The following is a 72,089-nucleotide window of genomic DNA, read 5'->3' as shown; positions in this document are numbered from 1 at the left end:
GCACATGTCCATTTCAATGTTTTAGTACTTTTTGCACAACTTGCTTTTCTCTAACAAAGAGCTTAATGGCAAAATTAACAACAGGTGTTTGATCCATAAATCGGCCAGTAAATTTCGGGGTTCAGTTAGAATTGGTATTAAACAGTCCTCCTTGCATACTGATCACATTTTGACATCATGAGACAAAGACGACACCTAACAATTGATCAGCAGTACCGGCCATTGTGAGGCTTCAAGCAGGATGTTCTCAGACGGAAATCTCTACTGAGCTTAGAGAGTCACAGAGTCATCAGCAGGAGCAACAGAGATACGGAGAGACTGGAAGAGTCACAGAAAGGCAGAGAAGTGGACGTCCTTTGGCCACAACCCACACTGATGACCGCTTCATGGTGAACAATGCCCTTCAGAACCGATGATGAATCCACACAACTCCTGGCACATTTAAGGCAGACGAGAGGCACCAAAGTTTCACGTCAGACTATTCGAAACATTTACATCAGTGTGGTCTGCGTGCTAGATGACCTGCAAGGGTACCTGACCACACCACCAGGCACAGGCATCATCGTCTTGCCTTGGCTAGTGAGCATTTACTCTTGACGAGGGACCAGTGGGCTTCAGTGCTTTTCACTGATGAAAGTTGATTCATGCGGAGCAGAAATGATGGTCGCCAACAATGTTGGAGAAGTCAAGGAGAGTGCTATGCATCAGTCACTGTTGTCCCCAGACGAGCCTTTGGAGGTCGTGGTCTTACAGTGTAGGCAGGTGTGTCTATACTGCCCTATACTTTGTCAATGGTACAGTGACAAGCCCCTACTACATGAATAACATCATTAATCCAGTTATTGTGCCTCTGCTTGAACAGCACAGGCCTAATTTCATCTTCATAGATGACAATGCTCCAGCTCATCGAGGTCGCTTTATTAAGGAATGACTGCTGGAGACTGGGGAACCTCACATGGAGTATCCTGCACTTTCTCCAGACCTGAATCCCATAGAAAACCTGTGGGATCAGCTGAGTGTCCGTGTAGAGGCTCGTAACTCTGTTCCCCAGAACCTCAATGACCTGAGGGCCGCCCTTCAAGAAGAGTGGGATCCCATACCTCAGCAGACAGCATAACTCTACTTGTGAACAGCAGGAGGCGTCGTTGTCAAGCTGTAACTGATGCTCAAGGCCACATGACAAGTTATTAAGACAGTGACATTTTTTGTTGGGGTATACCCACCACTGTTGCTGGCTTTTGTTTCAATAAATTGTTTGCGATGAGGAAATCACCATTGCTGCTTCTACGTAAATGCCCTACTTTCACAATAAGTATGAACTTTTTACGTTTTCCATAAATTTTGCCCGAAAGCCAAATATCCCTAACTTTTTGTGAGCAGTGTATGTATTTATTGTGATCTTATATAGTATGCCCTCAGCTAATAGAATAATTTCAGAAAAAAATGGCTTTAAATTAATGTTAGGAAAAAAAACAAAGAAAATCCCAAAAAGCCTTTTCTGAATTTAAAAAGAAGACGTCAAGGTGACTGGGATCACAGCAAATAATGCTAAAATATGGACAAGTAAACTGCGGTCTTAATTATATTCCAAAAGTTACAAGAGAAAACTTTCCAGATCTCTTTCTACATTAGTGAATGAATATTAATATGTTTTTCAGAAGAGACCACATGGCTCCTTCTCCGCTAACAATCAAAATCATTATTTGTAAACATTATTCCCGAGTCGCAGCCGTTTCCACTTGTCAAACTTTTGCACTGTGATTCACTAAGGCGAACCAAATCTGTCAGGCACGAACCAATAAATGCCACTCAACCTGCTATTTAATTTAAACACGTTGTTCTCGCTGACATGTTGAGTCATTTTGCATAGCAAAAATTAAGATTATGAATATTAAGCGCAACTCGGAAATAAAAGAAAAAAAAAAGAAAATGAAAACTCATCTATTTTGTCTTCTGCTGGCACATTCATTACTTTCAAGGAGAATGTGCTGCCTGCATGTGTAATGTTCTGCCGCACGCTGAATCCCAACATTAAAAATAGAGCCGGTGTCATATATTACGGAGGAGTTCTGGATGAGAGACATTGAATGTATGGAGCTGGGAATAGACTTAAGAGTGCATTTAATTATACTGTACAGTCACCCAACGTGTTCAAGTAGCATTATACTTCCCCAAAAGATGGTAGCTCTGCCTACTGTATGATTAGAGCTGATATTTGGGAATTGTTATTGCAACATGTACAGTATTGTAACATCCTTGTCAAGGGGGTATCAAGTGGGACAGACAGTCGCTCTGGATCCGGCTGTAGAAGGTCACAACGCTTGGCATTGCAGACGCCTTCTTGATCCTCTCATCTCTGTAGTGTCGTGATATCCTTCTTCCTTTAGGACCCAGCAGCGACCTCCACCTTCTGCTGCTAATTGACACACCCTTGCTTGGTAGTTAAAAACTCTCAGTGTCTCCAGAGAGTCGCTGGTGATAGTTCTATGTTCCTCTGTCCATGCCTGGAGTACTAGTAGTCGGCTAGTTTCTTCTTCAACTTCCCTTGGAGGACAGTTGGCGTTATCTCTCTGGTGTCTTCTCAAGCTAAGTGTATCCCCTTTGTTTGTTTCTTTAGTTACAGTGGGGCCTGACTAGTGTTCACCCTGTCCCCTCCCTACCTAGGTCCTAGCTCTAAGGACGGACATTCAGGGCTTAGGTTCCTGCTTGGCGATAGGTGCGGAACCTATATAGGGACGATAGGGTAGACAGGGTGATATTAGATCTGCTTAGTGTCTCCACTCCCCCTTGTTGTTGGGCTCCCTTCCCCCTTTTCCCTTCATTGTACACTTGTTCCTTCCCTCAACTTGCATGACAAACCTCCTCCCAAAAGCAAAATAATAATCAGATAGAAAAAGTGGCCAAACAATAAAAGCTATACAGTTATACAGGCAGCATCTGATAGGTCTACATTATCTTAGGCATTATCATATTGTTATCATTATCACTTATTTAGCATAATTTAGTAGACCATGTTTCCCTGCCTGCAGGAACTCTGCAAATATTCAGAAAGCTTTTCCGTCACTAAAATATATCTAAAAAAAGAAAAGAGAGGTAGGAGGGGGATGCAGCTGCAGCAGTATCTCTCCTCTGGTAATAGGAAAGGTGAATAACTGTGGACAACCCTGACATCACATCAGAGAGAGCTCACCAGAGGCATTTTCCAGTTTTGCAAAACCTCTATCCCCTAGCTGCAGTTTGTTTTAATAAGACAAACTGTGCTTTACACCCCTTCCTTCGGTCCATAGTCTCCACTGCTGGTCCCATTGTCTGTTATTGTCTGCATCGCTGACATCTCGTCGACAGCACTGCAGGCAATGAGCTCAATAAATTTCTATTTAATATGAGCGCAGCATGATATAGGGCACGACACCCTGATTCCAGGGATGTGTCGCTTATTAGGCTATGTGTTGTAGTTTCAATACAAACTGTGTTTTATCAGCAGGAGATTATCACTGCCGGACAACCAGCTCAGTGTCAGTATTTTTGGCCTTGTCACATAATCGTAAAATGTATTCACATGTGTAATTTTCTCAATTTTGGCACAGTTTTTTTAAAGTGACAAAGAGAAGTCTAAATCAAATCAATACTTAGTGTGACCACCCTCTGCCTTCAAAACATCATAGGCTGAAATTGTTCTCGGCAGCATGAGTTCTGTTTACACAGGTCGATGTATTGCTGAGAACAATGAACCTCTGTGCAGCACAAAAGATCATTTCACCCGACAAAAGAGCGTTTTTCCAGTTCCTCGGGCGATCAACTGCCTGTTTAAGATTATCTTGAAGAGTCCTCCTAGGAACAATAATGGTACCTTAGCACTGAAGATACTCAGCCTGTGTGAGGAGCTGACCGTGGTCCTGAACTTCCTTGGATCATGCATAACATAAGTGAATGAGGGTGGCAGCAGTTTTGAGACTGTCATAAGGCCCATACATTTTTTATTTGCTGGGCAAGATAAGAGTTTTCCTTCCTCATCAAATTCCACTAGATTAAAATAATAAACTTAAGTGTTACTCAGCCTACCCAGGTCCAGTTGTTGTGCCTCTGTCACTGACCCAGTTTTTCTTTAAAGGTTTCATACTGTCCAGGCTTGAGGGTCAAGTCTGCAGTCACTCAAACCTGTGAATCCTCACAGTGCACTGTCAGGATGGTCCGATACCGGGAGCGGAGGCCACATTCCGACTAGACTTGTCCAGCTTCACTCAATACACTTGTATTGAGCCATGCTATGAGACCTGCAAACTAACAGTCAATTAGTTGCTAACAGAGGCAACTACCTATCTGTTCTACCCGGTGCCGGCACACAGCGGTCACTGATCGCTTCTGCTGGCGATTCAGCTGTTTCATGTCAACAGAGCAGCTCTTATGTTTTGGGGCTGCTCTGTCGACAGGGCGTGACTGTCGACATCATGCTGATTGACAGTTGGCTCCCTGCAGTCAGGCAGCGGGGAGCCAGCTGTCAATCAGCCTGACACCCCATCAACAAAGCAGCCCAGAAGAAGAAGAGCTGCTCTGTTGACGTGGAGGAGCTGAATCGCATGCAGAAGCGGTCCGTGATGGCTCTGTGCCAGCGGAGATGGATGCCGGGCACAACAAACAGGTAGTTAGCAACTACCTACCGGTTAGTTATTAGGCCCATAGTAAAAAAAATTAAAAATAGTCCAGGATAACCCCGTTAATTAATGATATATTTCTCCTGGAGCCGATAGCAGCTGAGCTATAACCTGATTTGCTCGGACGCACTGGCATCTGAAGACACTTCTGGAGGGTTATTTTTACACATCATTCTTTTACCAGAAGGGTCCAGCTTTGTAAAATCCGTATTTAACACATCACTTCACATGATAGCAAAGAATCATAAAAGGTACGCTTGATAAACCGACTAAATTATAATGCCAGTCAAATCCTGGTTAGCACAATTACTGTGACTAATATATGCTCGTATCAGAGGAAATCCTCCGGGCTTCTTACCAGACACCTGGCCATCTCTTCTGAGTTCTTCCATCTCAGAAGAAGGAAGAGCACTGAGAAAAGCTCGAGATCTATTTGTTTTTGCTTGATTTGGGCAATTTTTGGGTTTTCCATTCACACTGTTGTTTGCAAAATGAGCAAATGTTGCCATCTGCTTCCATTAGACTTCACGGATTTTCTACAGACAAGAGCCGTGATATCCAGACTGATCCCCAATGTCTAATAACTGCTGGCTCCTCAATACCAGGTAGTCACTCAGCTATATACTGTATGACTGCTTTTCTGTTTAACCCCTTCTGGACAAAACGATTTTGGGCCCAGGAGATGCAGCAATTTTTTTTATTTTTTTTTTTTATTTTATTTATCCTATTTATTTTTTCCATTTTTGCATTACTGGGGTTTTTTTTTTTTTTATTATTGTAGATTTTTATCGAAGAATTTTTATATTTCACAAAATACAAATTTAAAAAAGAAAATAAAAAAGCAAATACCTGAACAGATAACAAGATTTCAAGGAAAACAGATTATACCGAATACATAATAGATATGCATTAGATTATGATATTATTCAGAAATTCTAATTTTTAACTATTTGAGAAGACTGGAAGACATACAAGACTTACAGTAGACAAAGGGGGGAAAGGATAAATATAGGTATTGGGAGGTAGAGATGAGGAGAGGAATAAGTAAGTCAAAAGAGACGATCCTCAAATGTTTAGGGGTATCCAGAAAGTGTCCCAAGGGGACCAGATGAGATTAAAGGGGTATTCCCATCTCTATAATCCTATCCCAATATGTAGTAGGTGTAATAATAATAATAATATTAGCTAATACCTCCAATTAGAAATGTAGTATAGTTCTCCTGATTCACTATGTCTCTTTCGTCATGTGCAGGCATTGCAGGACCTTAGGTATCCAGAGTTACGACCACTGATAAAGTGATAGTTAATTGCTAGTGGTCGTAACCATGGCTGCCTAAGGTCCTGCAATGCCCTGCACATGAGGAAAGAGACGTAGCGAATCAGAAGAACTATACTACATTTGTAATTGGAGGTATTTGCTAATATTATCATTATTACACCTACTACATATTGGGATAGGATCTTGGAGATGGGAATAACCCTTTTAAATTTCTCAAACCTATTTTTGCATTACTGAGTTTTAATCTGTGTTTTCATTTTTCCATAGATGTAGCAGGATGAGTTGTAACTTGTAAGGCACAAATCTGAGATACATAATAATTAGTAAAAAAAAAATCCATTTTGGGGAGTGAATGTAAAAGAAAAACATTAATTATGCAAATAACTTTAATATGTGGTTTGCCTCTATTATGGCAATATCAACTATTTTTTGGCGCAGCTGATGGCTTCTTTTTGTCAGACAGGCTGGAGTTTTCATTTTGAGGGATAGGTAACATTTTGATTCATTTTGATTCCATTTTGAGACATTTGAGATGAACAAAAAAAAAAAACAGCATTTCTGCCGTTATTTCCAGCTTCATTTTTTACAAGTAATTGCTCTGCAGTATAAATGTCACGTCTTTCATTTTTTTTAATCGAGGGGCTTTTTTTTTTTTGTAAGAGGAGTTGTCGTTTTTTTTATTAGTACTAGTTTGGGGTACATACATTTGTTTTGAAACTTTTTATTCTGTTTTTGTTAGAGGCGGAATGAACAATTACAGCCATTCAGGTAGCTTTGTTTTTTTTGTTTTTTTTATAGTGTTCACTATAACTTTATATTTTGGGTTAGTATATATTGATTTATGTATAATATATCCTGTATATTAGGGCTCATGCAGATGTTGTGAATTTTGGTCCGATGTACTGAGTGGCCGTGGGTCTCCCGACCAGAGCGAGACCGCCTCAAAGAAATATATGAAACTGTCAGAAGATCGGCGACCAGTCCGTGCATTGCGGTCCATGACCGGACCAGAGTCCGTGGATGTCTGCATCATCCCTAACAGTACAATAGATTTTTCCATAATTGCTATTTTTATGTGTTCAGTCGTCACTAATTCATTAGCAACACATGTAATGTCTCCTTAGTTTCAGCTTTTTTTGTCTACTATTGTTCTCTGTATTCAGCCTTAATGGTTTCCAAGCATATTGCATGCCTGCTATTGCTCTCTGTGTTTTTTTTTTCAACCTATGTATCACGTGACCAATACAGAATTAGTTGTTACTGTAATGTCCCCGCTACTGGTTCACGTAGGTTATAAACTCTCACGTTATATATTCTTACCAGATTCCTATGAAATCTTCAGATTTCCATGTAAAATGTTGTATATTTTCAAATGCAGCACGCTACTGCCATCTGCTGGTGGGGAAATTTATAATTATTTTTCCAGTTTCCACCTTTTCAGCCTCCTTGTTATTGCACCAAAGCATTTTATTTAATTTAAACTTGTTTGTTATGTTAAACTTATATAGCGCCATCATATTTCATAGCGCTGTACAGACATTATCATCACTGTCCCCATTAGTACTCACAATATAAATCCCCTTTCAGTACGTTTTTGGATTATGGGAGGAATAAGGAGAACCCGGAGGAAACCCACACGAACACGGGGAGAACATACAAACTCTATGCAGCTGTTGTCCTTGTTGGAAACCCCGGGACCCCAGTGCTGGAAAGCAACAGTACTAACCATTGAGCCACCGTGCTGCCTGCTATATAGAACTAATAGCTTCAGGATATAATACAATAAAACAATCAAAGAACATGTAAAGTTTTGTATGTGTGATTTGTAAAACCAGCAGAATGTTAACGTCTCTTTAAACATTTACAAATAGATACAACGTCAATGATACAAATGAGTATATGCCCCCATATCGAGGCCATCCAGCGCCAAGTTAGTTGTAGCAGGAAAATCCTTATATCCCATCACCTTGTCTCGAGATCAAGCAAGTTAAAATGACACAAGGAGGGGAAGCAGTCAGAAGCCAGGGACATCACGCAACCAAGACATTGGAGAATTTCTGTGGGTAACTAGTGATGAGCGAGTATGTTCGGTTAACCCTTTTGGCGAGCATGCTCTGGCGAACACCGAGTATCTTCAGCCTACTCGGTGATATGTTTCACTCACTCCGTATCCATGATTTGCCACTGTTTGACAGCTTTAATACATGTGAGGAATGCCTAATAAACAAACATTCCTCACATGTATTAAAGCTGTCAAACAGTCGCAAATCATACACGCAGAGAGACTGAAACATATCCCCCGAGCACGCGGAAGATACTCGGTGTTCGCCCGAGCATGCTCGCCAAAAGGGTTAACAGAACATACTCGCTCATCACTACTGGTAACCCCTTTTGAACACTATGGCACCGACTTATTAAAGCAATTTTGCTATAATTATGGCATAAAGTGTTTTGATAAGTGAAGTCACAGCTTGTCTAATTAATGACAACCTGCAGTGTTTCCTATGCCAGCAATTGTACTCCAGTTGGGAACCGGAGTAGGCTTTGTGGCGTGATGCATGCCACGCTCCTGATCCTGGTGTGCCTCGTGGAGCGGGCGACTCATCAAGACTTGCAAGAAAATCTTCGGTCTGGATGAATCAGATCTTTTATTATTTTTATGGTGTAACTGAGTTAGCCAGTTTCTTCCCTTGAGCCAAAGGAGTTTTCTCACCCATCAATCTGCCTTGAAAGTTTTCCCCTTAACCCACAGAGACTCATGTAAAAATGCACCTTCGGAGTCCCAATTGGGGTATTTTTTTACCGCGTAGAGCTTTTAGATTTCCAGCATTGTTTTTGCGGCCATTGTTTATTACCATCAAAAAGCAAAGAAATTTGTGGTTGTTTTGTTTGATTAAAACTGAAAAAATAAGACATATTAAGCAATACAATAAATTGACTAATCAATGTGTAAGGTAACATTTGAAACAAACCCCAAAAAAATTCTGAAACAGGTATATGACAAATACATTAACAGTTCTAGCATTGATAAATGGTACTCTTCGACCACAGTTTTTACCCCCTGTAGTTGCAGGTTGTGGGGTATTTGTCACTCCAATTCCTAAGGAATCAATTGCTCTCTTTATATGTGATGGAAGCCTTAGATTTTCAGTAATTCTTCTTTGTATGTATGGGTTGATCAAAGTCTGCGTCAGTTGGAGCAGAAACCCTTTTCTTTTATGTTCGCTAGCATCAGAAAACTCGGGGTGCTTCGTTGTCCACGAGACATAAGAATTAAGTGCAGCTGTAGCAAGTAAACTGAAAATCTATCGTAAAGGCCACCTTCTTGTGGCTCTGGTACACGTGTGCAGCTGTCGCAACATTTGATCAGTTACATCAACACCACATTTTGTCTTATTGTATCAATCAATAATCTCTGGAATTTTCTTTTCATGGTCATTGACTATTTCTGGATCATGATGCTGCGTTGAGAGTAAAATTACACATTTCTTTTTCTTTGCTTTTCCAAAGGATAAAACCTAACAACAAAGAATATTCCTCTCTAGATGAATCCAGCATTTCCTGTGGTACATACTTTCTGTTTTTCTACATCGTACCTGTTAGGGTATGTGCACATGGTGCGGATTTGAAGCAGAAATTTCCTGAGTGTTTTTGCCTCTCCCTGGCAGAAAAAAATGCGTGCGGATTTACATGCGTTTTTGACACATTTTTACATGCATTTTTTTAAGTGTTCTTGAGCATCAATGAATGATTTTTAGAGATAAATAAAGTTGGAGGGACATTGCTTAAGCCCTTGGATTACCATAAGAGCTGGGGTGAGTATATTGGTTCATTTAAATGATTAAAGAACATGTCTGTTGTATTTCAAACAAAGTGTTTACACTGTGTCTGTGTGTTTCTTTACTTTGTTTGGTCATGAAAAGGTCTGAATGACACCTTGACATAACCAAACAAAAGAGCTGGGTGTCAGCTAGTCCCATTCTCCCAATCTTTATTAGCATTTCTATTCACGTAATTTATGCGACTGCTGTGAGATGTTTTTTTCTTAGCCTGGGAATGTGTCACTAGGCAAACATTTTCCATGGCCATAATTAACATCTCACAGCTGGTTCGTTAGCCCCTACATCCCCCGATCAGCACTCAGCAGCGCTTTGGACACAAGGTATTTATGTTGCGTCCAAAACGCGGTGTTCTAATGCCGCACTTTTGTTGTCGGTACATGTGAATCTACCGCATATAATGACACTTCAATCAGTCTAAATCTGCAGCAGAGACTGGTGTGTCCGCTACAGAAATTGATACGCTGAGGGTGAGTTTGGGTATGTGGCCACGATCAGGAGACGCTGCAGGTCTGACGCTGCGTGTTTATACAGTGTCAAACCCGCAGCGTCCAGATGTTATGTTATAGTGGATGGGATCTCTAGAAATCCCATGTCCACTATGTGTGCATCTGAGGCTGCGAATCACCCGTGGACACTGACATGCGGACAGCAACATGTCAATTTCTCTTGTGGAGTCGCTAGTCTCCACAACAGAAACTTGACCACCAGAATGTATTGAAAGCGGTAAATCCGCATGGTTCAGTGAACACATGTGGATTTACCTGTGTTCAATAGAATGCAACGTTTTGGACGCAGCAAAAAATTGCGTCCAAAGCGCTGCTACGTCTGAATTATGGGCACAAAGCCTAAAATAAAAAAAAATAGCAAGGGCTCCCGCGTCATTTTTATAACCAGCAGAGGGAAAGCCGACCGCTGGGGGCTGATATTAGTAGCCGCGGAAGGGGCCATTAGCCAACAATGTTCCATGGCTATTAATATCAGCCCACAGCTGTTTGTTTAGCCTTTACTGGCTAGATTACAGGGGGATCCCAGAAAAAATTGACGTGGGGTCCCCCTATAAAATCTAGCCACAAAGGCTAAACTAGACAGCTGCGGGCTGATATTAATAGCCATGGGTACTAGCCCCCTAAGTGGCTATTAATATCACCCCTCAGCAGTCCCAGAAATGGTGCATCCATAAGATACGCCAAATCTGGCGCTTAGCCTTGCTCTTCCACGCTGCCCTGTAGCGGTGGCCGGGGGGTAATGGGGTTGGGGTTCACATCAGCCTTGTATTGGCGGCTGACATGAAGCCCAGGTTAGTGATGGAGGGCGTCTATAAGACGCCCCATTACTAACCGCGTAGTAAAATGGTCGGCGCATTTTCAATACACTGTGTTCCAAATTATTATGCAAATAATATTTTCTCAGATGTTCCCAAATTACCTATATGAATTGCAGTCATTGTAATTTTCCAGTCAAATAACTATTAGAGTACAATTGAAAGGTTTTTGTACAAACTGCCTATGATAACAGTATATTTAAAAAAAAAAAAAAACTCATGCACTCAAAATGCATGCTCCAAATTATTATGCACAGCAGAGTTTTCAACCTTTTCATTTTAATAAAGAACAGTGCCAATAATGTCTGAATTGTAAAGCACTGCAGAATATGTTGGCACTATATAAATAAAAAGATTATTAACCCCTTTACCCCCCAAGGTGGTTTGCATGTTAATGACTAGGCCAATTTTTACAATTCTGACCACTGTCACTTTATGAGGTAATAACTCTCGAACGCTTCAATGGATCCTCCTGATTCTGAGACTGTTTTTTCGTGACATATTGTAATTCATGATAGTGGTAAAATTTCTTCGATATCACTTGCGTTTATTTGTGAAAAAAACGGAAATTTGGCAATTTTCAAACTTTGAATTTTTATGCCCTGAAATCAGAGAGATATGTCACACAAAATAGTTAATAAATAACATTTCCCACATGTCTACTTTACATCAGCACAATTTTGGAACCAACATTTTTTTTATTAGGAAGTTATAAGGGTTAAAAGTTGACCAGCGATTTCTCATTTTTCCAACAAAATTTACAAAACCATTTTTTTTTTTTAGGGACCACATCACATTTGAAGTCACTTTGAGGGGTCTTTATGACAAAAAATACCCAAAAGTGACACCATTCTAAAAACTGCACCCCTCAAGGTGCTCAAAACCACATTCAAGAAGTTTATTAACCCTTCAGGTGCTTCACAGGAATTTTTGGAATGTGGAAGAAAACAATGAACATTTAACTTTTTTCACAAAAATGTTACTTTAGACCCAATTTTTTTTATTTTTGCAGGGGCAACAGGAAAACATGGACTCCAAAATTTGTTGTGAAATTTCCCCTGAGCACACAGATACCCCATACGTGGGGAAAAAACACTGTTTGGGCGCACGGCAGGGCTCGGAAGGGAAGGAGCGCCATTTGAATTTTTGATTGTAAAATTTGCTTGAATAATTAGCGGACGCCATGTTGCGTTTGGAGAGCCCCTGATGTGCCTAAACAGTGGAAACCCCCACAAGTGACACCATTTTGGAAACTAGACCCCTAAGGGAACTTATCTAGATGTGTGGTGAGCACCCTCAACCCCCAAGTGCTTTGCAGAAGTTTATAACATGGAGCCGTGAAAATAAAAAAATCAATCTTTTTCCACAAAAATGATGCTTTACCCCCAATTTTTTTTATTTTCACAAGTGTAAGAAGATTAAATGGACCCCAAAAACTGTTGTGCAATTTCTCCTGAGTACGCCAATACCCCATATGTGGGGAAAATACAGTGTTTGGGTGCACGGCTTGAGTTTGCATCAGGTACACAGGTATGCACCATGTATCGTGGGTGCTCGAGTGACATGCTCGAGTACCCGCTCGCATGTTTCATGGTTATTAGACACCCAAAAAAAAAAACCATGCGGGGATCGCTCGTGCATGGCAGGCAATCCCCGCGAGGTTTTTTGGCCACGAAGCATATGGGGCGGAGACTCGAGCATGTCACTCGAGCACACGCAGTACATGGTGCATACCCGAGCACCCGATGCAAACTCAAGTAGCGAGCACTTGCGCTCAACACTAGTCGCCATATCGTCTTTTTTTTTTTTTTTACTTTTGAAAAAAAATCCCTAGCACAACCCTAACTCTAGAGTTTATTTTTTACGCCGTTCCTCGTGCGGTATAAGTGATGAAATTACTTTATTCTTCAGGTCGGTGCGATTACAGCGATACCAGAATCATATCGGATTTTTATGATTGACAGCTGTCACACACTAAAAGACGCATTTTTTTTTTTGCAAAATCTAGTTTTTGCATCACCATATTTTGAGAGCTTTAATTTTTCCATATTTTGGCCGACATGTCATGTGACGACTTGTTTTTGCGGTATGACTTGACGTTTTTATTGGTGCCATTTTCAGGCACTTGACATTTATTGATCGCTTTCTATTCCGATTTTTGGGAGGCAGAATAAACAAAAACCAGCAATTCTAGAATTGTTTTTATGGGTTTTTTTTTATGCTGTTCCGAGTGTGGTAAAATTGATTAGACAGCTTTATTCTTTGGGTCAGTCCGTTTACAGCGGTACCACATTTATATAGTTTTTCTATGTTTTGGCGCTTTTACACAATAAAAACTATTTTATAGAAAAAAAAATTTTTTTGCATCGCCTTATTCTGAGAGCTATAAACCTTTTTATTTTTTCGTCTGATGGAGCTGTATGGCGGCTTGTTTTTTGTGGGACAAGATGACGTTTTCAGCAATACCATTTATATTTACATTCGTCTTTTTGATCGCGTGTTATTTCATTTTTTGTTTCGCGGTATGATGATAAAGCATTATTTTTTGCTTTGTTTTTTATTTTATTTTTTTTACCATGTTCACTTAAGGGGTTAACTAGTGGGTCAGTTTTATAGGTCAGGTCGTTCCGGACACGGCGATACCAAATATGTGTACTTTTATTGCTTGTTTGTTTTTTTCATAATATTTATTGATGGGTACATTATATTTTTATTTTTGGTGGATTCTTTTTATTTATTTTTTAATATTTTTACAATTATTTTTTTTTCCATTTTTTAACACTTTTTTGACTTTTATTCTCTGTCCCACTCTGGGACTTTCACTTTTTTTATTCTGATCGCCTGTATAGCACAGGAATGGAGCACCATCCCTGTGCTATACAGGCTGTCAGTGCTGCAGATGCAGAAGATATTTTGGTCATGTACTGCGCATAACCAAAATATCTTCCTGCTGGGTCGGGTCGTCATGGCAACATCCGGGAGGCCGAGGCAGACAGCGCTGGAGGCTGGGAGAGGAGGGGAGTATTCTGATCACCTCCCCTTGCCCCCACAATTCTGCGATCGACTTCGATCGCAGCATTGAGGGGGTTAATGTGCCGGGAGCGGTGCAGGACCGCTCCCAGCACATAGTCACAGCTGACACCCGGTGCTATCAGCTGACACCCAGCGGCGATCGCCCCGCACCGCTTGTGTGCGGGCGCAATCGCCATATGACCTAATAATACGTCATTGGTCCAATCGGCCCAGGACACCATGACGTACTATTAGGGCATACGTCAGAAAGGGGTTAAAGATTATGATATCTTCAGATAGCATCAAACAAAAACGGTCATCAATTCTCTGGAAATTTTCAGACTTTTGTGTAAGGCCAGGCTTTTTAGTGAGAATATTTGATTTTTGACATCTACATGGGTGTAGAGGATTTTTACACCAAGGAATATCAGTCGCACTAGAAAACAAGTAAATTTTCTGTGTCGCCAGAATCCTGATCATTAGAACTGTGAAAGCTTTCGGCATCTGAAATTTCATCTGCTTCTTCCACATAATCGTCAGATGACTCAATCTGGCAGATCACCATCGCTTTCACTTAAAACATCTAGTATTTGAGTTCTGTAAGATTTCTTCTAGCCATACTGAAAACAAAAAGCACAATATTTACCTGTAGGAAAAAATTTTTTTGAATATATACCACTAGCCTACCTTTTATTGCGCACTGTCAAGCTCTAAACTGCAACGTCGTACTCAAAAAAACAAGAAAAAGAGCTCTAAAACTTTTGATCCCAGAAGAAATATGATTCGCCCACTAAAAAGGTGTTTGCTACTTTGCAAAATTTACCTACAATAATGAAAAATAACTTTTGACTCAAAATACTGTTTCATAAGACAAAGTCCCAATTGGGGTATTTCTAGTACCCCAATGACAAATTGGCTGGAAAATCTGCAGAACTGAATGATTTTTACTTGTTTTAGGAAAATGGTGTGTCCTATGTTGAAAAAAATTCAGCTACATTGAACAACTACACTGCTCAAAAAAATAAAGGGAACACTTAAACAACAGAATATAACTCCAAGTAAATTAAACTTCTGTGAAATCAAACTGTCCACTTAGGAAGCAACACCGATTGACAATCAATTTCACATGCTGTTGTGCAAATGGAATAGACAATAGATGGAAATTATTGGCAATTATCAAGACACCCTCAATAAAGGAGTGGTTCTGCAGGTGGGGACCACAGACCACATCTCAGTACCAATGCTTTCTGGCTGATGTTTTGGTCACTTTGAATGTTGGCTGTGCTTTCACACTCGTGTTAGCATGAGACCACATAAGTTGCTCAGGTAGTGCAGCTCATCCAGGATGGCACATCAATGCGAGCTGTGGCAAGAAGGTTTGCTGTGTCTGTCAGCGTAGTGTCCAGAGGCTGGAGGCAGTACCAGGAGACGTGGAGGGGGCCATAGGAGGGCAACAACCCAGCAGCAGGACCGTTACCTCCGCCTTCGTGCAAGGAGGAACAGGAGGAGCACTGCCAGAGCCCTGCAAAATGATCTCCAGCAGGCCACAAATGGTTAGAAACCGACTCCATGAGGGTGGTATGAGGGCCCAACATCCACAGATGGGGGTTGTGCTCACAGCCCAACACTGTGCAAGATGCTTGGCATTTGCCACAGAACACCAGGATTGGCAAAGTCGCCACTGGCACCCTGTGCTCTTCACAGATGAAAGCAGGTTCACACTGAGCACGTGACAGACGTGGCAGAGTCTGGAGACGCCGTAGAGAGCGATCTGCTGCCTGCAACATCCTTCAGCATGACCGGTTTTGGCAGTGGGTCAGCATTTCTTTGGAGGGCCGCACAGCCCTCCATGTGCTCGCCAGAGGTAGCCTGACTGCCATTAGGTACAGAGATGAGATCCTCAGATGCCTTGTGAGACCATATGCAGGAGTGGTTGGCCCTGGGTTCCTCCTAATGCAGGATAATGCCAGACCTCATGTGGCTAGAGTGTGTCAACAGTTCCTGCAAGATTGCATCTGTACTTGCGTAATTGGCACGTTCTAATGTGCGGATGGTGCCCGGGTGTAGAGGAGAGGAGAGTCTCATCCACACCCAGGTACCATTAAAAAAAGCTGTAAAAAAAGAAAATAAAAAATAAATGTATATTTACCTTCTGACGGCCCACGCTGTGCTCCTCCTTGCTTCCCGGCACTTCGCGATGGAATGAAGGACCTGCGCTGACGTCAGAGTCATGTGACGGGTCATGCAACGCTGACGTCAGCAGGTCCTTCAGTGTACCGCTGCCGGCAGCCGGGACGGAGCGAACAAGACAGCGCGGGCCATCGGATTGTAAGTATATATTTATTTTTTGACATTCTCTCGGGTCACACTATATAAATCCATGCTGTTTGCATGGATTTATATAGTGTGACCAAGATGACAAGCACTTTCCAAATGATGCTAAATTCGTTTGGAAAGCGCTTGACAACCCGCATGCGGAAATGCAAGTGAAGAACGCTTCACTTCCGCATGTCCCTGGCAGGAAAACGCATGTACAATCCGCATGTACAATCCGCATGCGTTTTTTCTACCAGGGAAGATGCAGAAAAGCTCAGGAAAAATCCGGAGCATTTCTGCATCGTGGGCACATAGCCTTACAAAGATTACTTCTAATGAAATTATGTTCTTGCAATTGGGAAATTTACTTTTTGGCATTCTCCAAACCAATGTCACCTAGGGCGATGACGTTAAAGGATTTCATTAATTTATAGTAGATCCATCATTTACAGACCATGAGGTCTACATTCCCCTGAACATAGTTTAGGGGCATTTCCACATAGTCATTGGGAGAGGAGTAGCCTCCTATACCCCAGTAAAAAAATATACATATAGGGGTATAGTGAACAGCCATGCCGGCTGTGTGAATATAAGTGGAAGGGAATTTGGTCGCATGATGACAAGTTCTCAGGGGAGGAGTCCTGAGGAGATAATTTGCATATTCCCACTGCATTTTGGGGTAAGTGAAGAGTCTCCGCGAGCTCAAAGAACACTGGATTTTGGCTGTTGGAGCTGAAAAGAGGACATCGGTAAACCGCGCGCCTACTGGCGCGCGCATTTTGAAGCTTTTTTTTTTTAAACTTTTTTCACTGTTTTCAGAACATTAACAATAAGAACATGGAAGAGTCCAGGAGCCATTTGGTGAGCTGCATATCCTGCTACATGTTCACAGACTTGCCAGTGGAAAAGCCAAACTTCACATGCCAGAAATGCAAGCTTGTGTCCCTGTTGGAGGAAAAGTTGCGAAATCTAGAAGAGAGGTTAACTACCTTGAAAATCATTAAGGAAGGTGAAGAGTTCTTAGACAGAGCAGAATTATCTCTTCATGATTCAGAAAGAGAAGAAATTCGAACTGCACCTGACGAAACAGAGGAATGGAAGCATGTGACCCACAGAAGCAGGAGGATCGAGAGGCAGTCAGCACCCATACTGCTCAGGAACCAGTACCAGGCTCTCACGCAGGAGAACCATGAAGAAATACAGCAAAATAAGACTTTGCCAGCAATGAATAACCTTGTAAGCCCTCAGAATCCTCCTGGATGGAGAAAGAAGAATGTTGTGAAGAAAAAACGGAGAGTGGTGGTCATGGGGGATTCCCTGTTAAGAGGAACAGAGGCCGCTATCTGCAGACCAGACATAACCTCAAGAGAAATGTGCTGTCTTCCAGGAGCAAAAATTAAAGATGTGTCTGACAGGATATCAAGACTCTTCAGACCTACAGATCACTACCCATTCCTGCTAATACATGTGGGGACAAATGACACCGCAAGAAAGGACCTGCAAACCATCTGCAGTGACTTTGAAGACTTAGGCAAGAAAGTGAAAGAATTGGGAGCGCAGGTGGTCTTCTCATCCATCCTCCCAGTGGATGGCCATGGAACAATGAGGTGGAATAAGATTCTACAGGTGAACAACTGGCTACGTCGATGGTGCCGTCAACAAAGATTTGGATTTCTGGATCACGGAATGAATTACCTATACGATGGACTACTTGCTAGAGATGGGGTGCACCTTACGAAGACTGGAAAACATGTATTTGGAAGTCGCCTTGCTACACTCATCAGAAGAGCTTTAAACTGGAACAATGTGGGAAGGGAAGCAAAAGGCCAGAAAAAGCCATACAGCTGACAAATACTATTGAGATCTCTGCTACTGGAAGTGGAAAAGAACAAAGACAAAACAATTTAAATAATAAAAATATGGGAGGAAGAGAAACCAATCACAAACTAAAATGTTTTTATACAAATGCACAAAGCATGGGCAACAAACAAGGAGAATTGGAACTACTAATGCAGGAAAAGGAATATGATGTCATTGGAATCACTGAAACTTGGTGGGACGATACACATGATTGGAATAAAAGGCTAAAAGGATACAACTTATTTGCAAGAAACAGACTTGATAAACGAGGAGGAGGTGTTGCATTGTATGTTAGAAAAGCGTATATCTGCACAGAGATTGAAGCTTCAGAGACTGGGAGTTCTGTGGAAACTCTTTGGGTAAGAATACAAGGAGAGAACAACGGAAAGGACACCATTGTAGGCATTTACTACAGGCCACCTGGGCAAGCTGAAGATATGGATGAACTCTTTATGTATCAAATGACCAAGTTCTCCAAAAAATATGATGTAGTCGTCATGGGAGATTTCAACTATCCAGACATTTGTTGGGAATCTCTCTCAAGTAAAACTAACAGGTCAAGCAAATTCTTATCCTCTCTTGCTGACAACTTTATTTTCCAAAAGGTAGGGGAGAAAACAAGGGGATCTGCTACTTTGGATCTAATCCTTATAAACAGGGAGGAAATGGTTGAGGAGGTAAAGGTGGCTGGGACCCTAGGAGGCAGCGATCATGCCATTATAGAATTTTGGATAACTAGAGGAGGAAGACATGTGAAGACTCAAACTTCAAGGTTAGATTTTAGAAAGGCAGATTTTAAGAGACTCAGAAAGAGAATAGGAGGGATCCAATGGCTGGATGTCCTTAAGGACAAAAATGTCCAGGAAGAATGGGAAATTTTTAAAAATGAGATTCTCAAAGCACAATCGTTAACAATCCCAAAAAGTAGGAAGAATGGGAAGCATTTAAGGAAACCAGGATGGATGAACACAGAACTTAAACACATGCTAAAAAGAAACAAAGAAATGTTTATTAAATGGAAAGAGGGAGGCATATCTAAAGAAGATTATAATGCAGTCTGCAGATCCTGCAGGGCACGTATTAGGGTAGCTAAAGCTGACAATGAATTAAGGCTTGCAAGAGATGTCAAAAGCAATAAAAAAGGATTTTGGGGGTATGTCAAAAGTAAAAGAAAAGTCAAAGATGCTATAGGATTTTTACAGGATGAAAATGGAGAAATGGTAAGAGAGGATGTTGAGAAGGCCGAACTTTTTAATTCCTATTTTGCATCTGTTTTCTCTCAGAAAGAAAATGTAACATCAACTGATCTTCACTGTCCTTTTAAAGGAATAGAGGAATCCAAGTTATCTGTAAACAGAAAGATTGTGAGGGAATATTTAGCTAACATAAATGAGTTCAAGTCTCCAGGTCCAGATGAATTACACCCCAGAGTACTGAAGGAGATCGTAGAAGAAATTTTAGAACCACTCTCCATAATCTTTGAAAATTCTTGGAGAACAGAAGTCCCAGAAGACTGGAGAAGAGCAAATGTTGTTCCTATCTTCAAAAAGGGGAAGAAGGTGGACCCAGGGAACTATAGGCCGGTGAGTGACTTCTATACCAGGAAAGATCTTTGAACAAATTATTAAACAACATGTTTGTAAGTACATGGATAAGAATGAAGTGATTAACCAGAGTCAGCATGGGTTTGTAACTAACAAGTCATGTCAGACTAACTTAATTTCCTTCTATGACAGAATCACTGACTGGGTGGATCAGGGAAATGCTGTAGATATACTATATCTTGACTTCAGCAAAGCATTTGACAAAGTATCTCACACCATCCTTATTAGGTGGATTCATAACTGGCTTAGTGATCGGACTCAAAGGGTGGTTGTAAATGGCTTCACATCCAGCTGGATGAATGTCTCAAGTGGGGTACCACAGGGCTCCGTCCTGGGACCTGTATTGTTCAACATCTTTATCAATGATTTAGATGAAGGAATTGAGGGTAAACTGATTAAATTTGCTGATGACACAAAGCTAGGAGGGATAGCTAATACTAGAGAAGAGAGAGAGAGGATTCAAAAAGACCTAAATAAACTGGAGCAGTGGGCAGCAACCAACAGAATGGTTTTTAACAGGGAAAAATGCAAAGTACTACATCTGGGCAATAAAAATGAAAAAAGCATATACAGAATGGGAGGAATAGAGCTAAGCAACAGTACATGTGAAAAAGACTTAGGTTTACTAATAGATCATAGACTGAACATGAGTCAACAGTGTGATGCAGCAGCAAAAAAGGCAAATACAATTCTGGGATGTATTAACAGAAGCATACAGTCTAGATCACGTGAAGTCATTATCGGTCTTTACTCCTCTTTGGTCAGACCTCATCTGGAATACTGTGTACAGTTTTGGGCACCACATTTTAAAAAAGACAGACAAACTGGAGCAAGTTAGAGAAGAGCGACCAGAATGGTGACTGGTCTGCAAACCATGTCCTATGAGGAACGGTTGCAGGATTTGGGAATGTTTAGCTTGCAAAAAAGAAGACTGAGAGGAGACTTAATAGCTGTCACATTGTAGAAGGATCATCTTTATTCTCATTTGCACAAGGAAAGACTAGAAGCAATGGGATGAAACTAAATGGGAGGAGACACAGATTAGATATTAGAAAAAACTTTTTGACAGTTAGGGTGATTAATGAGTGGAACAGGCTGCCACGAGAGGTGGTGAGTTCCCCTTCAATGGACGTCTTCAAACAGAGGCTGGACAGACATCTGTCTGAGATGATCTAGTGAATCCTGCTTTGAGCAGGGGGTTGGACCAGATGACCCAGGAGGTCCCTTCCAACTCTACCATTCTATGATTCTATGATTCTATGATTCTCCACAGCACTTGCGTGAATCCTATTCAAGTACATAGCTCTACTGCCTCAATTTGCGCACATTTCCCCAATGGTGCTTTGTCTCTAAAGGTTTTCTTTTGCTTTTCACCATTACCACTTCTGTTGGATGGTTACGTCTTCACCAGATCCCATCCATTGTGGGGCAATCAAGCTCTCCTCTATTCTTCAAGTACAGTGTAAGAATGGACAGCTCCATTGGATGGTGCAGGTTTTCATTTGGTTGAAGCAATGGGAACAAAAAAAATGCCAATAATCACATCAGCGTGTTTCAAGGAACAGATTATGTGGGATAAAAGATGAAGATCACGAATGCCAAGGCTGCAGAATACACGTAAACCTTGATCAAACCAGCAAAGTGTTACCAATGCAACAAAGGTATGGACCCCGGCCTCCTCCCGAAGAACCTTTCGCAAACAGGTACACCACTTCATTGCAGAACACGTATGAAATACAAGAGACAAAGATTTTGATAACAGTTTATTTTCCTGCCTGTTTTGTACATTTAGAAAAAGAATCCCAGGATTTTGCCTCCCGTGTGTTTTCGCCTCGCTTCTTCATGGTCCATGATGCCAGCTGAAGTGGTAAGCACAATGTACCTGCAAAATGAAACAGTCTAGGTTAATATGCCATTTCAATAAAGGGAACACTAGATCCACATATAACGAGACTTTCTGTAGCATCAGCATATTTGTATAAACCATGGTATTACAGAAGCAGAGCGGAGGACAATCTGAGATGCAGTGATCAGTAACAGGATCGTATATGACAGAAGTATGAGGAGTAAAGAGGCATTTACACAGCAAGATAATTGTGAACGAGCGTTAAAACTAATTTTTTTTTTTACGATAATTTTGCCATGTAAGCAGACTGACGATCACCTGATGAAAGAGCAAAACGCTAGTTCATCAGGTGAAATGATCTTTTGTGCAGCATAAAAGATAGTTTTCAGCGGTGCATGGTCCGGTGTAAACAGGCGGTCACATGACCACCGATAGGTAAACGTTTATAGATCTGCAGTCATTGTGCCACCGGTTGGTCAGTGTCAATGGACCTTAAGGCTGTGTGCCCACGATGCGTTTTTGATGCAGATTTGCAGCGTGGAAACACATTTCATTCCTAAGACATTCTGCAAGTTCTGTGCACATGGTCAGGATTTTTTCTGCGTGGATTTTACTCGCAGAAAAAATACAGACATGACCAATTCTTGTGCGTTTCTGCATGCGTAATTGCCTATACAATGCATTGGAAAAACACATGGCAAATATGCATGCAAAAAGGCATCAAAACCGCATGAAGTTTTTCTGAAAAGGAGATGCAGAAATGCTCAGGAAAATTTCTGCTTCATTTCTGCATCGTGGGCACTAAGCCTTGGAGTTGGAAGAATACCCATCACCGATCTATGGCTATTTAATAAAGGAGTGGACAGGCCACATTGGTGATATTTAGAAGAGTCAGTAGTTAACAGAAGTGGCCAGAAGCAACCGTAATGCCCCTCAATCCTGCCAAAGGACCTGACATTCTATCAAAAGTCTGGTCCAAAATTTCCAGGTTGTGGGGTCCTAGCATGCAGAGCAGGCCGCTCTTGCCCTTTGCACTAAACTAGCGCTGCCGTGTACTTTACTAAAATGTATCCTAACTAACATCATTGGAGCAATTACTGTTCAATAACGTCTTAGTAAAGTGCATGGCTCTGTTAGTGCAGAGGTCGAAATTTTGCCCTTGCAGCCGCAAATCTCACAACCTGGAAGTTTGGACCAGAGCTTGCAAGAAGCTTAGTTACCATATTCCTACCCCCTCCCCTGCACATCACAGGGCCCTGTGACGTGCACTGTTCTCCCTGACATGCGCAAAGTGCCGCTCACTTAAGACTGCGCTTTGCTTCATCCCGGCCTGGCTCGCTGTGCAGGTGCCGGGAAGTGAGTGAAGCCAGGGCCCTGTGATGCGCAGGGGAGGGGGTAGGAACATGGTAACTAAGCCTGTGGAAAACGGAGTTTATAAAAACGCATTTCTCTGCAATCAAACCTCTACTATGGGCCATACAGGCAAGTATATTTACTTTTCTATAACCTGTATGCCTATAGTAGAGGTCTGATATCTCCCAGGGGGGTGACACATTCCCTTTAAATAAAAAGAGGCTTCCCCAGATTGCTAATGGAAACATTGCTTCGCGAGTACCCATGTCAGAATAGTCTCAGATGCCCTGCACTTCTACTGGACCACATGGATCACAACAGAATACTGTGTTGAAGAAAAAAAAAAAAAAACTACAGGCTGTATTAAAGAAGTTATCAGGGCTTCTGGAAAGTCTGCAGTGACTATAGGAGTGCAGACTGCTGAATCCTTACAGCGTGCAATCCACACACTGTCAGGATTCAGAAGTCTGTAGTCACGGTCTTTATAGATTGTAAGCTTCTGAACAGGGCCCTCACTCCTCCTGTAACTTACTTTGTGATGTTTTTATTGTTTTGTACATGTTTCTGCTTAATTTTAAAGTGCTGCGGAATATGTTGGCGCTATATAAATAATTTTATCATAAGCCCACACAACCGCTTTAAAGAGGAGGCCAAAATACGCAACATTCAACAGTTTCTAGCTAAACAAATGAAGTTACTATGTCAAATCAGGTTTCTACATAGTAGTAGAAAAAAAAGTAATCACATTACACTAAAAACACATTCTCCTGCTGCATATTTTTCTTCAGACTGCAGTTTCTGCAAAGATCTACTGAACATATAGATCTACAAGTACTACAGCTTTATTGACTAGCAAGAGTACTGCAAAAACTCAGCCATCCAAACATTTTTATTACAGATGCCAGATGTGAAACTTGATACCTACCAATGGCATAGTATTTCAGTCTTTCTACATGGATCGGTTAAAAAAATTGAAGCCACACTTTCAGCTGGTCTTTAAAATAAAAGGTCTCACATATAACAGAGGTGGAAGGGGGTCATACTAGACACCCCAACATTTCAGTCCAGATATCACAGCCTCCTCTTTTGTTTCCATTGCTCAGTACAGAGCAATGCACAGAGCTCGCAGGAGGTTATCACAATCCCTTGTGGGGCCTGCTCCCGTCTAATACTGAAGGCAGGTCATCATTATTAAGCACCTAGATAACCATTTTGACATGTAATAGGTCTCCATTACAGGAAGGCTACCTGTGTACATCGGAAAAGAAAAAATTAAACCACAATGTCTTACCCAAACTGACGTGAAGGCAGGAGGTTGTTCTGCCACTTCTCCAGATCCTTCAACTGCACATCAAATCTGGGGCTGATCACGCCACACTGAAAGTCACCGGATGGAAGTCACATTAGTTAAATCATTTATATAGAACTGTACGCAGTTATTTTATTCTCCTAAATGAACAATAGGGTAATGTGCGAAGGCAAAGTGTTCTCTTAAAAGGGTTGTACCAAAATAACTCCAAGCTGGGGATCAAACTGCAAAAAAACACATTACAAGCCAGCGGCTCGTCTCCCCGCAGGAGAACGTTCGTAATCTGCACTCATTTGGCCGCCGCTTCCATGTTATCCAGAAATATCATGACTTAACCTTCAGGACTTGACAACAACTTTTCATGTTTTTGTAGTTTTGCCTTTTTCCTCTACTTTTCAAAAGCCAGAACTTTTATTTTTCAAGTGACGGCCATATGAAGGCTAAAAAACATGGGGTGAAAAATTGACATAAGTGCAATTCCACAATGGTCTTCCAGGTTTTGTTTTTACGGCGTTCACTGTGCAGTAAAAATAAACCTGGAAACATGATTCTCGAGGTTAGTACGACTATGAAGTAAAAAAAAAAAAAAAAAACGAAGATTGGTATTGCCAGTGTTTGGGAGAAGGAGGAGACTTATTGATACCATTTTGGGGTACATACAACACAATGGTCACTATTGTACTTTTGGGTAATCCAATCGCTTGTACTGTATGACAGTATTGCAGTATATAGTGGAAATCGCACTCTCCTTTGAAACAGAGCTTCAGAGGAGTACCAAGATTGTGGTTCTGGGGGGCATCAGCAAGCCTCCAGCTGCCATAGTAAGCCAGTTATGTCTGTAAGGGAGATGGGGAAGCAAGTGGGGGGCAATGGAGCCCACAAGTGCACACACCAAAAATCCGGCCATTTAAATTGCGCTGTCAGTGATTGACACTCATTTACATAGATGTGATCAATGCCGGAAATAATCGCTGCAGGTAGGGGAAGCTGCTGGCTGTGCATCACAGCAGACATCTGCCTAGTAGCCTCATCTATACATACACACCATGGCTTGACTAAAGTTAAGTCAGGCTGTGAAAAGGGTTATTTTTATTTATTATTATAGCGCCATTTATTCCATGGCGCTTTACATGTGAAAAAGGAGTATAATACAAGAACAATTACAATAATCTTGAACACAATGTGACAGCGACTGGTACAGGAGGAGCGAGGACTCGGTTAAATATATATGCTCCAACTCCATATTATTTCTGACATGGGTCTACCCAAGACCTGGTCATCTGAGCAGGCTGATAAGAATCGACTGGCAATCTCAATATATAAAGACCGTATACAAGATATCAGCAGGTCCATCTATTATCCAATGTGCATTGTGGCTGCTCTTAAGTGAGGACGATCAGTCATGGAGGATTTCACCAGATCAGGCAGCTATAGACCAATATCACATGTAAATAGTGTAGTAGTGGTCATACACGAGAGCGCCGATGGCTGAACACACTACAGGCTCCGGAGCAGGACAATACGTAATGGAAGTCCCTACACTTTGTACCTATATCAATCAGCCATCCAGAGTGTGACCGCAGACAGACCCTCTAAATACTAGTACAGGGTCTCGCTCCTGATTGACAGTGACAGGGGAGCGTGTCTGCTGCAGTGCAGAGTAACAATACAGCATATCCAGCTCCTCCGGCATAGGAAACATCACCAAATACATTGGATGTGCTGACATCTTACAAATGTTTAGGGATGATCCTTATAAAAGAGAAAATTAAACATATGCGTTTCCACGCAAAACCTGAAGATGCAAACTGTACTGTCCTAAGACATAGCTCTTCCCACAACCCTACCCAAAGAAATCCACCATGACACCGCACCATACCCAATTCTAAAACTGGCCATAGACAATAGAAAATCATGTATGTGGGGAGGGGGCTGCTGACCGTCAGGAATCAGATAGTGAGATATCATAAAGCTCAATCCTTTGTTCCTATAGATGAACATCAACAAATACAACAATTTCAGCAGGACTGGCCCAATATCTTAAGTAGTTTAAGTAGAAAAAGTTACTGCTGCTTAGTCAAAAACCATTCTCCCCCATATACTAAGATATTGCACAGCAAGGTGCAGAAACACATCAAAGTCCAATATGAAAAGAGGATGAATATGCCGCACTCGCCATATAAAAAACTTCAGCAGACTTTATTCCAAGCAAGTAGAATTACAGCTCGGTGGTATCTGGTCCCAGGATGAAGCTCCTGCTCGGTGCGAAACGGCCATTATCCAGGCTTTCCAGTGTTTCACATGCTACCACACTGTAATTTTACTTGCTTGAAATAAAGTCTGCTGAAGATTTTTTTCTTTCCCAGGTGTCACATATTCAATCTCTTTCCAATATCTGATATCTACAGGGGCTTCCTGCTCCCCCACTACCCCGACAATGTGGGAGAATAGGAGAAGGTAGTTAGAATTTCAACAGCGGATTGTTCTGCTCTCAGGGGAGAGGAGAGGCCACCAGAGATGTCCGACAGAGGCTCTCTCCTCTCTTGTGGAAAACACCTGCTGTGTATGGGGGGGGGGGGGGGGGGGGGGGGAGACAAGAAAGGTGGCTGTGAGGTCAACCCACAGCTGTCTCAGGTGTATGGCCATCTTTTTTTTTCTCCCCATTAAAAACAATGTGCATTTATGGTGGAATTGGGCAATATGGATGTCTGCTGAGCGAGCTCACACAACAGCTGATACTTGCTTGTAAGTGGACTTGGGCTTCACCGAGCTGTCACATGCAATTTACCATAATGTTATCACATCACAGAGAGTCCGACTGGACTGTACAAGCATTTGGAGGATGGACATTTCTGGATCATAATGAAAGGCCACATCCATATAATTCAGTCTCACAAACATCCTAAAAATGTTGGATTATTCGCAGCACTGCAGTCCCAAGCACCCGCTATTCACTGCTGAGCGTCAATCACTTCTGCTCAGACTATTAAACAGTTCTTACATGATAGTATACAGGCCGGGACAACACTGCTCTTCTCGAGAAGCCCCCAGCACCAATCTGACTGCTGAGACCATTTACACATTACAAATGAATGGGCATCCATGCTCCAGGGCTTCGCTGGCTGAGAGGAATTGCTCCTGATTTTTATATGGCCAGAGTTACCCCTATAACCATAACTGGGTTTCCAAATAACAAAGACTTCCCGCCCATGAAAACTCATCCATATAGACAAATCGCACAAGTCAAGCAATACTGACAACGTCTCACCCCAAAACCCATAGCCCACAAGGGGTCGGGGCTCAAACTCGTGTTCTCACCTTGTTCAGTCTGCCTGTGAGATTGACGACGATTTTTCCGGCCCGGTGATCATCAATGATTTCGAATTCTCCAATGTAACCTGTAATAGAAAAGCAGGAGGTGAAAGTCAGGGCCGCCCACCACACCAGGAAATAAGGAGCGAGCAGGAGAGAGGTGGTCTTACCATGCTTCATCATCACCGTCAAGAAGCGCACAATCACTTTGGAGCATGGTCTGATGAGAACCTGGCGCTTGCCACGTTTCTCTGCATTGTTTATGCTTTTAAGGGCATCGGCAAGCACGTTCATGCGCACCATGGTGCCTGCAAGAAAAGGGAGCAGTCAGACAATATACCAGCATCACTGCCCACTAGAGACGGGGGCACAAGTCATGACACATCCAAAACATGAACCAAGCTCCTAATGTGTACACCGTGCTGCTTGTGCAGGCGACTTAGTGCCAAGACTAGAAATTACAGATCTGTGCCAACCGCGCCATCGCATTACATGGTAGCGTGACCACAAAGGCTTTAGCCACGAAGTGTTATGTAGTAGGGCCGTCAGCCACCAATATAAGGCAACTAAAATCTTATCTCGCATCCTACTGAAGTGATGGACAAAGTGGCACAGAGCTGGGCAAGCTTTACTCTGCCAACTGGGACAGCTCAGACCTGCAGCGTCGTCTGGACACTGGCCCAAACTATGCCCGGCCCGATATGAGGAAGCTTAACACCTGCAGCACGGATCAGGAGCTAAGGGCACAGCCGAGTGCATCAGATGGATAGGAAGGAATGTGCGCAAGGTCAGCCACCTCTGGGAGAACTAAGCGGTGGCCGGTTCCCTAGACAATGAGCAGCAAACAAAATTAAAACACCCTTCATTTGATTTTTAACAAGTTGAAGGTGATGCCATAGATCGGTGGTGGTCCGAGCACCGGGATCTGCACCCAGGGAAGCACTTACCCTTGAGAAAGGAGCTGCAGTGCGTACACTCCACCTGCACTCCATTCCTATGGCTTTACCCGGCAGCCGGATAAAAATGACCCGTTCTGCCGGTGGTCGGACACCCATCGATCAGCAAAGGGGGACATCTTGTAACCGGACAACATCTAATGGCAAAACCTGCTCGTCTTCAACACTTCTGTTCATTGATTGTTAAGAACGCAGAGGAATTCTGTGATGGACGCGGCCATCACTGTGCAGGTAGAAAACCGGTAGCCCCCCCGTCCACCCTCATCAACTGGATCCCCACTTTGCCCCATCACCAGGCACCGTCGTCCCCCCTTCTCCATCACATAAATGACAGAAGCTGCAGGTAGAATCAGTCATCGGAGCTGCTGGAGCACTACAAGTCCCAGCACGCAGAGTGCAGCAGGACACGCTGGGGCTTGTAGTGCTGTAGTGGCCCCTACTATGAAGCCCAGGAGGCGGTCACACACAGGCTCCACCGTCCCCTCCACACTGCCGGCTCCTGGCTGTACTGTGGCCGGGTCGGTGCGGAGCCTGAGGCCGAGGCTTCCCCCTCCACACTCCATGGCTGGGCAGTGAGACAAGGACCCATCCCCGGGCTCCGGTCCCCGCTGAGCGCCGCTCCCAGCCCTGCCCGCCCCCCATACCGAGCTCCTCCGAGAGCCCCGCTCCTCCACTACACGGGGGTCAGGCGGCAGCTGCGCTCCGGGGCGGGATGGCCGAGATATAATCGGATATCAGTCAGGCCCAGGATAGTGACTTACTCACCGGGTCTGCAGTATGGCGGAAAGAGGGAGGAGGAAGAACGCGCGGTGAGTTATGGGAAATGTTGTAGTCTCGCGAGATTGTTTCTACACGGTGAACTCTATTGTTCGGGCAGGAGTAATCAATTGTCGAACAGATCGCACCGTGCGCTTCGCTGTGTAGAAGATTGTTGATCGATTACACTGGCCTGACTGAGCCTTTCTATAGCGCACAGCGGTGCTGCAGCCCTGCAGCGCTCCTCACACGGGGCTGACGTCGGTTTCTTATCCGGGAAGGATTTTGTGGTTTTTTTTTTACAGGTTTAACTACAAAAATGACAATAATAAAATACAATGCAGCGAGGTGCCCGGATGTGACTACACTTGTTATTCTCCTGGGGGACGTGAACCTGTGATCCAGGGGCGGACACAGACTGTAGTGGGCCCCTGTGCAAGAAATTTTTGGGGGCCCCCCCTGCCCTTCATAAGGCAACAAAGTTATGTAAACATAACCCCCCCATGTGCAGCTCACCCCCCCCGTGCATCTCTCATCCCCCCGTGCATCTCTCACCCCCCCCGTGCATCTCTCACCCCCCCCGTGCATCTCTCACCCCCCCGTGCATCTCTCTCCCCCCCGTGCATCTCTCTCCCCCCCGTGCATCTCTCACCCCCCCCGTGCATCTCTCACCCCCCCCGTGCATCTCTCACCCCCCCCGTGCATCTCTCACCCCCCCCCGTGCATCTCTCACCCCCCCCCCGTGCATCTCTCACCCCCCCCATGTGCATCTCTCATCCCCCCCATGTGCATCTCTCATCCCCCTCCCATGTGCATCTCTCATCCCCCTCCCATGTGCATCTCTCATCCCCCTCCCATGTGCATCTCTCATCCCCCTCCCATGTGCATCTCTCATCCCCCTCCCATGTGCATCTCTCATCCCCCCCCATGTGCATCTCTCATCCCCCCCCATGTGCATCTCTCATCCCCCCCATGTGCATCTCTCATCCCCCCCATGTGCATCTCTCATCCCCCCCATGTGCATCTCTCATCCCCCCCATGTGCATCTCTCATCCCCCCCATGTGCATCTCTCATCCCCCCCCATGTGCATCTCTCATCCCCCCCATGTGCATCTCTCATCCCCCCCATGTGCATCTCTCATCCCCCCCATTTGCATCTCTCATCCATCCCATGTGCATCTCTCATCCCCCCATGTGCATCTCTCACCCCCCCATGTGCATCTCTCACCCCCCCATGTGCATCTCTCACCCCCCCCCATGTGCATCTCTCATCCCCCCCCATGTGCATCTCTCATCCCCCCCCCATGTGCATCTCTCACCCCCCCCATGTGCATCTCTCACCCCCCCCCCATGTGCATCTCTCACCCCCCCCCCCCATGTGCATCTCTCACCCCCCCCCCCATGTGCATCTCTCACCCCCTCCCCCCATGTGCATCTCTGATTCCCCCCACTCCTGGTTAATTAATTGTATTTAAAAAAATAAAACTTGTTATACTTACCCCCATGCGATCCCTGCAGAATCCTGGCGCTCGTCCACGTCGCTGCCACCACGTTCTCCTGACGTTCGGCCATGTGACGGCGCCACATACATAGCCATCAGCTTTTGTTTTGGCCAAAAGATTTTTAAAGCCGCCACCACGATAAGGTAGACTCTTCTGGCCGGGCCCTACTCTAACCTATTAAAATTTTCTTAAAATATGCAATACTCTTTTTAGATATATGTTTATTTAGTTTTCTTTAAGGGAATGTGTCATATACATTTTTTTTTAAAATGACCAATAATACCACATACAGGGAATACCGCCACACCATGACCAGACCACATATTACCACAACATAGTGACCGAATAATACCACACAGAAGGGAGAAAAACTGCCACACCATGACCAGACCACATATTACCACCACATTACTAATATTACCACCACATTACTAATATTACCATAAGTGTCATTATACACGGGAGCTCTATACATGGTATGTATAATGTAAGTGTCCAGGTAATCTAGTGATCACCAGTGACATTATACACAGGAGCTCTGTATATAGTGTCAGTGTACAGGTAATACAGTGATCACCAGTGACATTATACACAGGAGCTCTGTATATAGTGTACAGGTAATACAGTGATCACCAGTGACATTATACACAGGAGCCCGGTACATAGTATATAGTGTAAGTGTACATGTAATACACTGACTCACTGGTGACGTCTCTAGGTGAAGTCCTTCAGCTACGCTTTTCTCCTTCATCCAGCACAGACCGCCATCACGTCTTCCAGCCAGGACTCATCTCTGCATAAAATAACACAGTTATCTAGAGCACATTCCCCAACTTCTACATTACGCAGCTGAATACAGACGTGCATCCACCATCAATATATGGTTAGTTATTATGCCACCTACCATTCCAAATATAAATTGTAATCCACCACGGTGCCCCCATTAACTGTAAATAGGCACTCAATATATAATTTAATTAGAACCTCTACTCTTTCCGCCAATTTGTTACCAGTTACACTCCTGCATCCGCAACGCCCCCTACTCTATGCTTCCTGCTCCCCGCATTCATTATTTACATGCACCCCCTGCCCCAATTCATTATATCATGTCCGTGCTCTCCCCACCCCATCATCATTTACTCTCCCCCACCCCACATTCATTATGTGCAGCTCATTATCCCCCTACTCCCAATTCCCCCATGTGCAGCTCATTTTCTCCCAATTCCCCCATGTGCAGCTCTCACCCCTCCATGTGCAGCTCTCAAACCCCCCCATGTGCACATCTTTCACCACCCCCCATGTGCACATCTCTCACCACCCCCCATGTGCACATCTCTCATCCCCCTCCCCCACATGTGCCCCTCTCTCATCCCCCCATGTGCATCTCTCATCCCCCCACGAGCACCTCTCTCACCCCCACATGTGCACCTCTCTCATTCCCCTCCCCCACATGTGCACCTCTCTCATCCCCCTCCCCCACATGTGCATCTCCCATTCCCCCCCCACACACGTGCATCTCCCATCCCCCCCCCCACACACATGTGCATCTCCCATTCCCCCCCCCACACACATGTGCATCTCCCATTCCCCCCCCCCCACACACATGTGCATCTCCCATTTCCCCCCCACACACATGTGCATCTCCCATTTCCCCCCCACACACATGTGCATCTCCCATTTCCCCCCCACACACATGTGCATCTCCCATTTCCCCCACACACACATGTGCATCTCCCATTTCCCCCACACACACATGTGCATCTCCCATTTCCCCCCCACACACATGTGCATCTCCCAATTCCCCCCCACACACATGTGCATCTCCCAATCCCCCCCCCACACATGTGCATCTCCTAATCCCCCCCCCACACATGTGCATCTCCTAATCCCCCCCCACACATGTGCATCTCCTAATCCCCCCCCCACACATGTGCATCTCCCAATTCCCCCCCCCCACACATGTGCATCTCCCAATTCCCCCCCCACACATGTGCATCTCCCAATCCCCCCCCCACACACATGTGCATCTCCCAATTCCCCCCCCCACACACATGTGCATCTCCCAATCCCCCCCCCACACACATGTGCATCTCCCAATCCCCCCCCCCACACATATGCATCTCCCAATTCCCCCCCCCCCCACACATGTGCATCTCCCAATTCCCCCCCCCACACATGTGCATCTCCCAATTCCCCCCCCCCCCACACACACATGTGCATCTCCCAATTCCCCCCCCCACACACATGTGCATCTCCCAATTCCCCCCCCCACACATGTGCATCTCCCAATTCCCCCCCCCACACACACACATGTGCATCTCCCAATTCCCCCCACTTCTAGTTAATTGTATTTTTAAAAAAATAAAACTTGTTATACTTACCCCCATGCGATCCCTGCAGAATCCTGGCGCTCGTCCAAATCGCTGACACCAGGTTCTCCTGACTTCCGGCCATGTGACGGCACCGTCACATGACCGGAAGTCAGGGGAATCTTGAAGGCGCTGCCATGGCAGCGCAGCACAGCGCTGAGATGTCCCGGACCCGGCGCTTAGCATGGGGCCAGGGGCCCCATGAGGCGAGAGATGCATAAGAGGGGGGCCCCCAACGGGGCTCCGAGGGGGCCCCTACCGGCCGGGCCCCATACTGGAGTCAGGGCAGTCATGCCCTGATGGCGGCCCTGCTGAGGCTGGAGGGGCCCCCTCTCCCTCGGGGCCCCCGGAGGGGCCCCCTCTCCCTCGGGGCCCCCGTTCAATGAACCGGCTGCACGGGCGGTAGTTCCGCCCCTGCTGTGATCATTAACTGCAGTATATTGTGGAATTGCTCATCTCCTATGAAGCCCAGTAAAAGGCTGCACAAACATGGCCGACATGGGGGGCCGACATGGGGGGCCTCCAGTAGGCAAAGCCATTATGTTGGGCCTCCCCCATTTCCAACCTCTTAAATGACTGCAGCTTCTAAGAGGTTAAAGGGTTTGTCCATTTTTGGCACAAAATTCAGCAATTCCTTTTCTTTGACTGCAGACTTGTGAATCCTCACATCGCACTCACTGTCAGGATTCTCCGATGCTGGGAGTGTGCGATTTGCATGCTTCCAACTAGACGTCCGCTGCCTCGCTCAGTTCACTTGTATTTAGCGAGGTTGCACGTCTAGTCGGAATGTGGCCGGGAGTATGCATATCATATACTTGCAGTCACATGACCGCCTGTTCCCAGAGAATCCTGACATCGAGCACTGTGATTATTCACAACAGCGATTGCACACTTTCATGGCAAACTTGGACAACCCCTTTAAGCTACTAATCAGTTATAACCCTGATTTTACCACTTCTACAGCCGGCATCCAAGCCTAACACAACTCCTGAGCCTGCACCATACCTGGGTTCACTGGATGATGACGCCAAACCTGTGTCTGGCGAAAAAATATTTTCATAGATCTGTCTTCAACTCTCAAGAATATAAAAGTTATCACCAATCCAAGCGCTGGGACTCGCACCGATCAGCAAAGCAGGGAATTTTCATTCCCATTAGAATGGAGCAGCAGTGCACACGTTTCCACCATTGCTCCATTCATTCCCTTTGAGGCTGCTGAGAACTTTGCTTGTTGTTTTTTGGGTGGCCCCATAAAGTATAAAAGGAGCTGCAGTTGGACAACCATCAATCAACAAGCTATTTGTCGGATAGGTGATGACTTGGACACTTTTGGACAACCCCTTTAATTGCAAAAAATGCCAAAGAGTTGGAAAATAGTGTGAAAAACATAGCACTTCACACGACTTCTATTCTTCGCAGCAGCTGTAAATCCACGAGCTTGCGAGACCACTGCAGTTAACATTGGTGTTTTTATGTGTCATGTCCTACATTTATGGACTTTGTCTTTCTGCAGTTACTTTTGAGCAGTAGAGGCTTCACTTCCAATTTTAACTATACGGTATCTTTGTTACTGATCTCTTTGTTACTGATCCGTTAGGACCAGGGTGAGCAAAGTGGGGCCCGCATCCGGCCTGGGGCAGCCAAGACACTGGTAACTGGTCTGTGGGCAGCACTATGTGGTCGCCGCTCACCTCACATCTCAAGCTCATCGGTATCTGCACCCTGAGGGCGCATATACCGGGGCATAGCATGGCTACCGTTGGCTCCCTCTTCCACCATTCAGCCCGTGGGAGCGCGAAGCCTCAATGCTTTGGAGGAAATGCAGTCAGGTGAGCAGTTTCATTTTTTTTTTTTAATTATTGCTCAGTATTTGCGTAAGGTGTGGGGGGGGGGCTATGGGGGCCATATTACTGTGTGGGGAGACTGGTGGATTGTATTTATTACTAGCTCTACCCGGCCACGCATTGCTGTGGCTCAGTCTGGTTAAATGGAAAAGAAAGAAAAGAGAAAGCGCACGTTTCTAAAATATTTAATTTCACAATGCGTGTGTGTATACAAAATTTCTTGTTGTTACATTGTCTGTGTAGATATAGAGATTGTCTGGTTTGCCGACTCTGGAACATGCATCATATAATTGTCCATGTGAGAAGCAATCCGTGTCTAGATTTAAACCGCACAATTCTAAAGATTGCCCTGAGCTTTATTTCTGGTGATTGCAATTTTCAAAAATCTTAAATCTCCGAAAGTTCTTCACCGATTCCTTTGAAATTTTGACACAGGTGTGACAATGGAGCCGGTCATGTCAGGGATTGCTAGTTATGCAATTCCCTAGTATAGAGGGAATGTGACAGGAGGGGGCACAGAGATGAAGGCAAGCGGCAGCAGAGGAGGGGGTCATCCGCTTGACACGAAAACCGGTGATACCGGAGGAAAACCCACACAAACATGGGGAGAATATAAACTCCTTGCAGATGTTTTCCAGTGCTAACTACTGAGCCACCGTGAATACCGGGTGGGGAGCATTATGTTTGTGGGGGGCTGTGTGGTCGATTATACTGTATGCAGGGGGGGCTGTGGGGTCCATCGTACTGTGTGGAGAGCATTAAAGCTGTTTGTGGGGTCCATTATACTGTATGCAGGAGGCTGTGGGGTCCATCGTACTGTGTGGAGAGCATTAAAGCAGTTTGTGTGGTCCATTATACTGTATGCAGGGGCTGTGGTCACCATCATACTGTGTAGGGTGAATACCAGGTGGGGAGCATTATGTTTGTGGGGGGCTGTGTGGTCGATTATACTGTATGCAGGGGGGGGCTGTGGGGTCCATCGTACTGTGTGGAGAGCATTAAGCAGTTTGTGGGGGTCCATTATACTGTATGCAGGGGATTGTGGTCATCATTCTGTGTAGGGTAAATACCGGATGGGGAGCATTATGTTGTTTGTGGGGTCCATTATACTGTGTGGAGAACTGTGGGGGTCCATCGTACTGTGTGGAGAGCATTAAGCAGTTTGTGGGGTCCCATTATACTTTATGCAGGGGGCTGTGGTCACCATCATACTGTGTAGGGAGCGTTATGCAGTTTGTGGGGTACATCATACTGTAGACAGGGGGCTGCAGTTAGCATCATACTGTGTGGGGAGCATTATGCAGTTTGTTGGGGGGCTGTGGGGTCCATCATACTATGTGTGGGATTGTGGGGTCTATTATACTGTATGCAGGGGGCTGTAGTCTCCATAATACTGCGAGGGGAACTGTGGGGTCCATTATGCTGTTTGTGGGGAGCTGTGGTGTCCACTGTGTGGAGAGGACTGTAGGGTCAATATGCTGTATTTGTTTGGGGCTGTTGCTCAAGGTATAAAAGGCTGAATATCAGCTTATGATTTATAAATTTTAGAAAAAGGGCGTGTGTGGTGTGTTTTGCAGCCTCACCTGTGTGCTATTCTAATACTGGGCAATCACCCATGAACTAGTAGGTTGTGACGTCCGTATTGAGCACAAAATAAGAAGCAGCATTAAGTTTGGCTGGTTGGTTCGGCTCTCCACATCTCTCACGTGGCCGCTTAAGAGAATTAATTGCCCACTCTCGGTCATATAGGACAATATACCATATGGATGAAAGTATGGTGACATTACACCTACAAGAACCTATATGATGTCCCGCTTCCTTTGCAGATATAGCAGCTTTCACTCTTCTGTGAAGGGTTTCTACAAGATTTTGGAGACATTTGAGAGATTTTATGCCCCTTCAAAACAGAAGAGAACTTGTAAAATAATAGTAATTATAGACCCATCTGTACTGTAAGCTTAAAGTGGAAATTTAATTGGAACAGCAAAATATCTCCAATTAATGATCAAGAAAAAGTTTGATTTCAGTCACAGAAAACGTTTTGTGCAACCCTTCTAAAATGGTTTACGTACACAGTGTCTGTACGACGGCATATGTGCCTCCTCCGTGGATTGTGTGGCGTCTATGGGAGAATAGGACTCCTGCTCACCATATTTCATAAGTCTGGGCATAAAATAGGTGAGGACCAGGGATGAGCAGACCTGTGGATGGTCGGGTTCGACCAAACTTTAGTCTGTCTCTCAATACTAAAAACGGACTTCCAGGAGAAGTCTGAGTTCAGGTACGAACCCTAATCTCTAGTGATGAGAGAGTATGTTTTGTTAACCCTTTCGCCGAGTATATTCGGGCGAGCACAGAGTAGTTACAGCGTGCTCAGGGATATGTTTGAATCGCTCCCGTGAGCATGATTTGCGACTGTTTGACAGCTTTATTACATGTGAGGAATGTCTGCTTCTTACACATTCCTCACATGCATTAAAGCTGTCAAACCGTTGCAAATCATGCTCACGGGAGCGATTCAAACATATCACCGAGCAGCTGAAAAATACTAGGTGCTCACCCGAGCATACTCAGCGAAAGGGTTAACAGAACATACTCGCTCATCACTAGTGATGACCTGAGAGTCTAAACCTTGGCCCTATGAAGCAGGCCTTACACCATCGCTTGGCTGCGGCACCTTTACACCAATGCAGTCGATTACCCAGATGCGTTTTACAACTTCACCGCCATACTCCATTTTTAATGCAATTTGTGCCAGAATTTATCAGATCTCACATAGTATATTTTTCCAGTTCTGTGTATGGCATAGCAATGCTACAGGACTGTTCAGACCAAGTACAGGAGCTTGGTGCACCCTTGGTGTGGCCAAACATTTAAGTGCACCTTCCCAAACATCTCCGCCTCTCTCTGGCCCTACGAAGCCAGAGATGTTAAATTAGGGGGTTTGGAGATAAAGGGTAAAAAACAAGTAAATGGGAAGAAGTACTGAACAGCTCGGCCACACCAAGGATGCACAGAGCACCTATATTTGGTTTCAACAGTCATTCCGTGAAGACAGGTTCACTTTAAGCAAGCACCTTCTTAGGTTTTTTTCCCCCCATTGGTGTTAACCATATGAAGGAGCCATACGAAGGTCTCCTGCAATGCTGCAATTGGCTCCTTAAAAGTCTATCAGCACAAAATGACTGTTCAAACCAAGCACAAGTGGTCGGTGCATCTTTCCACCTATTTTTTTCCATCAATCACTCATCTCTGGCTCCTGTAAAGCCAAAAGTTGTCAATCAAGGGATAGGAAGGAGGAAAATAAATAGGTGAGAAGAAGCACTGAAGTGCACAGCCTTGCCAAGGATGCACCTAGTGCCTGTGCTTGGTGTGAACAGTCTCTTAAGTCTGCATTTCATGCTGCCCAGGTCCGTGGCATAGACTTCATGCATCCATTTATAGATGTGTTGTACACGACGAACCCCTATATTCATTACAGTCCATATTGTCATAGGGTTAATAAAAATATAGGCTTCTAGAATATTCTACATTTTATTTCATCCATTAACAGGAAGACACATTTTTACTCTGCAAGGTAAGGAAAGCAAAAAACACACACAAGACACATGGAAATGTGGAATATTTACAAGAGTGGAAAACATTGAAAGTGGTAAAGAAACACTGGAGACGAGGACCACGCTCGGGAATAAGACTCTTCATACTTTAGAGGTTTGGGTTTCAGTGCAACACAGATACAGCATTGGCAGTTATTGGGGAACTGAATGGGAACGTTAAAGTCAGACACACGTCTTGTAGCCCCCCCCAAAAACAAACAATAAAATGCTCCCGTGGAAGTTTTAGTTTTGCATCGAGCAGGAGGTTATTCATTCTTCTTCTCTTTTTGCTTCAGCAGTTTGTTGATTTCACGCTTTCCCATTCCAACAAATTTGGTGATGACTCCATGTTTGTTGAGGCCGGGAAGCAAAAGCACAAAACTCACTGAAATAAAATAGAAATAAGGATTAATAGGATGCTCTTCACCACATAATGAGGTAGTGTCACAATTCCTCTGCTCAGTGTGTCTTGATCACGGTGACGGACAGCTCAGTCGTCCAATCTGAGACTGGGAGGTGCTGAGCTTCCTTCAGTTGTTCCCTGTTCCAGGTGATTACCCAGCTACTTAGCTAAGCGGTCGGTCCCAGATCTCCATCAGATTTAGCATCTGCTCAGTGGGTTGCCTTGTATGTCTATGCTGTGTTTGTTGATCTATGGCGGCCTGATCATCCATTTGCCTAGCCCCTTTGCTCTGATCAGCTATCTTCCTGGTATTCGGACCTCAGACTGACCTGACTACACATTTGTCTTTCCCCTTTAATTAACTACGTGCTCTCTTGGCATCTGACTCCCGGAACATTTGGCAACCCTGCCTCATGGCTTGTCCTTGAGAAGTGACTGGCGTCACAGGTAGTAGGGGAATTGTACGTATATAGCAACTCTGCAGATTAGTACATTGCTAGCTGCGGTACGCTTATACCATGTGGTTGAATAGGTGTAAAAGGCTTAAAGTAAAGGAGGGATTTTTTTTTTTTTTTTGGTTCCCCAGCATATATGTGGAAAGTTCTACCTAAATATAGGTTGTCCTCTTATAGGAACACTTACCAATAATGTAGGTGAGGAAGAGGTTATGAACCTGCTGTCCGATCCAAGCAATCATGGCGAGAGCTGTGATCATCGACATGAAATACTAGATAGAGAAAAACAACGTTAAAAGGGGTTTATACAAATAGCCAAAAATAGCCTAAAGTAACAAAATGAGTAATGTCATACCAATTCCCTGCTGCTCTGGCGTCAACATGTCACTCATCCCCACTGGTCTCAGAGTACTGGGTCGGGCAAAGATGTGGCATGTCACCACGTGACTGGTGCAGGTAATCACTGGTTATAGGGGTGATGTTTTGAGGCCAATAAGGTCATGGTTATGAGTAATTATTAGCTGCACCAGTCACATGTAAACCAGCCAGATCATCACTGGGACCAGGGGAACTGAAAACAGGCTGTACATGAGTGTTGGGAATACACATTTTTGTTATTTTAAACCATTTAAAAAAAAAAAAAATTGACACGGTTTTTAAACTTTCATAATAACTGCTCTAAGATTAATATATGAAAAACAACGCTACCATCTTGGGCTTCTCCTCTTTTAGGACAAAGAGGCGTCTCCACCAGCCAATGATCCTCCTGCGGGTCTTGACGAGGTTGCTGCAGATCTCATGGAGCCTCTGCTGCTGCTCCGTGGTCCTGTACAGAATCAGAAAGTGCAAAAGATCAAATGATTCAGATGCGCTGAAGGATCCTTTATAGAAAACCATTCCAACAACCTCAAGAGCTTCTTGCAGTGAACACATTGCTTTCCGGGGCAGATGGCGGTGTGCTGAGAATCTCCCAACCAGCAGGAAAGGAGTCATCTAAAATCGGTGTCCATTGACATCTGACAGGAGCATTGCCACATCTGAGTTTTGCTGATCATGGAGGTCAAAGACCAACCAAACACTAGTTCTAGACTATGCTCAGGACTTGTCCCCACACCCTTTGGCCTCCTATTATTGAGCATGTGCATGGGTTGCCCAAAATATGAGATGCTACAAAGACCAGGTTGAGGGGAGTTACCATTGTTGACAATCCTATTTAAGTCTTCTGACTGATTAAAGTGGTTCCAATTCATGTAACGAGGCAGGAAGCGGCGATCACATCGTCAGATAGGTCTATGGCAATTGAAGCCTTGCAGACGCAAAGGAACTAAAAATTTATCAAGTCTAAAAGGGTGGCTGCCCGACACCATTCTGGCCTTGAGGTGTATCCCAGATTGAAAACCAGTTCTTTGACTCGGGATATTTTCAACCTATGTGATGTTCAGGCTAGTCAATTTTCTACCTGTGGGTCCTAACAAATTGTCCTGTGTTTTTAATGCAACATCCCATACAAGTTGTAAAATGGTCAAAGCGATTAAAGGGAGTGTGTAGGCACAAAATGACTGTTCAAACCAAGTATAGGCACTCTGTGCTCCATGGTGAGGCCAAACATTTAAGTGGCTCTTTTCTACTGCTTGGTTTCCATCTTTCTCCACCATTCTCTGGTTCTATGAAGCCAGAGCTGTCAAAGAGAAAGTGGAGATTGAGGGAAAACAAGCAGTTGAAAGGTGTATAAAAATCATTGGCCCTGTCGTGAAGCACCGAGCGCCTGTACTTTGTTTAAACAGTCATTCTGTGGGAACAGTCCCATTAAAGACCCCCATACACCTTACATGGCCGTCAGACAAACAAGCGGTCAGCCAGGAGCTATCTCCCACGACTCTCCAATACACATGAGCCCTTGTTCTTCTGAGAGTGCCTTTGTGCTCCAGGAGAGTGCCGCTGCCAAACTTCTCTGGTGGATTCTCAGAACAAAAGAAATTGGCAGTCGTGGGCCCCCATGCACGGTAGACTGGGCCATTCCCGCGGTGTCGACACTTGCGGTCCCAGGTCCCTCATGCGGCTGTTGTGACACCTGAGCCCGGCACCCAATCAGAGCTGGCGTCACTGTCCCCACCTTTGGGCAAATTGAACATGAAAAGGAAGTCAGATGAGCTGCAGCCCGGACGTCCTCTCCATGTTCAATTCAACAGAAGGCGGGGAAAGTGACGCCAGCGCTGACTGGGTGCCGGGGTCACGTGTCACAACAACCGCTCCAGGGCTCTGGGCACCGGTAGAATGGCACCAGCACAGGAGGAGAGTATAGTTTTTTTATTTCATCAGGGCCAAACATTCAGATCAAGAAGGGGTTGTCCAAGTAGTGTACTTGGTCTCTAACGCCTTTACCCCCGAGGGTGGTTTGCACGTTAATGACCAGGCCAATTTTTTACAATTCTGACCACTGTCACTTTATGCGGTAATTACTCTGGAACGCTTCAACGGATCCACCTGATTCTGAGACTCTTTTTTCATGACTTATTGTACTTCATGATTGTGGTAAAATTTGTTCGATATCACTTGCGTTTATTTGTGAAAAAAAAAAAAGGAGATTTGGTGAGAGATAAGAGAGATATTTTGGGATCACATTTGAAGTGACTTTGAGAGGTCTTTATGACAGAAAATACCCAAAAGTGACAACATTCTATAAACTGCACCCCTCAAGGTGCTCAAAACCACATTCAAGAAGTTTTTTAACCCTTCAGGTGCTTCACAAGAATTTCTGGAATGAGGAAGAAAAAAAAAATTAACATTTAACTTTTTTCACAAAAATGTTACTTTAGACCCAATTTTTTTTATTTTCACAGGGGTAACAGGAAAAAGGTTTTGAAGGTAAAATTTGCTTGAATGTTGCGTTTGGAGAGTCCCTGATGTGGCTAAACAATGGACCCCCCCCCCACAAGTGACCCCATCTTGGAAACAAGACCCCTCAAACTTTTTCCACAAACATAATGTTTTAGCCCCAATTTTTTTATTTTCACAAGGGTAAGAGGAGAAAATGGACCCCAAAAACTGTTGTGCAATTTCTCCTGAGTACGCCAATACCCCATATGTGGGGAAAATACAGTGTTTGGGCGCACGGCAGAGTTCAGAAGGGAAGGAGCATTGTGTGACTTTTTGAACACAAAATTGGCTGGAATTGAGAGCGGACGCCATGTCGCGTTTGGAGAGCCCATGATGTGCCTAAATAGTGGAAACCCCCCACAAGTGACCCCATTTTGGAAACTACACCCCTCAAGGATTTTATCAAGGTGTATAGTGAACATTTTGAACCCAGAAGTACAACAGAATTTGATAACATTAGGTCATCATATTGAAAAGTTGTCATTAGTCTTGAGTGCAAGTGCTTGCTACTTGAGTTTGCACCATGTATCACGGGTGCTCGAGTCCCCGTGCGCATGTTTCATGGTTATTAGACACCCCAAAAAAAAAAAAAAAACACACATGCGGGTAGTGTTGAGCGATACCTTCCGATATCAGGAAATATCGTATCAGATTGGATCGGACCGATACTCAAAAAGTATCGGATATCGCCGATTCCGATACCGGAAACCAATGCAAGTCAATGGGACACTAATATCGGAATGAAAATAAACCCTTTCTTTCCTTGTAGGTTAATTCTACATGAAGTAAAACAACTAAGAATAATGTAGAATGTATGCGAAAAGCCAGCAATTCATCAGCGGCATACACCGGTACCCGACAATTTACAACAGAAAGAATAGAGCTTCACACATAGATTAGATAGATAGAAACATGTCAGTCACATATATATGAAGTACAGTGACAGTGTTGATTACTGTACTTGTCATTTAGTGTTAAAATAAAGGATTTATTTAAAAAAAAATTGGCGTGGGGTTCCCCTTAATTTTAGTCTCTAGCGGAGGTTAAGCAGACGGCTGGGGCAGATGTTTGAAGCCTGGGAAGGGGGTAATACCCACGGAGCTTCCCAGACTACTAATATCAGCCCCCAGCTGAATACCTAGCCTTTACTAGCTATTAAAATGGGGGACCCCCCCAAAAAAATGACGTGGGGTCCCCCCTATTTTAATAGCTAGCAAAGGCTAGGCAGACAGCTGGGGGCTGATATTAATAGCCCAGTAAGGGTGCCATGAATATTGGCCCCCTCCCAGGCTAGAAACACCAGCCGTCAGCCGCCCCAGAAATGGCGCATCCATAGGATGCGCCAAACCTGGCACTTAGCCTCGCTCTTCCCACTGCCCTGTAGCGGTGGCAGTGGGGTAATAGGGCTGGGGTTGATGTCAGCTTATAATGCCAGCTGACATCAAGCCCAGGTTAGTAATGGAGAGGCGTCTATAAGACACCCCCATTACTAACCCCATAGTCAAAGTTAAAAAAAAACACAAACACCCAGAATAAAGTCCTTTAATTGAAATAAACACACAATTCTTTATTGTTCTAAATTAAACCATACTTACCGTCACGCCCATTCCAGCTGAAGCCAACGATCTCCTGCAATAAAAGTAAAATAATAAAGCAACCTCATCCTTACCTTTCCATGGTTCCCACGACGGCTCCAGCTCTGCTACATCGAGATGACAGGCTGGACCGCAGCAGAACGCTGCCATCCAGCCTGTCATCCCGCTGACACTGAGAAGAGCAGGCATGCTTGCGCTCCTCAGTGTCTCTCTGTGACGTCATCCAGATGAGCCGAGGTCATGTCCAATGAACTCGGCTCACCTCATGCACGTCACTGACAGCGTGGGAGAATTCTCACGCTGAAGCGCTGAGTGCAGGACAATTTTCCCACGCTGTCAGTGACGTGCATGAGGTGAGCTGAGTTCATTGGACATGAACTCGGCTCATCTTTATGCCGTCACAGAGAGACACTGAGGAGCGCAAGCATGCCTGCGCTTCTCAGTGTCTGCGGGATGACAGGCTGGATGGCAGCGTTTTGCTGCGGTCCAGCCTGTCATCTCGATGTAGCAGAGCTGAAGCTGTCGTGGGATCCATGGGAAGGTAAGGATGAGGTTGGTTTATTATTTTTCTTTTATTGCAGGAGATCGTTGGCTTCAGCTGGAATGGGCGTGATGGTAAGTATAGTTTAATTTAGAACAATAAAGAATTGTGTCTTTATTTCAATTAAAGGACTTTTTTCTGGGTGTTTGTGTTTTTTTTAAATACTTTACTAGAAATTCATGGTGGTCATGTCTAATATTGGCGTGACCCCATGAATTTCGGGCTTAGGGCCAGCTGATAATGCCAAGCTGGCCCTAACCCCTTTATTACCCAGTGAGCCACCGCACCAGGGCCCTGGATGAGTTGGGTACAGCGCCAGAAGATGGCGCTTCTATGAACGCGCCATTTTCCGGGGTGGCTGCGGACTGCAATTTGCAGCGGGTGGGGCCCAGAAAGCTTGGGCCTCCCTGCGCTGCAGATTCCAGCCCCCAGCTGCCTAGTTGTACCTGGCTAGACACAAAAATAGGGCGAAGCCCCACGTATTTTTTTTTTTTTAATTATTTCATGAAATAATTAAGAAAAAAAGGGCTTCCCTACATTGTTGTGTCCGGCCAGGTACAAATAGGCAGCTGGTGGTTGGGGGCAGCCCGTTCCTGCCTGCTGTACCTGGCTGGACACAAATATAGGACGCAGCCCCACATCAATTTTTTTTTAATTTCATGAATTTCCTGAAATAATTAAAAAAAAAAATTGAAGTGGGGCTTTGCACTATATTTGTGTCCAGCCAGGTACAACTAGGCAGCTGGGGGCTGGAATCCGCAGCGCAGGGAGACCCAAGCTTTCTGCCCCCCCCCGCTGCAAATTGCAGTCCGCAGCCACCCCGGAAAATGGCGCGTTCATAGAAGCTGGATGCTGTACCTGGCTGGCATACAAAAAATACAAAAATATAGCAAAGCCCACGTCAAAATTTTTGGGAAAAATTTATTAAAAAATAAATAATAATTTAGGGACTGCATCTTTATTAACTCCTCAAATGTCATTTAGTGTTAAAATAAAGGATTTATTTAAAAAAAAAATTGGCGTGGGATCCCCCATAATTTTAGTCTCTAGCGGAGGTTAAGCAGACGGCTGGGGAAGATGTTTGAAGCCTGGGAAGGGGGTAATACCCACGGAGCTTCCCAGACTACTAATATCAGCCCCCAGCTGAATACCTAGCCTTTACTAGCTATTAAAATGGGGGACCCCCCCCAAAAAAATGACGTGGGGTCCCCCCTATTTTAATAGCTAGCAAAGGCTAGGCAGACAGCTGGGGGCTGATATTAATAGCCCAGGAAGGGTGCCATGAATATTGGCCCCCTCCCAGGCTAGAAACACCAGCCGTCAGCCGCCCCAGAAATGACGCATCCATAGGATGCACCAACTCTGGCACTTAGCCTCGCTCTTCCACGCTGCCCTGGTGCGGTGGCAGGGGGTAATAGGGCTGGGGTTCATGTCAGCGCCAGCTGCCAGGAAGCCCAGGTTATTAATGATGGGCGTCTATAAGACACCCCCATTACTAACCTACAAAGTGTTAAAAAGAAAAAACACACTACACCCAGAAAAAAATAATTTGAAATAAAACAGACCATTTTATTTAATTCTTAGTTTACTAAAAAAAATAGTTACCTGTCCACGTTCCTGCGCTGATCTCCCATGCACAGCTGTCACATCTGGAGATGGTGACAGCTGTGCATGGACGCTGTAAGCTCACGCTGCCGGGAACACGTCCGCTCCCGGCAGCGGGAGCCCCTGACTGAGGTCACCGGAGTGCATTCAGGCAGCGCAGCTCCGGAGACCTCCTTTACGGCAGTGCTGTACCGTGGGAATTTCTCACGATACAGCAGGGCCGTAAAGGAGCTGACCGGAGCAGCGCTGCCTGAACTCCGGCGAACCCGCTTATGCAATGACGGGGCTGCTTTACGGCCCCATCATTCTAGCGGTGGCAGCGGTTCAGAGCGGTCACATTCTATGTGGCTGCTATAAACTGGAGATCATCGTGGGACACTCGTGGACTACTACGGAGGGGTAAGGATAAGGTTGTGGTTTATTATTTTATATTTTATTACAGGAGATCGATGGCTTCGGGGAATTAGGTGTCTAGGTGAGTATAGGTGTAGTTTTTTATTTTTTACTTTATTTTAGGTGGCGATCGGCGGGGACAGGTAATGTATGAACTAATTTATTGTAGGTAACCACTGGCCACCAATGACATGTATTTAAATATTTATTGGGGACACAGTAGGGCAATTTATATAGCAGGATCAGGCTGATGGGAACTACTGCTCCCATCGAGCTGATCCTGCTGGCAGGAGTGGACGGGGGACAGACATAGGCCGATGTGACACTACTACTCCCATGTCTGCCTGCACGCACAGACACCGCGCACACATCGCACAGACACCGCGCACACACCAATCATGACGGGTCTGGGAGGTGAGGCTGACCTGTGCGGCCGTGGGAAAGTTCATGTGAGTTCATGCAGTCAAGCATGAACTCACATGAACCCTCTGAGGGCACCGCGGCGACTTCAAATGAACAGCTGATCGGCATCACCTGATACCGCAGCTGTTCATTTGAAATAACCGGCGGGAAAGCGCAGCACAGAACGGGAAAGCCGGCGGTGAAGTCTTCACTGCCGGCTTCCCCGCCCGGGTCCTTCGCTCCCCGCTCCTTTGTGCTGCACTCCCCGCCCGGTCCTAACTTACGATCGGGATGGGAGGTGGCGAGGGGAGCGGAGGATCGGGGTGGGAGGCTGCGGGGAAGCAGTATGGGGTTGTGTGATTGTTTAAAAGCCGGCGGCTTTTTACCGCGCGCCGGCTTTTAAACAATCAGGAGAATTCTCCCACGCTGGGATGGCATTCTGATGACAGGCTGGATCGCAGCTGAGCGCTGCCATCCAGCTTGTCATCCTTCAGAGAAACGGCAGAGCGCAGGCATTATGGGAACTTCCGATTCCGGTATTCGATATTGTAAAAGTATCGGAATTAAGTATCGGAATTCCGATACCGCGAATATCGGCCGATACCCGATATTTCAGTATCGGAATGCTCAACACTACATGCGGGGGATCGCTCGTGCATGGCAGGCAATCCCTGTGAGTTTTTTTGGGCCGTGAAGCATATGGGGCAGAGACTCTAGCACCCGCGATACTCAGTGCATACCCGAGCTGCCGATGAAAACTCAAGTAGCGAGCACTTGTGCTCAACACTAGTCGCCATATCGTCTTTTTTTTTTACTTTTGAAAAAAATCCTAACCCAAACCCCAGCCCAAACCAAAACCCAGCACTAACCCGAGAGTTTATTTTTTACGCCGTTCCTCGTGCGGTATAAGTGATTAGACGGCTTTATTCTTTGGGTCGGTGTGATTACAGCGGTACCAGAATCATATATCGGGTTTTTATGATTGACAGCGATCACACACTAAAAGACGCATTTTTTTGCATCGCCAGATTTTGAGAGCTATAATTTTTCCATATTTTGGCCGACAGCCACGTGACGGCTTGTATTTTTGCAGGATGAGTTGACTTTTTCATTGGTGCCATTTTCTCATCGGTTTCTATTCCGATTTTTTGGAAGGCAGAATAAACAAAAAAAAAAATAATTCAGGAATAGGTTTTTTTTATGCTGTTCCGCGTGTGGTAAAATTGATAAGGTAGCTTTATTCTTCGGGTCAGTACGTTTACAGCGGCACCACATTTATATCGTTCTATGTTTTGGTGCTTTCACATAAAAGCTATTTTATAGAAAAATTTTTTTTTTTTGCATCGCTTTATTCTGAGAGCTATAACTTATTTTTCGGCTGATGGAGCTGTATGGCGGCTTGTTTTTTGCGGGACAAGATGACGTTTTCAGTGGTACCATTTTTATTTATATTAGTCTTTTTGAGCGCGTGTTATTACATTTTTTGTTTGCCGGTATGATAAAGCATTGTTTTTTGCGTCTTTTTTGATTTTTTACCATGTTCACTGAAGGGGCTAACTAGTGGGACAGTTTTATAGGTCAGGCGATACCAAATGTGTGTACTTTTGTTTTTCTTCATAATATTTATTGATGGGTACAATATATTTTTTTTTTTTGGTGGATTATTTTTTTTTACTGATTACAATTTTATTATTATTTATTTTATTTGTTTTCACTCTGGCACTTTTTATTTTTATTCTATTCTTTGTCCCACTATGGGACTGTCACTTTTTTTTTTTATTCTGATCGCCTGTATAGCATAGGGATGGAGCACCATCCCTGTGCTATACCGGCTGTCAGCGCTGCAGAAGATACTATGGTCATGCACTGCGCAGGACCAAAATATCTTCCTGGTGACCCGGATGTTGTCATGACGACATTGGGTCGTCATGGCAACATCCAGGAAGCCGCGGTAGACAGCGCTGGTGGCCGGTAGGAGAGGCGAGTATCCTGATCACCTCCCTTTGCCCCAGCAATGCTGCGATCGACTTTGATCGCAGCATTGCGGGGGGTTAATGTGCTTGGAGCGGTGCAGGACCGCTCCCTGCACATAGCACCGGGTGTCAGCTGACACCCAGCGGCGATCGCAAAGACGTACTAATACGTTTCAGGCTCTTAAAGCCCATGGAGCAGATACGTATTAATACGTCTTCGGCTTTAAAGGGGCTAAAAGCAGAGACCAATTACAAAAAGTGGAGATGGGCATTTCTCTCTCTCTGCTCCCACATTCCTGTGTAACTGTATACAGGTATAACAGTAGAAGGCAAACCAGAGCAGGTGCAGTGCATGCTGGGAACAGAAGTTCCAGCAGCTATAGTGCAGACAGAATGCAGATTTACAGAAAGTTCCCATTTAAAAAGGATTGGATAGCAATTACAGAGCATGAAAATGGGGACATTTCCTGAAATATTAGGCTATGTACACAAAAAAAAAAGTTGCAACTTTGAGGGGGGATGACAGCAGCAAGACCAGGATTTTACTAACCATGTGTTGGAGCCAAAAATTCTGGGGGCCAGGGTTGGAACAAGATAGTCGGCCAGACACAGACACATAATGAAGCAGGAAACACCAGAAAGCACTGATGGATCAAGGTAGTAGATCATCCTGCAGAAGAAGAAGGACATTTAGAGCAGAATTACCCCAACTTCACATTTCCTACAAAGCAGAATGAATCTGCCAACACTAGGACATTAGTAGGGGGGAACTGGGTCAGGATATCAACCTGGAGCGTCCAAACAAGCTGTAGGTCCACAACTATCAAGCATCACTTCCTAGCTGTTATTTGCTGCAGTGGAAAGTAACGTCTTCACATTATAGGATGTCATCACACAATATGCAGGATGGAACCTTTGTACATTTACTCACAGGAATATAAAGGACACTGCCCCCATTATTGCAGCTGGAAACCAAGGCTTCTCCCAGCGCAGGGCACGATCAGCAAGCAGGACCACCTCACCCCATCCTTGGAAATGCTCCTCAAGATTCGCGGTCTCCGCAGCCTGCAATAAAAACATCATCATGCACCTTGCGGACATTAGGTCATTGGTCAGAAAAGCACCCTGTATCCAGTGAAAGGCATGCTAAGCAATGGCGGGATCCATGACCGTTCTGCATTTTAAGGGTACGGCCCCACAACGCGTTGTCACATGCCGCACTAACCTGTGTAGGAGGATGAATACATGAGTTTGTGGTAACACTAGGCATCAACTGTAAAATGGTGTGCTCATTCATCCACACATGTGGGGTGGCTTTTGTCCTTAGGTAACAGAGCATCATATGACTGTACCCGAATATAGATTTAGAGCTAAAAGTATAATGGAATTGCCCCAATATATTCCAGAAATTGACATATCAATTTATTGCATTATATGCAAAATATCTTCTGCAGCATGCCCATATTACAGTACACCACAAGCTACCTTATACTGTTCTGTACTAAACCCGACAGCCGGCTTCTGACTCTCTTAGTCTTCTGCCACTCTTTCCCCTTAACCAAATGCTCATCTACTTAAAATCAGACAAAATATACAGCATCCAGGAGAGGAGCAAGAACTAACCTAGTCAGGAGCTGGCTGTAAGATTTAGGGTAAAACAGTACAAAGCAGCTTGCGGTTTATTGTAATGCATGCATGCTGGAGAAGACACATGAAACATATACACTGTGTTCCAAATTATTATGCAAATAATATTTTCTCAGGTTTTCCCAAATTACCTATATGAATTGTAGTCATTGTAATTTTTCCAGTCAAATAACTATTAGAGTACAATTGAAAGGTTTTTGTACAAACTGCCTATGATAACAGTATATTTTAAAAAAAATAAAAAAAACTCATGCACTCAAAATGCATGTTCCAAATTATTATGCACAGCAGAGTTTTCAACCTTTTCATTTTAATAAAGAACAAAAAAATGGTCATTTTTGAAATTATAAGCTTTAGCAGGTTATTACAAACTGAAATCAAACAGTTTTCAACTCAAAACTTTATTCTAGGTGATGTTACATTTGCACATAGGACCGCTTGTTCAAAAGGAGCTTCTGAACTCTCTCGTCCATTGAATTTGTCAGGTTTTGGATGGTTTCTGCTTCCAATTGTTTTGCATGAGGGCAGAATACCCTCCCAGAGAGATGTTGCTTAGATGTGAACTGCCTCCCGCCATCATAGACACTCCTTTTGATGATGCTCCAGAGGTTCTCAATGGGGTTGAGGTCAGGGGAGCATGGGGGCCACACCATAAGTTTGTCCCCTTTTATGCCCATATCAGCCAGAGATGCAGATGTGTTATGTGCAGCATGAGACGGGGCATTATCATGCATGAAAATGATCTTGCTGCGGAATGCACGGTTCTTCTTCTTGAACCATGGAAGGAAGTGCTGTTTGAGAAACTCAACATATATTATGGAGTTCATCTTTACCCCCTCAGGGATCCTAAAAGGGCCGACAATCTCTCTCCCCATGATTCCAGCCCAAAACATTACTCCACCTCCTCGTTAGCGCCGTAGCCGTGTTTGCATGGGATGTCCATCAACCAGCCATCCTCCACTAAAATCCATCTGGACCATCGAGATCATTTCATGCATGATAATGCCCCGTCTCATGCTGCACATAACACATCTGCATCTCTGGCTGCTATGGGCATAAAAGGGGACAAACTTATGGTGTGGCACCCATGCTCCCCTGACCTCAACCCCATTCAGAACCTCTGGAGCATCATCAAAAGGAGTGTCTATGATGGCGGGAGGCAGTTCACATCTAAGCAACATCTCTGGGAGGGTAATTTGTCCTCATGCAAAACAATTGAAGCAGAAACCATCCAAAACCTGACAAATTCAATGGACGAGAGAGTTCAGAAGCTCCTTTCGAACAAGGGGTCCTATGTGCAAATGTAAGATCACCTAGAATAAAGTTTTGAGTTGAAAACTGTTTGATTTCAGTTTGTAATAACCTGCTAATGCTTATAATTTCAAAAATGACCATTTTTTTGTTCTTTATTAAAATGAAAAGGTTGAAAACTCTGCTGTGCATAATAATTTGGAACATGCATTTTGAGTGCATGAGTTTTTTTTTTTTTTTAAATATACTGTTATCATAGGCAGTTTGTACAAAAACCTTTCAATTGTACTCTAATAGTTATTTGACTGGAAAAATTACAATGACTGCAATTCATATAGGTAATTTGGGAAAATCTGAGAAAATATTTGCATAATAATTTGGAACAGTGTAGTAATTGCAAGTGTCTGATCATTTTACATGATTCCATAATAAGCAATAAAAACATAAAAATGTACACAGAGCCCAAAGAGGAGCCATTCATAACAGTACATACAGTGGCTTCTGTAATGCAAGGGGCATTACCTAATGTCAGGAAACGTCTATCATATATCAGAGCTTAATGTAGGAAAAGGCAACACACACACACACACACACACACACACACACACACACACCATGAGCTTTCCAACGAATATTGAAAGTCTACACCATTAACCTTCAGGTCAGCAGCAGCTAATGGATTACGTGTTTTTCCCCTGCAGATTCTTTCAATTTACTACAGGTAGTGGCAAACTACGACACAGGCAGCAGTAGGTGCCGGCAATTCAGTGGCAAAATCCTTGTGACTGGCCATAGTAAAAGACCAATGACCATATCATATAGGGGGCAGTAGAGCCCATCAGTGGGCACTGCATTACTAGTGTACAAGAGCTGATTAGCTGTGTAGTATGCTCCTTGTAATACATTTATACCTGCACTATACAGGGCTCTGCCAGGAACATCTCTGTACTGTGTGAATATCCACAGCGCCAGGCGCATGACAGGGGGGGGCTCAACAGCGCCAGGCGGAGTCGGCATAGGAAAGCCACTTAAAGCGAACCTGTCAGCAGGATTGTGCCAAGTAAACTACATGCTGTCAGGTTGGCACCGTTACATTGATTTAAATGATGGGTTGATGAAATCCATCCTGTGGTTCTTGTCTAATCTTTATTTGCAGTTTGGAGATAGTGAGACGCTCGTGCTCTGGGTCAGGGCTTTTCTTGGTGCTCTGTTCTCATATTCATCATTGTGGCTTATATGACAGGTCACAGATCCTTCAGTGACTTGCCTCTTACTTTAAATACTGCTCTTGCGTTGCGCAGTTCAAGTTCATATTGTTCAATAGATCACCAAGGAAAGACCCTGCCTACAGCCCTGCCCCGGAGCACGGGCATATCATTAACTCAAAACTGCAACCACTGATTACACAAGATGAGTTTCTTCACCTCAGGTGTCATATTAATCAGTGCAGAAGCCCCAACATGACACTGACTGTAGTTTACTTAGCAAAATCCTGCTGACAGGTTCCCTTTAAGAATGACAATGTCCATATGGCAAATTAGAGTCAGATATGGACATCTAGAAGCCAGGACAGAGAAGCTTTGGTGGACAGTATGATCAGGCATTAAATTGTCTGTTCATGTAATGTTGCATTTCCAGATGTGGCATTCCTGGCAAGAACAACTGATCTCCAAGGGTTAGAGAGGCCAGACCTGCAGTCAACAAGGGGTTGTCCCAAATTTGCAAATTATACCCAATCCACAGGATAGGCAACAGCTTCTAGATTGCTGCGGGTCTGACTGCTCCCATGACCAGAGATCTAAAGTGCCCCATTTTACATAGCGGCGTATGTACACAGAGCTCCATTCCTTGTCTATGAGCCTGACAAAGATGGCCTAGTGGCACTGATCTCCCAGACACAACGGCTGGTGATAGGCAAGTGCAGTCAAACCGGACCCTTCAGAACCCTTATTGGAAGCGATGGGGGTGCAAGCACTAGGAACCCCAGTGCACTGCAGACTATAAGCCATCCTGGGGGACAAAGTGGGTTTCTAGTGCAGGTCCATGGTACTCATAGGAGTTCAGTCTAAATCCTGCTGAAGAAGGTTTCCAAGTAAAATCTGTAAATGTAACTCCAGTGAGGTCAGCAGAGTCAGGTGCAGAAGGAGGTCTGGATTTCTACCAAACAGCTCTCCAGCGAGCAGCAGGACAAGGTCAGGGCTGTCAGCTGCAATTTATGTGTTCTGAGAAGAAAGCCGCACAATGCTCTCATCGTATTATACTAATGGAGACTTGTCACAGTGGTGGTAATGCAATCACAGAGCAGCAATCGATGCTTTTACAGGCAGAACATCCCAGCAGGAATACAGGGACATTGATCTTATGAGCAGATAGATACGACATCCTAAACCACATGGATCACCGGGACCTTAAAGAGGTGTTTTATGATGGAAAAAGCATACAACTCATCTGCTTGTGGTCATTCGATAGGAACCCTAGATCTGCCCCGATCATGTAATGGACCCATGGTGCACGGTTACAGTACAGTTATCAGGGCGGTGTCTTGTAACAATCTGAGAACCCAGGGGTAAACATGGTCTTAGCCAAAGAGCCAGATATTACTTTCTGCCCAGATTGGATGTTGTCCCAATTTTGAGGTTCAAGAGTCTGAACCAGTCATGCATCTCCTGATGGTCACGTAATATTATGTCACAGGACCGCTGCAGTCGATCAGTGGCCGCAGCACTCACCCTAAATCATGCAAATACCATGTACATGTGGGAGCTCCCTTTCTTCAGCAGGTCCTTCTAGTCTTCAAAGCTAACTTTTCTAGACCGGGACCGGAAGCTGGCCGAGAATTAATAGCAACCACTTTCTACCATTTTTGTTTTATAGTGTGAGGCACTAAAAGTGTGTGACTAACTAGATTTACTAGAGATATTTGTGAAGTTTTGCAGCAATTACAACATAATCTAGCGAGACTCCAAAATTAATAGAACCGCATCCTCCCTCTGTCACAAGACGACGCCACAGACCTATTACATACATCCAACTTCCTGCAATCAGATGATCACATCAGACACTCCCCCCTCGCCCGTCACAAAGCTGTCACTGTCACCGGATGTGGTGGTGAGAAGTTACCAGAGACACAGACACTATACAATCCCCTCAATCTCCAGTCCTGGCCATGCTGGTCCTGATCTCCAACCTTGGGAAATGCAGGATTTTATGGTTTCTTTGTGCCCCTGAGGCCCGTGGGCTGATGATTGACCACATCAACCGTTACAATTCGTTTTAGATCATGTGCCTGTGAAAAATTAGGTAGGAAGCGGCCGACAAAGGAGGAAACACTCATGTATGGGCTGATCGCCTCTTCTACCCAGGTGTAAATATACCATAATCACATCCCCTTGTGTAAAATGGCAGTGTGCTGCCGAGAATATGCACTGAATAGGGACAAAATACTGACATAACGATGACGTCCCCCTCCCCCCAACACATCCTATACATGGTTTACACATGCAATGGATTGGCGCTTGTCAATGAAGTGTAACAAGTGACAGCCAGGACTCCGCAGATTATCTGCCCATGCAAAAGGAGCAATCAGCAGTTTTGATAAAATCAGTTTTATCTGCTGCAGATCTAGCAGTTCTCTGAATGCTGAGCTCTGTATAACACCCCTGATTGGCAGCTTTCTGTGTACACTGTGCATAGGCAGAAAGCTGCCAGTGGTGGGGGCGGGGTTACACAGATCAGCCTAACTTGCCTCCACATCAGACCTAGTCCTGCAGGGATAATCTCCTGCTGATAAGATACTAGTTGTAGTTTCACAATAGTGTTTTTGTAGTTTTACAACACACAGCCTAGTAAGTGACATCCCTGGAATCAGAATCTCTTGCCCTATGTTATGCTGCTGTCATATTAAAGGGGTGGTCCGAAGGCAAAAGCAAATTATATTTAAATCCCTATCTGATGCCATAATCTAAGCTATTTTCTAATATATTAGCTTCAAAAATTCCCTAACTACACTAATTGCTAATTTTTGTATTTTTTCCACTGTCTGATGACCATTGGTTTGAGAATCCCCAGTGCATTCTGGGATAATCAAATGAAGAGTCATCAGAGCAGGGGGCAGAGGTTGCGGTCACTGTCACAGCCTCTGCTCCCTCCCTGAAATGAAGTGTCATCAGTGACGCTCGTTTCAGGGGCTGGGATAGTCCCTGCAATGTGCACAGTGACAGTGCCCGTTCTCTTGTCGGCTCAGATCTGCAGTAATGAGCCAGCAACACAGCGGTGTTACTATACCCGGTGTACAGGAGATCAGCTCCACCAGTTTCTGCCAGGTAGTGTAACACCGCTGTGTTGCCGGCTCATTGCTGCAGATCTGAGCAGACAAGAGAGTGGGCACTGTCACTGATTCACGTTGGATTGCAAGAGAAAAAAAGAGGGTATCAGAAGCACCTACACAGCAATACCACTAAATCTTTATGTAAAAACAAGCCCATATGTGGACCATCTTCAGCTCCTGTATTACACAGCCAGCATCAGCCTCCAGCAGCAGAGACAGGAGCCATTTCTGATCGCTGCCTTTCTATCATTTTGATACTGCTCCCAACCTCCCACCACACTATTGCTGGGTGCCAGAGGGTTGACATGGCCCTCATTGTTGCCACCTAGGTCCTCCTATAAAGCCCAGCCCGTGGGACAATGTTGATTTCACTATATACAATGTTGTAGAATTAAAAAATAAAATGATGCAAACTGTACACAGAAAAAAAAAAAACTATTCATATATATATATTGCAGAATTGAATTACTGACTAAATCTTTTAAAATGGGTGGGGGGATTGCTGCAGACGTGATTTATAGTCCAGGGCATCGCTGAACGCCTGCCCTAAATAATGGGAGCGGCGTCACCCCCACCCCCCCAGGGCACCGCAGCCCTAAATAATGGGAGCGGCGTCACCCCCCCCCCCCACACCTACCCAGGACAAAGCAGCCCTAAATAATGGGAGCGCCCCCCCCTACCCAGCAGCCCTAAATAATGGGAGCGCCCCCCCCCCCTACCCAGGACACAGCAGCCCTAAATAATGGGAGCGCCCCCCCCCCCTACCCAGGACACAGCAGCCCTAAATAATGGGAGCGCCCCCCCCCCCCCTACCCAGGACACAGCAGCCCTAAATAATGGGAGCGCCCCCCCCCCTACCCAGGACACAGCAGCCCTAAATAATGGGAGCGCCCCCCCCCCTACCCAGGACACAGCAGCCCTAAATAATGGGAGCGCCCCCCCCCCCTACCCAGGACACAGCAGCCCTAAATAATGGGAGCGCCCCCCCCCCCTACCCAGGACACAGCAGCCCTAAATAATGGGAGCGCCCCCCCCCCCTACCCAGGACACAGCAGCCCTAAATAATGGGAGCGCCCCCCCCCCCTACCCAGGACACAGCAGCCCTAAATAATGGGAGCGCCCCCCCCCCCACCCAGGACACAGCAGCCCTAAATAATGGGAGCGCCCCCCCCCCTACCCAGGACACAGCAGCCCTAAATAATGGGAGCGCCCCCCCCCCCCTACCCAGGACACAGCAGCCCTAAATAATGGGAGCGCCCCCCCCCCCCTACCCAGGACACAGCAGCCCTAAATAATGGGAGCGCCCCCCCCCCCCTACCCAGGACACAGCAGCCCTAAATAATGGGAGCGCCCCCCCCCCCTACCCAGGACACAGCAGCCCTAAATAATGGGAGCGCCCCCCCCCTACCCAGGACACAGCAGCCCTAAATAATGGGAGCGCCCCCCCCCCTACTCAGGACACAGCAGCCCTAAATAATGGGAGCGCCCCCCCCCCTACCCAGGACACAGCAGCCCTACCTGTCACTGCCAGGCGGTGAACAGGACATGGCATCATGCCAGTCACTACGGCTGCCTGGCGCTGTGCTGACTACAAGAAGCTGTAGACTCCGCCATAGCCGCCCGCAGGGATGTCATACAGCGCAGGAGCAGCGCCTCTTCACCAGATGAGGGTGCGGGAGGGACAATACCCGCAGCCATACTGCGGAGCCCAGGCCTAGCGCAGGCACCGAGCTCTCCCGGGACCACTGAGCACGCCCGGCGCCAGCACTCTCACCAGCTGGTTGACGCTCCTGTTGTCCCCCGGTTCCGCCATTGTCCTCGGTCACACTGCTGCTCTTACAATCTGCGGCTCTAAAGCCCGAGCCGGACACAAATAGCTGCTGCTTCCGCCAGGCTGCTCAGGCGCATGCGTGCTTTGATTGGCCGGCTCTAGCATAAACGTCGCCATGACAGCCAATCAACGCGCTCCGTCCAACAACAGGCAGGTTCGAATTTAAATACAATGTTCGTGACGTCATCATACTTCTGATAGAAATAACGGCCTTCCCTAGAAACTGCATGACGTCAGAAAGGCCGTAAAGTGAGATTGTAAGATGCCCAGAGAGAGACCGCAGCTGGCCATAATGGAGAAGTCATATTAGGCAGATTCCAGGATTTCAATGTGCAACCTTTGGGAAGTGCATGAATTGCAATTACTCAATACAGTCAGAGATTTGATAGGTCACAGGGCCAAAGGTCGCAGCATAATGCACGTGAATGTGACCCATAATGTACTGCGACACTGACATGCAAACCATACCCACATATACAGTATATACAGACCCCAGACTGATTACGATAACCACAGGGGCAGACCATACCCACATATACAGTATATACAGACCCCAGACTGATTACCATAACCACAGAGGCAGACCGTACCCACATATATATACAGACCCCAGACTGATCACCATAACCACAGAGGCAGACCATACCCACATATACAGTATATACAGAACCCAGACTGATTACCATAACCACAGGGGCAGACCATACCCACATATACAGTATATACAGAACCCAGACTGATTACCATAACCACAGAGGCAGACCATACCCACATATACAGTATATACAGAACCCAGACTGATTACCATAACCACAGAGGCAGACCATACCCACATATACAGTATATACAGACCCCAGACTGATTTCCATAACCACAGGGGCAGACCATACCCACATATACAGTATATACAGACCCCAGACTGGTCACCATACCCACAGGGGCAGACCGTACCCACATATATATACAGACCCCAGACTGATCACCATAACCACAGGGGCAGACCGTACCCACATATATATACAGACCCCAGACTGATCACCATAACCACAGGGGCAGACCGTACCCACATATATATACAGACCCCAGACTGATCACCATAACCACAGAGGCAGACCATACCCACATATGCAGTATATACAGAACCCAGACTGATTACCATAACCACAGGGGCAGACCATACCCACATATACAGTATATACAGAACCCAGACTGATTACCATAACCACAGAGGCAGACCATACCCACATATACAGTATATACAGACCCCAGACTGATTTCCATAACCACAGGGGCAGACCATACCCACATATACAGTATATACAGACCCCAGACTGGTCACCATAACCACAGGGGCAGACCGTACCCACATATATATACAGACCCCAGACTGATCACCATAACCACAGAGGCAGACCGTACCCACATATATATACAGACCCCAGACTGGTCACCATAACCACAGGGGCAGACCGTACCCACATATATATACAGACCCCAGACTGATCACCATAACCACAGGGGCAGACCGTACCCACATATATATACAGACTCCAGACTGATCACCATAACCACAGAGGCAGACCGTACCCACATATATATACAGACCCCAGACTGGTCACCATAACCACAAGGGCAAACCGTACCCACATATACAGTATATACAGAACCCAGACTGATCACCATAACCACAGGGGCAGACCATACCCACATATACAGTATATACAGACCCCAGACTGGTCACCATAACCACAGGGGCAGACCGTACCCACATATATATACAGACCCCAGACTGATCACCATAACCACAGAGGCAGACCGTACCCACATATATATACAGACCCCAGACTGGTCACCATAACCACAGGGGCAGACCGTACCCACATATATATACAGACCCCAGACTGATCACCATAACCACAGGGGCAGACCGTACCCACATATATATACAGACTCCAGACTGATCACCATAACCACAGAGGCAGACCGTACCCACATATATATACAGACCCCAGACTGGTCACCATAACCACAGGGGCAGACCGTACCCACATATATATACAGACCCCAGACTGATCACCATAAGCACAGAGGCAGACCGTACCCACATATATATACAGACCCCAGAATGGTCACCATAACCACGGGGCAGACCGTACCCACATATATATACAGACCCCAGACTGATCACCATAACCACAGAGGCAGACCATACCCACAAATATATACAGTCCCCAGACTGGTCACCATAACCACAGGGGCAGACCGTACCCACATATATACAGACCCCAGACTGATCACCATAACCACAGAGGCAGACCATACCCACATATACAGTATATACAGACCCCAGACTGGTCACCATAACCACAGGGGCAGACCGTACCCACATATATATACAGACCCCAGACTGATCACCATAACCACAGGGGCAGACCATACCCACATATACAGTATATACAGACCCCAGACTGGTCACCATAACCACAGGTGCAGACCGTACCCACATATATACACACCCCAGACTAATCACCATAACCACAGAGGCAGACCATACCCACATATATATATACAGACCCCAGACTGATCACCAGAACCACAGGGACAGACCGTACCCACATAAATATACAGACCCCAGACTGATCACCATAACCACAGAGGCAGACCGTACCCACATATATATATATACAGACCCCAGACTGATCACCATAACAACAGGAGCAGACCGTACCCACATATATATATATATATACAGACCCCAGACTGGTCACCATAACCACAGAGGCAGACCGTACCCACATATACAGTATATACAGACCCCAGACTGATCACCATAACAACAGGAGCAGACCGTATCCACATATATATACAGACCCCAGACTGATCACCATAACCACAGGGGCAGACCGTACCCACATACAGTATAGACCAAAAGTTTGGACACACCTTCTCATTTAAAGATTTTTCTGTATTTTCATGACTATGAAAATTGTACATTCACACTGAAGGCATCAAAACTATGAATTAACACATGTGGAATTATATACTTAACAAAAAAGTGTGAAACATCTGAAAATATGCCTTATATTCTAGGTTCTTCAAAGTAGCCACCTTTTGCTTTGATGACTGCTTTGCACACTCTTGGCATTCTCTTGATGAGCTTCAAGAGGTAGTCACCGGAAATGGTTTTCACTTCATAGGTGTGCCCTGTCAGGTTTAATAAGTGGGATTTCTTGCTTTATAAATGGGGTTGGGACCATCAGCTGTGTTGTGCAGAAGTCTGGTGGATACACAGCTGATCGTCCTACTGAATAGACTGTTAGAATTTGTATTATGGCAAGAAAAAAGCAGCTAAGTAAAGAAAAACGAGTGGCCATCATTACTTTGAAATGAAGGTCAGTTAGTGCGAAAAATTGGGAAAACTTTGAAAGTGTCCCCAAGTGCAGTTGCAAAAACCATCAAGCGCTACAAAGAAATTGGCTCACATGAGGACTGCCCCAGGAAAGGAAGACCAAGAGTCACCTCTGCTTCTGAGGATAAGTTTATCCGAGTCACCAGCCTCAGAAATCGCAGGTTAACAGCAGCTCAGATTAGAGACCAGGTCAATGCCACACAGAGTTCTAGCAGCAGACAAATCTCTTCAACAACTGTTAAGAGGAGACTTTGAGCAGCTGGCCTTCATGGTAAAATAGCTGCTAGGAAACCACTGCTAAGGACAGGCAACAAGCAGAAGAGACTTGTTTGGGCTAAAGAACACAAGGAATGGACATTAAACCATTGGAAATCTGTGCTTTGGTCTGATGAGTCCAAATTTCAGATCTTTGGTTCCAACCACCGTGTCTTTGTGCAACGCAGAAAAGGTGAACGGATGGACTCTACATGCCTGGTTCCCACCGTGAAGCATGGAGGAGGAGGTGTGATGGTATGGGGGTGCTTTGCTGGTGACACTGTTGGGGATTTATTCAAAATTGAAGGCATACTGAACCAGCATGGCTACCACAGCATCTTGCAGCGGCATGCTATTCCATCCGGTTTGCGTTTAGTTGGACCATCATTTATTTTTCAACAGGACAATGACCCCAAACACACCTCCAGGCTGTGTAAGGGCTATTTGCCCAAGAAGGAGAGTGATGGGGTGCTACGTCAGATGACCTCGCCTCCATAGTCACCAGACCTGAACCCAATCGAGATGGTTTGGGGTGAGCTGGACCGCAGAGTGAAGGCAAAAGGGCCAACAAGTGCTAAGCATCTCTGGGATCTCCTTCAAGATTGTTGGAAGACCATTTCCGGTGACTACCTCTTGAAGCTCATCAAGAGAATGCCAAAAGTGTGCAAAGCAGTCATCAAAGCAAAAGGTGGCTACTTTGAAGAACCTAGAATATAAGACATATTTTCAGTTGTTTCACACTTTTTTGTTAAGTATATAATTCCACATGTGTTAATTCATAGTTTTGATGCCTTCAGTGTGAATGTACAATTTTCATAGTCATGAAAATACAGAAAAATCTTTAAATGAGAAGGTGTGTCCAAACTTTTGGTCTGTACTGTATATATATATACAGACCCCAGACTGATCACAATAACCACAGGCACAGACCGTACCCACATATATATACAGACCCCAGACTGGTCACCATAACCACAGGGGCAGACCGTACCCACATATATATATACAGACCCCAGACTGATCACCATAACCACAGAGGCAGACCGTACCCACATATATATACAGAACCCAGACTGGTCACCATAACCACAGGGGCAGACCATACCCACATATATATACAGACCCCAGACTGGCCACCATAACCACAGGGCAGACCGTACCCACATATATATATATATATACAGACCCCAGACTGATCACCATAACCACAGGGCAGACCGTACCCACATATATATATATATATACAGACCCCAGACTGATCACCATAACCACAGAGGCAGACCGTACCCACATATATATACAGACCCCAGACTGATCACCATAACCACAGAGGCAGACCGTACCCACATATATATACAGAACCCAGACTGGTCACCATAACCACAGGGGCAGACCATACCCACATATATATATACAGACCCCAGACTGGCCCCATAACCACAGGGCAGACCGTACCCACATATATATACAGACCCCAGACTGATCACCATAACCACAGGGGCAGACCGTACCCACATATACAGTACAGACTAAAAGTTTGGATACACCTTCTCATTTAAAAATTTTTCTGTATTTTCATGACTTTGAAAATTGTACATTCACACTGAAGGCATCAAAACTATGAATTAACACATGTGGAATTATATACTTAACAAAAAAGTGTGAAACAACTGAAAATATGTCTTATATTCTAGGTTCTTCAAAGTAGCCACCTTTTGCTTTGATGGCTGCTTTGCACACTCTTGGCATTCTCTTGATGAGCTTCAAGAGGTAGTCACCGGAAATGGTCTTCCAACAATCTTGAAGGAGTTCCCAGAGATGCTTAGCACTTGTTGGCCCTTTTGCCTTCACTCTGCGGTCCAGCTCACCCCAAACCATCTCAATTGGGTTCAGGTCTGGTGACTGTGGAGGCCAGGTCATATATATATATACAGACCCCAGACTGGTCACCATAACCACAGGGGCAAACCGTACCCACATATATATACAGACCCCAGACTCGTAACCATAACACAAGGGCAGATTGTACCCACAAATATAGTCCCAGACTGGTTACCATAATCACAGGAGCAGACCGTACCCGCATAAATATACAGACCCCAGACTCGTAAAGATCTGAGATTGTGGATTTTAATAATCACCTAGACAGGTTAACAATGCAACAATATTTTTTTCCTCACATCCATGGTAATACCGCAATTCCAGGTAAATGTCCAAAATACAATTTTCTCAGTCCACAAAATCCCCTTCCCGGAACGGTAGTTCCACTGCCATAGTGCCAGTATAGTCACAGTCCCTGATCCTCCAGACGACAGATAAAACGATGGAAGCACAGGTATCCAGTAGCAAAAATCCTTTAAGAAAGTTTAAATCCAAACGACTTATCCCACAACTGTAGCACGTTTATCCAGCCCAGTCGGTAACTGATCTCCAACCCTCCATATGCCATGCATTCATTCATCCTTCCAGGTCCTCAGTCTCGATCCTATTCCTTCGATGTCATTCCACCAACTCCCCACTAAACATGTGACTTCTTCTCTCCTTCACTGGGATCAGCCCCCTGAATGGGCAGAACTGCTCTCACCCTCTCTCCCCCCCCCCCAAAGCCAAGTGTGCATTAGTGGAGGTATTTCCTTAGGTCGGAGCTCCATGCTGGAAAAGTCTCATAGTCTTTAGTAAGTGGGCAGCTCCCCACACTAGTCACCATAAGCACATGGGCAGACCGTACTCACATATATATACAGTACAGACCCCAGACTCCTCACCATAACCACAGGGGCAGATCTTACCCACAAATACAGTCCAAGACTGGTCACCATAACCACAGAGGCAGACTGTACATAGCCCCAGTACGGAGATAACCCAGGGTCTGTGTCAGCTCACCACCACCACACCTGTTTTTTTTTTAGGTGTTCAAAACAAGCTTTTCAAGGAAAAAAAACTTACAGGAAGCACTTCCTTTTTTTTTGTACAGTTTGTCCTTTCCCAAAGTGTTTCCTGAAGAGTTTTAGATTAATTTTTCTTTGCAGCCTTTTGCTGTGACAGTGTTTGGTTTGGAGCAGATTCCACCTAGTGTTTTTCAAAACCTGAAGTGGGAAAAAAAAAAACACTCAAAAACTCCTCGTCTGTACAGCAAAGGGGTCAACAATGAAATAAATGGGAAGAACCTTTCGAGAGTTTTTTTGGCAATTTTTGTGGGATTTTTTTTTGCCCAAATCTCCATTTGCACGTGGCCTAACAAGCACCATCCATAGACTGGAGAACAATTTCTGGTGAACAAAACGCCGGCACTGTTTGGTATCAGGGCTTTTTTTTCACAATTTCACCACATTTGGATATTGTTTTCCCATTTTCCAGTAGATTGTATGTTCAAATGAATTATGTCATTCAAAACTACAACTTTTCAAGCAAAAAGAAGCCTTCATACAGTTATGTTGTTGGAAAAATAAAAAAGTTATGATTTTAGGAACGGAGGAAAAATTTAAAGCAAAAAAAACGAAAAATTGCCTGGTCTTTAAGGGGTTATAGTATTTAAGGGGGCTATGAACAGCTTTGATGTGGGAAAAAAAAATATTTTTACACATTACTGGTTACCTTTTTTAGGGTATAGCTGTGTTCAGAAAAGTCCAAACTATCAGAATATAAAAATAGTTAACCCAATCGGTAAACACCATTAACACAAAAAAATGGAAAAAGACAAAATTGCAATTTTTTTGGTCATAGCAATACCATAAATATGCTTTAAGAAGCGTTCAAACTGTCATATGTATCCCGAAATGAAATCAATGAAAACATTGTCTCGCCTCATAAAAAAATAAGGCCTCACACAGCTCTATGTACCAAAAAATGAAAACACAATAAAAAAAATGGTTTTTTTTTCAAATTCCTGTTTTTTTTTACCATTAAAATAATAATAATAATAATAAAAACTGGTCAAGTTTTGTATCACCGTAATTGTACTGAGGAGGAGAATCATGATGCCAGAACCTTTTTACCACACAAAGTACACCGTAAAAACATTTCCCAAAAAACAAATGGCAGAATTCTGTATTTTTTTTCACAATTTCACTGCACTTGGAATTTTTTTCCCATTTCCAATAAACGATATGGTAAAATGAATGGGGTCAATCAAAAGTACAACTCGTCCCACAAAAAAACAAGCCCTCCAACGTTTAAGTGGACGGAAAAGTAAAAAAAAAAAGTTATTTTTGTTGGAAGAAGGGGAAGAAAAAAAAAATTAAAAGAAGAAAAAATGGAAATTACCATGTTGGGAAGGGGTTTATAATCTGTCCTCCTTGTCTTTAGCCCACTTAGAAAGTTGCAAATGAACAATAAATTATATAAAAAATAAATAAAAAATTCTGTGTATAGATTTATATGGCATTTAACCTCTTGATGAGTTGGAAATGGATGGAAAGCTACCTTATCCTCTTGAAAACCAGTAAAGGAAATGTACTATACGGGGCAACCAAATGGGACACTCGTCTACTGTGGAAAGGTGAGAAGGGAAACAATATTTTCAAGGACCAGGATGAGATCTCATGGCTTGACGATAAGATTGTTCATACGGCTGACTTGGAAGCCAGTGGACATTGACATAAAATAGAGACGGCTGAAATGTGTGCTGTAAGAATCTCAGAGGCAATCTTAAAGGAGCTCTGTCAGCACAAAATGACTGTTCAAACTAAGTACCTCCACTCAGTGCACAAAGGTGGGGCCAATTATTTAAAATACTCCTTCTCACCTACTTGTTTTTCCTCTGTCTCCACCACCCCCCGCCCTCCTCTTCATTGATTGACAGCTCTGGTTTCATACAGTCAGAAAATGCTGGAGCTAGATGGAGAACAAGCAGGTGGGGGCTGGCACGTGTGCTTTGCCACATTGCAGGATCTTGGTAGATTCCGAAATGGCATGGTTTGGTTCCAGCCATGGTGATTAAAATGCATGACAGCCGTCACATTGTCCATCTTGACCTTAACTGGGTTATCTGTCAAGAGCTGAAGCCAATGCCTCATACAGAAGATGTTACATGCACGCCGCTAGGTTCAGATAGGGCGAGGCGGGTTTCATGAATTCTTTGGAATCCTGGGGGAACTGTGACTCAGGGCGACCATAGGCTGCAGCTTCTCTCAGGCACACGATAGATTCAATTGCTGACCAGACACATCTGACAAGAATCTTTTTCAACAGTTAACAGTGGAATTTAATCTGAAGCAATTCATGGATATTACAGCAACAATCTTCATTACAGTACAGTCTGAGTTTCTTGAGCAACCGGCTCCAGTAACAATGCAGTAGTTTCTTTACAAGACACAATATTACAGTCTCTTCAGTAACATAATTCAGCATAGATTAGATCTAGTGTTGAGCGAGCATGCTCGACCCTGCTCGGTACTCGCCCGAGCATCACGCTACTCGGGATGTTCGGCGAGCACCGAGCATTTCCGGGTTACTCGGGCAGGAGCTCGGGTCTCCGCCCTGCATGTTTGGCGCTCTTTACAGACCCAATGAAGATGCAGGGATTGCCAGCCAGTCACTGTAATGCCACAGCCATGTTGCTTGTGGGCATTAGAGTGATTGGCTGGCCACACAGCGTCACCTCGAGTATTTAAAACCGGGCGCCACCATCTTGGACACAGTCGCTCCGGATCAGACAGTGTAGGGACAGCGCTGCTGATTTAGGGAGAGATATATCCTGCGAAATAGTTAGTGTAGGGTCTGTAAAGGCTGCCAGATCAAACAAACAGTCCTTTTCAGGACTAATATCCATCCCAGATACCAGGCAGGCAGGCTGTATAGGAGACGCAGTGGTTATACCAGCTAACGTTGCATTGCAGTCCTGTGTGCTCCTGTTGCTGAAATTGCTGGACTTAGCTCCAGGTCTCCGGGGCCAGGAAAAAATCCTTTTTTTTCATCTAAATCCTCTTTTATTTTTCCTCCTTCACACTGTACAAATACCCGTCTTATTAACCTTTTGGTGCCCCCCCCTCCTCCCCCCAAAAAAAGTGTGTCTCTGATTTTTCAGACACAAATATATCTGTTGAAAATAGTCTGGTGTAGGTCAGAGAAATAGAAGTGTGGTTTTGCAGTTCCATGGGCCATTTGTATCTAAAAAAACTGTTTTACTGTGTCGCTCACTGTTCAGCCGCAAATATATATATTTAAAAAAGTCTGGTATACACCAGTAAATTATAACTGTGGTTTTGCTGTTCCATGGTAAAAAATCTCTATTATCCTGCTTTTGTCATTTTTTGCCGTAAAAAATAAATAATAGTGTCTCCTGATTGTTCAGACACAAATATATCTGTTGAAAATAGTCTGGTGTAGGCCCCTAGAAATACAAGTGTGGTTTTGCAGTTCCACGGGTCAAATCTCTGTATTATCCGGCTTTTCGCAATTTTTGCCGTAAAAAATAAATAATAGTGTCTCCTGATTGTTCAGACACAAATATATCTGTTGAAAATAGTCTGGTGTGGGCCCAAGAAATACAAGTGTGGTTTTGCAGTTCCACGGTTCAAACCTCTGTATTATCCACTTTTGGGCCAATTGTATCTAAAAAAACCTATTTGAGTGTGTCGCTCACTGTTCAGCCGCAAATATATATATTTTAAAAAGTCTGGTATACACCAGTAAATTATAACTGTGGTTTTGCTGTTCCACAGTAAGAAATCTCTATTATTCTGCTTTTGGTATTTTTTCCGTAAAGAAAAACAGTAATAGTTTCTCCCTGATTGTTCAGATTGTTTAAAAGAGTCGGGTGTAGGCCAGAGAAATAGAGCTGTGGTTTTCCTCTTCCACGGTTCTAATCTACTTTTTATTACCCTTTTTCCATTGATAGTGCGATTGTAAGCTATTTTACTTCCTTTACAATGGGCAAGGCGCTTGGCAAGGGACGTGGAAGTGGACGTTCTGGTGATGGTGCGTGCAGAGGACGGGGCCGTGGCCAAGGTGAAAATGTGCCACAACCAACAGCCACATTTTCTCGCTCCCACTTCTTGACCGAATTACTAGGGAAGCACAGAACAACACCAGTATTGCGAACTGATCAGTGTGAACAGGTTATTAATTGGATAGCAGATAATACTTCCGGTCACCTGGGCACCACCACCTCCGGCCTGTCTTCCACACGGTCGACTCTTAGTAGCCGTGAGTCTCGACCGCATACTCCTCCTCACCCTGATGCTCCTTCCTCCCACCATGCCGAGTGTCGTCAGACAGCAACTGATCCCACACTTGGACACTCTGAAGAGCTGTTCACTGGTCCATTTCCAGATTTGTGCCCCTCGCCTGCTCCGCTTGAAGTGGTGGAAGAGGAGATCCCATGTAACGATGCCCAAATATTTGAACAGCCACGGCCACAGGAAGTCGACACTGGCAATTTGTCACAAGAGGTGGACGATGACGAGACACAATTGCCAGGAAGTAAGGAGGAGGATCGTGGTGCGCAAGTGGAAGAGGAGGAGGTGGCGGATGATCTAGCAACTGACCCAACGTGGCAGGAGGACATGCAGAGTGAGGCCAGCAGCACACAGGGGGAAGGAGGCAGAGTACCCCAACAGGCAGGAAGAAGCAGTGTGGTGGCCGCAGACAGAAGGCGGGCAACCGTTCCCCTTAACACCAACACGAGGGACGTTGCCAGTACAAGCGGTAGGTCTTCCAGAGTCTAGAATTTTTTTAAAGACTCTGCCGATAACCCCAAAAAGGCCATTTGTACCACCTGCCATGCCAGCATCAGCAGGGGTGACAAAACTACCAGCCTGACCACCACCAGCATGATCAGGCACATGGCAGCAAAGCACCCGACTTTGTGGGGCGAACCCCAGGGTCCACGACCAGTGTCAGCGGGTGTCACCACAGCTTCTTCCGCTGTTGTGCATGCAATAGAACCCCCTGTTGTGTGTGCAAGGCAATCTCCTGTCCATACTGCATGCAAAGATGCCCCCTCCTCTCAGTCTTCACTTGTTATGGCAGTTTCTCAAGAAACAGCATCAACGTCCACGTCCACGTCCCACCGCAGCGTTCAATTGTCCATATCCCAGACCTTTGAACGAAAGCGGAAATTCCCAGCTAACGCCCCGCAGGCCACAGTCCTAAATTCGCACATTTCACGACTGCTTGCGTTGGAAATGCTGCCTTTTAGGCTGGTGGAGATGGAATCCTTCCGCAACCTTATGGCGGTGGCCGTCCCTCGGTACTCGGTCCCCAGCCGACACTATTTTGCCCGTTGTGCCATCCCCGCACTACACAAGCACGTGTCCCAAAACATCTGCCGTGCCCTCAACAACGCAGTTACTGGGAGAGTCCACCTGACAACGGACACGTGAACAAGTGCTTGTGACCAGGGATGGTACATCTCCCTGACGGCACACTGGGTAAACATAGTGGAAGCTGGGACCCAGTCGGACCTTGGGATGGAACACATCCTCCCCACACCAAGGATTGCGGGCCCTATGTCAGTCAGAGTTGCCCCCACAGTGTACAGCTCCTGCGCATCATCCTCCTCCTCCTCCTCATGTTCAGCCTCCATCTCAGATATCAACACATCAGTTACAAGTTGGAAACACTGCAGTACTGCCTCCGCCAAGCGGCAACACGCTGTGCTGAAACTCATAAGCTTAGGTGAGAAACCTCACACTGCTTGTGAGTTGTGGACAGCTGTGAAAGAGCAGGCAGATCTGTGGCTGAGACCGCTGAACCTACATCCAGGCATGGTCGTGTGTGACAATGGCTGTAACCTGGTGGCGGCTCTGAAGCGAGGCGAGATCACACACGTACCATGCCTGGCTCATGTGCTTAACCTCGTGGTTCAGCGGTTTCTTAAATCATACCCCGAGTTGCCAGATCTGCTCGTCAAAGTACGCCGCCTGTCAGCTCATTTTCGCAAGTCGGCTACAGCTTCCGCCGCCCTTGCTGTGTTGCAGCAGCGTTTGCAGCTTCCGTCACACCGACTGGTGTGTGATGTCCCCACACGTTGGAACTCTACCCTCCACATGTTGCAAAGGATTTGTGAGCAGAAGAGAGCAGTTGTGGAGTACCAGCTGCATCAAGGCCGTCGATATTCAGGTCAGACTCCACACATAAGACCTCAGGAGTGGACCTGGATGTCTGACATATGTACCATCCTGACAAACTTTGAGGAGTCCACCAAGATGGTGAGTGGCGATGACGCCATCATTAGAGTCAGCATTCCACTTGTCTGTCTTTTGCAACGCTCTCTGCACAGAATTAAAGAGGAGGCATTGCAGCCAGAGTATGATGAGATGGATCAAGAAGCCGTAGCGGTCGATTACACACAGCCCAGCCTCATCTCATCCCAACGTGCATTGGGGGACAATGAGGGAGAGGAGGAGGAGGAGGAAGAACAGGAGCTTGTATCATGCGCTGTAGACGGTAGTACCTGTACAACTGTCATATCGTCGGTTCAGCGTGGGTGGCCTGAGGACAGGGGGGAGGAGGAGGAGGAGAGCATGGTCAGTCATCATCTTGGTGAGGACACGGAAGTCTTGCCCGTTACCAGTCTGGCACGCATGGCTGACTTTATGTTACGCTGCCTTAACCGTGACCCTCGCGTTGTCAAAATGTTGGGTGACAGTCATTACTGGTTGGTGACACTTTTAGACCCCCGCTACAAGGAGAACTTTCACTCTCTTATTCCTGAGATGGAGAGGTCTACAAAAATGGGGCAGTACCAGAAGGCCCTTGCTGCAGAACTGTTAAAAAAGTTCCCATCTGAACACGCTAGCGGCAGAGGTCACAGTTCGTTGACCAACCAAGGCGTACAAGCGAGAGAAAGGCAACTCCAATCCAGCAGAGGCAGGGGAACACTGTCAACGTTCTGGGACAGTTTTCTGATACCCGCCCAGCTTACAGGCCCTGAGGCCACAAGGAGTGGAAAGTGGAAAGTTTCAAAAGATGGTGAGGGAGTACCTTGCCGACCGTACCAGCGTCATCCGTGATTCCTCTGTGCCTTTTAATTATTGGCTATCCAAGCTGGACACTTGGAATGAACTCGCTCTGTATGCCTTGGAGGTCCTGGCCTGCACTGCCGCTAGCGTGTTATCGGAGCGTGTTTTTAGTGCCGCTGGGGGAATTATAACTGATAAGCGCACTCGCCTGTCAACTGACAATGCTGACAAGCTGACCCTTATCAAAATGAACAAGGGCTGGATTGGGCCAGACTTCTCATCACTACCAAATGACAGCAGAGTAACATAAAGTCAAATCCACTGTGTTATTTCGGGAGGTGTCTTCACATGCACCGCTTCACACCCACACATGGGTATACGCTTCCTCATTTCGGCTGTTTTATGTTCTTATCCTTATCCTCAGCCTCCACCACCACTATACCACCAGGGTGACCGTGGTCCCTGTTGCCATTATTGAAAGTTCCTCCGTC

The 72,089-nt window shown here is 45.1% G+C and overlaps 2 protein-coding genes across 2 annotated transcripts; both read right to left on the bottom strand.

Annotated features, from left to right (window-relative positions):
• Positions 1–21,636: 21,636 nt before the first annotated feature.
• Positions 21,637–29,529, bottom strand: RPS15A (ribosomal protein S15a). Its single transcript, XM_073647653.1, has 5 exons — positions 29,428–29,529; positions 27,877–28,014; positions 27,713–27,792; positions 24,377–24,462; positions 21,637–21,768 (listed from the first exon to the last, which is right to left on the bottom strand). Exons 2-5 carry the CDS (start codon positions 28,007–28,009, stop codon positions 21,675–21,677), a joined length of 393 nt encoding a protein of 130 aa, XP_073503754.1. The 5' UTR covers positions 28,010–28,014; positions 29,428–29,529; the 3' UTR covers positions 21,637–21,674.
• Positions 29,530–38,648: 9,119 nt separating this feature from the next.
• ARL6IP1 (ARL6 interacting reticulophagy regulator 1) lies at positions 38,649–58,140 on the bottom strand. The gene is made up of 6 exons (XM_073647652.1): positions 57,973–58,140; positions 49,905–50,038; positions 49,524–49,643; positions 40,296–40,413; positions 39,775–39,859; positions 38,649–39,114 (listed from the first exon to the last, which is right to left on the bottom strand). Exons 1-6 carry the CDS (start codon positions 58,009–58,011, stop codon positions 38,996–38,998), a joined length of 615 nt encoding a protein of 204 aa, XP_073503753.1. The 5' UTR covers positions 58,012–58,140; the 3' UTR covers positions 38,649–38,995.
• Between the last annotated feature and the right edge of the window lie 13,949 nt (positions 58,141–72,089).

The sequence above is a fragment of the Phyllobates terribilis genome, unplaced genomic scaffold (assembly GCF_046119375.1).
Source record: "Phyllobates terribilis strain yellow unplaced genomic scaffold, ASM4611937v1 Scaffold_9__5_contigs__length_417890890, whole genome shotgun sequence".
Classification (NCBI taxonomy): Eukaryota; Metazoa; Chordata; class Amphibia; order Anura; family Dendrobatidae; genus Phyllobates; species Phyllobates terribilis.
The sequence above is the reverse complement of the archived record's forward strand: the minus strand, read 5'-3'. Positions and strand labels throughout refer to the sequence as shown.

Excerpts from the sequence above, each read along its gene's own strand:
- RPS15A (XM_073647653.1), bottom strand. The coding sequence starts at position 28,009 with ATGGTGCGCATGAACGTGCTTGCCGATGCCCTTAAAAGCATAAACAAT. Across the intron at positions 27,793-27,876 it reads GACGGTGATGATGAAGCATG|GTTACATTGGAGAATTCGAA; the intron begins GTAAGACCACCT and ends TTTCTATTACAG. Across the intron at positions 24,463-27,712 it reads TCACAGGCAGACTGAACAAG|TGTGGCGTGATCAGCCCCAG; the intron begins GTGAGAACACGA and ends GGTGACTTTCAG.
- ARL6IP1 (XM_073647652.1), bottom strand. The coding sequence starts at position 58,011 with ATGGCGGAACCGGGGGACAACAGGAGCGTCAACCAGCTG. Across the intron at positions 40,414-49,523 it reads ATTTTTGGCTCCAACACATG|GACCACGGAGCAGCAGCAGA; the intron begins GTTAGTAAAATC and ends GATTCTGTACAG. Across the intron at positions 39,115-39,774 it reads CTTCCTCACCTACATTATTG|TGAGTTTTGTGCTTTTGCTT; the intron begins GTAAGTGTTCCT and ends ATTTTATTTCAG.